At 48.5% G+C, this 71,090-nt stretch overlaps 5 protein-coding genes and 1 non-coding gene across 6 annotated transcripts in view; 3 read left to right on the top strand and 3 right to left on the bottom strand.

Annotated features, from left to right (window-relative positions):
* LOC120653415 (proline-rich protein 36-like) overlaps positions 1-5,228 on the bottom strand; it is a 7,256-nt gene extending 2,028 nt beyond the window's left edge. Inside the window, exons 1-2 of the mRNA XM_039931165.1 lie at positions 5,156-5,228; positions 124-851 (exon numbers count right to left, since the gene is read on the bottom strand). Coding sequence (XP_039787099.1) covers positions 124-851; positions 5,156-5,228 — 801 coding nt within the window. The remainder of the gene's footprint in view (positions 1-123; positions 852-5,155) is intronic.
* LOC120655493 lies at positions 5,119-6,983 on the top strand. Its single transcript, XM_039933339.1, has 4 exons — positions 5,119-5,295; positions 5,682-5,764; positions 5,889-6,371; positions 6,445-6,983. The coding sequence occupies exons 1-4, from the start codon at positions 5,227-5,229 to the stop codon at positions 6,803-6,805; spliced, it is 996 nt and encodes a 331-aa protein (XP_039789273.1). The 5' UTR covers positions 5,119-5,226; the 3' UTR covers positions 6,806-6,983.
* Positions 6,984-14,205: 7,222 nt separating this feature from the next.
* On the top strand, positions 14,206-14,855 carry LOC120653414. The gene is made up of 2 exons (XM_039931164.1): positions 14,206-14,685; positions 14,757-14,855. The coding sequence occupies exons 1-2, from the start codon at positions 14,206-14,208 to the stop codon at positions 14,853-14,855; spliced, it is 579 nt and encodes a 192-aa protein (XP_039787098.1).
* Positions 14,856-21,416: 6,561 nt separating this feature from the next.
* LOC120657816 lies at positions 21,417-21,523 on the bottom strand. The gene has a single exon (XR_005668351.1). It is a non-coding gene; the product is annotated as a small nucleolar RNA R71 (small nucleolar RNA).
* Positions 21,524-27,640: 6,117 nt separating this feature from the next.
* On the top strand, positions 27,641-44,579 carry LOC120653413. The gene is made up of 3 exons (XM_039931163.1): positions 27,641-27,732; positions 43,215-43,954; positions 44,569-44,579. Exons 1-3 carry the CDS (start codon positions 27,641-27,643, stop codon positions 44,577-44,579), a joined length of 843 nt encoding a protein of 280 aa, XP_039787097.1.
* A 2,014-nt stretch (positions 44,580-46,593) lies between these two features.
* Positions 46,594-47,607, bottom strand: LOC120653412 (probable CCR4-associated factor 1 homolog 11). The gene has a single exon (XM_039931162.1). It carries the CDS (start codon positions 47,605-47,607, stop codon positions 46,594-46,596), a length of 1,014 nt encoding a protein of 337 aa, XP_039787096.1.
* Between the last annotated feature and the right edge of the window lie 23,483 nt (positions 47,608-71,090).

Genomic DNA, 71,090 nt, shown 5'->3' with positions numbered 1-71,090 from the left:
TACCCATACCGGCGGCGCCACGCCTCGCCGCCGTCTCTCCCGCCACCGCTCGACCCCCGAAACCCCCAACCCCTAAAGCTCGCCGGAGGTAAAGAAGAAGGGGAAGAGGATGTGAAGAAAAACCTCGGGTGTGAGGGGGAGAACAAAAATCGCCGTTGGGGGGAATCGATCTGCGGCCGCCTCGGAGCTCTCCAGCACGGCCTCGACATCGAATCCCAGATGCTGTGGCCCGCCGCAGGCCGACGCCGCCCGCTCCTGCCGTTGTCGACCCCGCCCGGCCACTGACGCGCCGGATCTTGTAATAGAGGGCGGCGGCGGGGAGGGGAGGAGCGCAGGGAGGGTTGGAGCTTGGAGGGCCGCGGGGGGGGGGGGGGGGGGGGCACCGCCGCCGGGAGAGGCAGCTCGGGCCGCCGCGCAGGGAGGCACCGCGGGTAGGGGGCTTCTGTCGAGGCCACGGCCGCACGAGAAGGTGGCGGCGCAAGGGGAGCGGAGGCTAGGGCGCGGCCGGCCCGAGATCGGCGTCTCGCTGCCCCAAGGTCGGCCGCCCCGAGATCCGCCGGCCCTAGCGGTCGGGAGGGAAGGCCAGGAATCGAACCTGCGCCTGGAGGATTCGCCCGTGACTGAAAATCGGATAAAAAAAGCCGGGGAGGCCAGGAATCGAACCTGCGCCGTCTCGCGCGTGAGGAGGCGGGGGGAGCGGGGAGGGGGCGGGTTCTCGCGTTGAGTCGGGAGATCCGACAGATCGCAACTGTAAATTGGCGTTGAAGCTTCTGAAGTGCCATCCGAGCCGTCCAATTCAATGGTGGAGTGATTATGTGTACAATTTTTTGGGTACCCAACATTGTGGGCATCTCAGTGGGAGGCGTTTTTCTGGGTGGCCATAGCAAAGAAACAATCGGTGCTTTAGGAGGTGACGATGACGACTAGTCACTACAATTGCGCACGCAATCCGCACACAACAATTTGTCCGATGATTCTTTTCCTCCACCCCAATGGTTGTCTGGTCTTGTTCCCTACTTGCTTCTCTATATATGGTTGCTCGTATACAGTATGATGAACTAATCTTACTCCATTGATCTCGTCATGTGGCTCATCATCTCCACAGTAAATTTATTTTTCATTTTTCATCATCTCCTAATTAATTTAATACTAGTTGCACTGATATTTGGACTCAATTCTACAACAGCATCCGCGTTAGCTCATTCATCTCTGAAAATTGCGGCCAGCACGGTCATTCGTGGTGGCTCATAATAGAATCCGGTAATAAATCTCCCAAGAGTTATCCACCTATACGGATACCTGACTGACGGCCTGTATTAGCTCTTACCAAACAACTATATGCCCATGTGTTGCTACGGACAAAGTTGGTATAAGTATCGGACACATATAATTAATCGTACGTTAATTCATAGGAATATGGATTGGTATAAGTGGAACAAGCATCTTGTTATGAATAAGCATGCATGCTTATTATCTGTTTCGGCTCTAATTGCGAGCTGGCACGGATGTTTGTTTTAGAAACTCATAACCTTTTCATGAGAGCTCGGCTGGAGTTTTAAACCTTCTCATGAGAATTCAGCTGGAGACAAAACTGTACATTTTGATGAGAATCTACAACTTTCTAGTTTAGCTGTTTTTTGATATTTGAAGTCGGGCAAGTATATTACTACACGTAAACAATCTCATGCAAGTTCATATATGATTTCTGATTAGATGGCGGAGAGAGGGGGAGTGGGGGGGATAAGGCGGTTGTTTCGTCTCATAGGCTAAAATTTAGAACTATGAGACTACTTTCTCACTATTGTGCGAGTTATTGTTGCTAGGCAACTTATAATATTTTCTTTCTCAATGCACAAGTTATGTAATTATGTAATATTATGAGACAGTTTATAAGACAACCCATTGTATGTATTGCCTTTTACACCGTCTTAAGATAATATGGTACTAGTAATGCATGAAACCACCTATTAGACTATATCAATATACATGCCCTTAGCTGTACTAGTAGTTAACCAAAGTTTTAGTCAACAAGAATAAACATCTTTATTGAATTGGTAACTATGTATATGTGGGATGGTATGGGGGGCAGGTGGGGTGGGACCATACGAGTGGGGTGTTCGTGGTTTCAAATCCTGAAAACCGCGCATGCACATATTTGGCGTGCAAAAGTTTGACTTATGAGCTGACACAACTAAGAAATGATTTGTAGCAATGCTCTAATTATTTTTAAAGATGGGTTAAAATGTAATCCATCGTTATAACAAATGAAGCGGAGTTACTGTAGCAATCAACCTGCACCTAAAAATAAATTTTTTTTTGGGTGAATGAGGCCCTCACATATATCCTAAAAAATGGAACCATGTTTAAGGCGGTCATCCCTCACCCTCCGTTAAAAATAATTTTTAATTTATGGAAATTTATTTAATTTAGAAAATAGAAAAACACATCAAATAATTTGAAATATGTATCATAAGTCTATTGTGATCTATAGAACTAGAAAAAAAATTAAAAGCACATTTCAGTGCATATAAGTGTAGAAACCAAAATGTGAGCCTTGAGTTATATGAGATAGTAGTGTGGGTGAGTTATACATTATGGTTGCACGCTCTTAACAATCATTATATATGCTGAGATATGGATTTGATATTTCTTTTAGTTTCTACAAGTCACAATAGGCTTATGGTAAAATTTTCACTTTTTATGCATTTTGCTATATGTTTTCTTATAAACAAAATTTCAAAGTAAAAAAAAATCATATCTAGGGCTGGGTTGCGGGCTTCCCCGCCCCTGAAAATCCATTTGTAGAATCTAAGTTCTTGTAACCATCGAGTAAATCGGGCCAGGATCGCCGGACTCACCACTTCATTTCCTCCTTGCCTCTCTCTCCCGAATCTTTTCCTCTGCCCACATCTTCTCTCTCCGCCTCTCTCTTCCTTATCTCTTCACCTATGCCTCCCTTCCCTGCAGCGCCGCCCCCTCCCTAACCACCATTCCCTGCCCGCCGCCCCATCCCCTCCGTTGCCTTGGCGCCACCTCCCCTCCCTTGCCTCGGTGGCGGCGCGGCGTACGGCGCCTGGCGACAGTGTGGCGTGCGGGGCCACTGCTTTGCAGCGGCACCATGGGGTAGTAGCAGCTCGGAGCAGCAGCTGCTAGCGTATTTTTTTTGTTTTTACTCGATCTGCAGAGGTAGATCACGGCGTGATCCTCCCCTGAAAATCTATTTCTAGGGGGCAGATCATATACCCTCACCCGCTCATGTAAATTTATTTCTAGGGGCGGGTGAGGGCATGACCCACTCCTTCTACCCGTGCAAATCGCACTTGTAGCTGCGAAAAGCAGATGCGGGTACCGTACCCACTCCTACAAATAGATTTTTACCCATCCCTAAAATCCGTTTTCATAGTAGTGTGAGCTCCTATAGCTATCTAGGGGGTTCACCTATCTCGGTCTTCTTTGTGATACGAGAAAGAACTAATGTAAATTTTGAATTTTGGGACGCTAAGGAACTAATGTAACTAAGCTTTGGACATTAGTCAAGATTAGCTTATGAAATAGTTGCTTTCGCCTATGGTCTGATGAGACATTGATCAATTATATTACTCCCTGATTTTGACATGTATTTGTTTCATATTGGTGACCTTAGCTTATTTTTATCTCAAAAAGTATTTGTGACTTCGTTCATGACATATAAGTGCTGTTTGGGTACCAAATGCAAATGCTAATACAATGGTATTGACATCAGAATACGCTACGAATGCAAGTGTTGTATCAGAATATAATTTGATGCTTTGTTTGGTTCTGGACGACCTGAAGACCTCTGCGGTACTCCCTCCGTTCTAAATTGTAGGTTGTTTTGACAAATCTAGATATATAATTTTTGTCATGTATCTAGACATAGTGTTTATCTAGATGCATAGCAAAAATTATGTATCTATATTTGCCAAAACGACCTACAATTTAGAACGGAGAGATACGTTGTAATCAGGTTGCACTGCGTTAGGAGCGGTATCGGCACTCTACTGTCGGTATCCGATTACACAGGATTTGATTACAGAGCAGCCAAAACAAATAGTAGGCAACACAGTCAGATACCAGTTATATAACAGGTTAGCATTACATTTACCATAACCAAACACCATGTGGAGACAATTTGACACACCTGATGGGTGGAGTCACATGCCTCCTTTTACCAAGAGTAAAGAGCGCACATTTTTCATTTTGGGTAATTTCACTAATAACTAGTTAATTAAAAATACGCACTCAAAAGGACACGGTTAGATTACAACCATGATGCCTTCTACCACCGGTATCAAGGTCCCTCTAATAAAAATTCTTCTAAACATATGTGCATCTAGTTGTTCTCCCATAAGAAAGTACTGCCAAAAGAACCCAAAAAAAAAGTTCATTATGCACCTTAAATGAATTCTCTCGCACTGTCAGTGGCACAGTTCCATTTATTCTCAGCATTTGAGTTGGTGTTAAATAATTTTTTTTCTGGTTTGGAAGGGGCAAAAAATACACCAGTCGGTTCTTAAATCTTTTTTTTCCGCCAAACGGCTGTAAAATCTCATATAAAGTCGGGCTAGAGAATCTTTAGGTAATTTTTTTACATGGAACAAAAACAAGCCTGGCTGTGTTTAGATCCGTAAAATGGTGGTAAAAAGAGTCACACCGGACACTGTAGCACACTGTAGCAATTTTCATTTGTTTGTGGTAATTGTTGTCCTACCATGACCTAACTAGGCTCAAAAGATTCGTCTCGTCGTGAACATCAAAACTATGCAATTAGTTTTTTTATTTACCTACATTTAATGCTCCATGCATGAGACAAAAAAATTGATGTGATAGGTGAATAGTGAAGTTTGGAGAGGGAAATTTTGGAACTAAACACACAGCCCCTGACAGAAAGCACTTCGATGGTCATCTCAAGTCAATCATGAACAGTCGCCCTGATTGTAGCTCTCAAGCCAAGAGGCTGTTCGGCTGACCAAATCTCAATTTGTCTCAGCTTGTCTCGGCTTATTTACTCTCACATAATATTATTCATTCTACCAGTCAAACACTATTCATTTGGTCAGCCGAACCGCCTCCTCGAGTCTCTTTTGATTTTCTTTTCAAGTCCGACCACCACTACTTTCCCTTCACGCTTCCTCACCTTTGGCAGCTGCCTTCAACCTCGGTAGCTGAACAAGCCAAGCAGCAGCAGCAGCTAGATAGTGATCCTCCATGGGAAACACCGGCCTCGGCGTTGGCCTCGGCCTTGGCCTTTGCGCCGGCGCCGGCGTCTTGATGCAGGTTAGAATCTACATCCGTGCTGGTCCAAACATGCAATTTACAGTAAGAATTTACCTTCGCAGGATACAAGCAGGTTATGATTTGTTCTGAAGTAGTAAGATCCGTGCGTGCAAGGTCATCCTCTGGCAGATCGTTTAGATAGCCATGTGTGCGCATGTCTTAATCTAGGCTGGGAATGTATTATGAGGAATCATAGCCTTCGACGACCTTCCCATGTTTTTTTTAAAAGATTGTTGTTCTTCCTCGAACGAAACTGATGAGGATCCTCCGGGACTAATCTGTTGTTACTGAGAGTTTGAGACTAGATCAGTTCGTGCGGGTTCTTTTTTTCCACTTGAATGTTTTTCTTTTTCGTCACTGAGTGCGTGATTGGGTATTCTCGGCAGGCTGCTGGTCCAAACATGGAACACCTGAAGAGGAACACTGAAGCATCTGTTAACAGAGTGGTGGCTCCTCAGCGTCAGCACAAGTTAGACGTCAGATAATCGCTACAAACTTCTTTCTCCTCTCTGGATTCAGTTTATTGTCTCTGTTGCCACTCTTTTTTTTTTCTTTGCGGGTATGCCACTCTCTTTTTTACTCTGTGTTCATAGCACTGAGGACATCGACGAGTCGTCAGCCGAGGAGCTGCGCGACGCGATGAGCTACGCCAAAGAGAACCCGATGCTGATCCAGGTTCCGGTGTTAGGAACGGCGAGGAAATTCTGGAGATTATCTGACAAAGCGACTAGGATCAGCAGAAAACTTGCTTTGATACTGAGGAGCCTGCACTCAAATGGCAGGTACCTCACTGCACCTCTGAAGGTGTCCAACGTTTTCATTGGGAGCAGTGGGAGTGTAAAGCTCAGGGGTGTTAGTGTCTCTGCAAAAGGCTTCATCAGCATTGAGCGTGTCAGAGATGACTACAAGCACCTGTTCAAGGTCCTAATTTCGTTGATTCAAACCTCGGGTGGGGATATCGCCAATTTGCCTCCGGACTACAGGGAATTCCTTATGCTCATGGGGAGGGGCACCTTCACAATGCAAGATGAATTCCTGATTGTAAACCATGTTGCGCTGCTGCCCATGGAAAACCGGTATTTTTTTTTACTCAGCTTTATTTTCTTTTAATTTGTTGCCAGAGTCTCATTTTGTTACTTGTGTTCACAGGACTGAGGTTTTCCTGATGCTACACGATAGAATTGTCAATTATCTTGGTCGTACGGACCCAGCAAAGAAGAAGAGGATACTCCGTAATCTCCCCTACAAGAAGGACTGGTTGGACACTGCCAGAGCAAATGCAGAAATCAACCAGTGGGTTGTCAGCAATGTTCAGAAAGAGTATAGGAGGAATCCGAATGATCTACTGCGGCTCAACAGAAATGTAAGATGCCACCCGCATGAGTACAACAACGACGACATTGAGGAGACTCTGTATTGTGAATGGCCCGAGCTGCTCATGGCCATGGAGAAGATGTTACACTCGGTAGGTGAGCTCGTGGACACTGGCATTGCAAACAAGTTCGGCTAGCCGTCCTAGTGCAAAACCGATGTATTCTGCGTTTCCTGCTATCGTCAATCTTCAGTGAGAAGGTTTATGGTGATGGATCAGCTATATAAGACTATGCTGTAAAATGCTTCCTTGAAACTCAAACTATGCTATAATTGTCATTGAGTTTGCATTGACTTTTTAATCTTGGTTTCTTTAATTTTAACAATGCCTGGATTGCATCAGTAATAAGTGACATTATTGCAAGTACTAGCATTTTCTTCAAAAGCTCTTGCAGAGATATAAAGACCTTGAATACATTACGGCAATTCCTTGATCTCCTTTGCCTCAAATTTGCACCATCTTTGCCAGTGGTGAGATATATATATAAAGGAGATTTGATACATTTAATAATAGCTACCAGACATCCTTGACAGAAAGTTCCATCACCAAGGAAAGCACAGGTTAAAGGGTAGGGGACCTCTTTCAAAAAGCTTTTCCACTTGATAGGTTTTCTAATAATTCGTACATTCAGTATTACCTAACGATAACGATATCAAGTTGCTTTAAAGCCCTCTCCGAGATCAACAGGATTAAGGCGAATAATATAGAAGAAAAAAAGGTACAGTCATTGTCAATGTTGTCCATACTTATCCAGCCATGCTTTAACATGGAGTGATAAATATATGCAAACACGGTCATACACCTTGGTTGTCGATTAGAAAAAAAATTAATGTTTTATACACAGTATGCTACCCATTCCTTCATTGCTACGAACGGCCGCGACGCCGACTGGCTAGCAGCGCTCAGTAGCGACCCCTGCCGGCCGGGGTTCGATCCTCTTCGGGGACGGATTTTCCGGTTGGTAGTGCAGGGGTAAAAAAATCCCCTCATCTGTCCTTATGTCCAAAGCATAGTTTGGGTCCGGTCTAACTCACAAGGCGACGGACCACTATGTATGGGTGGGGGCAGGGGTTTGAAAGTTTTCTTGACCTGTGTGAGAAGGTCTTCTTCTTAATACAATGCCGTGGGGGTGGTCTTTCCCCCCGTAGGCCAAGTTTAAGATATGGGCAGTTTTTGATACCATTCGTACTAGTTTATTGGGTGCTTCCACAAGTCCTGCAAGCCCATCATAAATGAGTTCTTTTATGATGCACAATACTACCATTTGGGCTGCGTTTATGTCGAGTACCATAATTAGGGGCACCCTAATTAGGGGACCTAATTGCCCTTAAAACGCAAAACACATGTTAGGCAAATGGGCCAACGAAGGCCAACAGTCTCCTTCCAATCCGAAGGAAAGGAAAGGACTCAAAGAAGCACAATCCACGGCCCAAGTACACAGTGCGGCCCATTCGCACCCCCCTCAAACCCGCGGGGCAATCTCCGCCTCGCTCGAGGGCTCCCCGCCGAGGCCCTCGACAGCTCCCCGCACCTCCGCTTCGCTTGAGGGTAGCGAACCTACCCTCGAGGAAGCACGCCAACTCCGCCTCGCTCGAGGGTAACGAGCCTACCCTCGGGAACGCAGATCAACTCCGTCTCGCTCGAGGCCAACCCTCGACGGAAAGAAAAATGGCCCATCCGCTCACCCGCCCGGTGTACGTAGGCATTAAATGCCAACAACTCCGCTGCATCACCCGGGTCAGACGGCGTCAGGCCGCCACTCCGCACAGCAACAGCGCTCGGAGTCCCGTCCGCCAACTCCGGTCTCTGCTCCACCATCCCTGGCGCTGTAGCAACACTGTGGGAACCTGCGACGCACTGTGCGGACGTGCTCAGCGCTACTCCCTCCACTGTGCTGCCTACTCCTCATACTTTCTCTGTTGCGGGACCCTCGACTGGCATGGGCGCGACCCTCGAACGCGGCCGGGGCCTTGACCAGAGCAAGACCCCCGCCTGCCGAACCCTCGATGCTCCGCCACGTCGCGCACAAAGGACGGTACCCTCTACAGGAGATGCCACAACTCCTACAGAAACCACAAGGATGCCGGCGCGATCTCCGCGAGATCGGGACGTCGCCTAGGACAACCGCCACACCCGGCGTCATGCTCTTCGGTGCCGCACAATGTACTTTCTACAGTAGGTGTCCATCGCACGCCCCCGATTCGGGGAGAAAACGACGACTTTAGATCTCCCCGTACATGTACTCCGCCCCTCCTTGTGTCTATAAAAGGGGGAGGCGGGCACCATCTTCTCCACGATATCATCATTCACACACACGTAACTCACAGAACACACACACCCGCTCTCTTGAGCCCCGATATTGGCACTTGCCTCAATCTCTTAGCAGAGACCTGGGAGCATCCCTCCCTCTCTCGCCTTGCTTGTACCCCCTACTACAGGCACCCCTGGTGCAAGATAGTACACTACACTCGCACACCCTTGCTGGACGTACGGCCCCGCGGCCGGAACCAGGATAAACCCGTGCGTTCCTGTGTTACCTCTCGCATCAACCATCCAGGGTGAGGGATCACGCAGCATTTTTCTAGTTGGTGCTGGACCGTCGGGTCAGGACACCGACAGTTGGCGCGCTAGGTAGGGGAAGCGCTGCGTGACATCTTGTCTTCGTTCTCTCTTTTTTCCTAGATGGCGGACGAGCCATGCCCACTCCCTGCGGGCACTGTGCTTCGGTTCAGGAGTCTCGACTTCGTCATGACCGGCAACGGTTTCGACATGGAGCTTCTCCCGCCCGAGGCCAACCCCGACACTCCGACACCGCCGACCCGGCACAACAGGCACTGGGGCCAACGCATGCGGCAAGCGCGCATGGAGCGGAACAGGGCGGCACGACTCAGCTCCCCCTCGTGGGTCGAGGCTGACGTATCGCAGCCCAGCGTCGCAGCTAGCGGCGTCGCCACTTCGTCACCACGTGCTCCGACGCTATCTGTGCCGGCACCACCGCCGAATGCGGCCCTAGAGCCTCCCAAGGAGGGCGTGACTGCGCCGTCGCCCATTCCCTTAGGGATGCGTAAAGCGGCTGCTACCTACGCTTCGTTGGTCAGCACCAGCATGAGCGCGTACGAGGACTTGCCGGGTCACCACCTCCTCTCGATCCGCAACCTCATCGCGTCATCACTCGACGAATCCTACCCCGACACGGCAGGATCGATCGCCGACGACATCAACTTCTTTATGGACAACTTCACGGCCACGGAGCAGGACTACTTCAGGGTCCGTGACCTCAACGCCTTTCGGTCGTTTCAGCTCGCGGCGGACTACTGCCTCACCTGCTCCGAAGACTCCAGTGAGGGGGATTACGATCCCGCCCGGGAGTGCTTCATGGTCGAGCTGGCGGATGGGGTGGTTGACAAAGCGCCGAGCGACGACGGGAACAACGAGGAGCCCCCACCAGCAAACCAAGTGGTGGCCCCCCCCTCCGAACCCTGCCGCTTCGTCAAGCTCGGCGGCGCGGCGGCGCAGCTGGCGCAACTCACGGAGCTCGAAAAAAGGCTCGAAGAGGAGCGTCGGCAGACACGACTGCTACGTACCACGCTTGAGCAGGAGTGCACCGCGCGCGGTGCGCGGGCTCAAGCAGCGGGGCGCGTCACTCGGGAGCAGATCCTGGCTGACGACAATGTCGACAAATCGCTGGAACTGAAAAGGGCCAGCCAGAAGCTCGTCGCGGCGGCTTATCTGCTCCAAGCCATGCCGGAGCCCTCTACGACCGAGGGACGCAACCTGCGCAATGAGGCGAAGGTGCTCATCGAGCAGGCTACAATGCAGCAGGCTGAGAGCTCTGCGTCTCGCATGCGCTCGGTGGTTTCGAAGGCCGGTGGGGCAGCACACCAGGGCCACGGGGCCTTAGTGCACACTCCACTGGAAGGAAAGGGCAAGGCAGCCACGGCGGACGACGCAAGGGCACCCTCGGTGCACGATCGCATCAAGAAGCCTCCTGTGAGGGAGCGCCTTTACGATGCGCGTGGGCGCGCCGACGACGGCGATGCCCGCAACATCATCAACGGGAGGAAGTACACCCCTCGACGGGGTGGCCGCTTCGACCCCGAGTACGACAGGGGCGTATCATCGGAGCCTCCTAGCACCCTTGTGTTCAGTCGGGAGATTCGAACCGCTCCCTTTCCCTCACGCTTTCGCCAACCCACTACCCTCGTCAAGTACTCAGGAGAGATGGACCCCGCGGTCTGGCTCAAAGATTACCGCCTGGCATGCCAGCTGGGCGGCGTGACGGATGACGCCGTGATCATCCGCAACCTTCCTTTTCACCTTGCCGACGCCACACGAACGTGGCTCGATCATCTGCCCGCGGACTAGATCCACGACTGGGCCGACCTAGTCAAGACCTTCGTGGTCAACTTCCAGGGCACCTACGTGTGCCCCGGGAACTCCTGGGATCTCCGAGGGTGTCAACAGAAGCCCAACGAATCCCTACGCGACTATGTGCGACGTTTCTCTAAGCAGTGCACCGAGCTCCCTAGCATCACCGACGTCGAAGTCATCAACGCCTTCCTCGAAGGCACGACGTGCAGGAACCTGGTGCACGAGCTTGCGCGAAGCTGTCCCGCCAACATCAACGAATTGTTCGATGCCGCCACCAACTACGCCACCGTCGAGGAGGCAGTTGGTGCCATCTTCGACCACAAGGCGAACAAGCGGAAGGAGGATGCGCCCGCAGAGGGTAGCAACAGCAAGACCAAGGCCCCCGCCAAAAAACAAAAGTGGGGGAAGAAAGGAAAGAAGTCGGTCCCACCAAACTAGCGCGGACAGGGGCAAGCAGAGGATTCCGATGAGGCCTTCATCGCTTCCCCAGACCGCAAGAGTCCTCGAGGCCCCCCCCTCGAGGCGATGGTTGCCCGTTCGACGACATGCTCAAGAAGCCGTGCCCTTACCACAAGGGCTCGGTCAACCACGCCCTCGAGCAGTGTGAAATGCTCCGCAAGTACTATAACCACGTCGCACACCGCGACGAGGACAAGAAGAAGGATGAGGGCGACAAGGGTGGAGACGGCAAATTCCCCTCGGTGAAAAATGCCTCCTTCATCTTCGGAGGGTCGACGGCGAACATGACCTCTCGGCAGCGCAAGCGCGAGCGCCGGGAAGTCTTCTCCGTCACCAAGGCCAAGCCATCCTACCTCGACTGGTCGGAGGACACCATCTCCTTCGGCCGCGAGGACCACCCCGACTACATCCTGAACCCGGGACAGTATCCACTCGTTGTGGTTCCCATCATCGGCAACACCTGCTTCTCCAAGGTGCTCATGGACGGAGGCAGCAGCCTCAACATCATGTACGTCCACACCTTGGAGCTCATGGGGATCGGACTGGACAAACTCCGCCCCAGCAAGTCGCCGTTCCATGGCGTTGCGCCGGGGAAGCGAGTCCACCCCTCGGCCAGATCGACCTGCCCGTCTGCTTCGGCACGGCGGCCAACTTCCACAAGGAAGTGCTCACCTTCGAGGTGGTGGGGTTCTGGGGAGCCTACCACGCCATCCTTGGGCATCCCTGCTACGCCAAGTTCATGGCGATCCCCAACTACACCTACCTCAAGATGAAGATGCTAGGCCCGAAAGGTGTCATCACCGTCGGCTCCTCGTTCGAGCATGCCTACGAGTGCGACGTCGAGTGCGTCGAGCACGCCGAGGCTCTGGTGCTCGACGAAGCCCTCACCGCATAGCTGCAAGGAATGGCCGAGGTGGCCATAGACTCCAAGCAGCAGCACGCGGGTAGCTTTGAGCCTGCCGAGGGTACCAAAGACATCCCCCTTGACCCGAAGACCCACTATGGCAAGGTGCTGAAGATCAGTGCTACCCTCGACAGCAAATAGGAAGTGGTGCTCATCGACTTTCTCCGCGCCAACGCTGATATCTTCGCGTGGAGCCCCTCAGACATGCCTGGCATCCCGAGGGAGGTCGCCGAGCACTCCCTTGATATCCTGCCGAACTCCAAGCCGGTCAAGCAACGTCTGCGGCGCTTCGATGAGCTCAAGCGACGGGCAATCGGCGAGGAGGTGCACAAGCTTTTGGAGGCCGGATTCATCAAGGAGGTATTTCATCCCGAGTGGCTAGCTAATCCTGTACTAGTTAAGAAAAAGAGTGGGAAATGGAGGATGTGTGTAGACTATACTAGTTTAAATAAGGCATGTCCTAAAGTTCCCTTTCCTTTGCCACGAATTGATCAAATCATTGATTCAACTGTGGGATGCGAACTTTTGTTCTTTCTTGATGCATACTCCAGTTATCATCAAATCAAAATGAAAGAGTCCGACCAGCTCGCAACTTCTTTTATTACCCCTTTCAGCATGTACTGCTATGTCACAATACCCTTTGGCCTTAGAAATGCCGGAGCTACATACCAGCGATGTATGCTCCACGTGTTTAAAGTCCATATCGGGCGGACTGTAGAGGCGTATGTCGACGACATCGTTGTGAAATCCAAGAAGGTGAACGACCTGGTAGCCGATCTCAGGATCGCGTTTGATTGCCTTAGGGTTAAGGGGGTGAAACTCAACCCTGAGAAAGTGCGTGTTCGGAGTCCCTCGAAGCATGCTTTTGGGCTTCATCGTCTCCCAGCGAGGCATCGAACCCAACCCTGAGAAAGTCTCGGCCATCATTCGGATGGGATCGATCCGAGACCAAAAGAGGGTGCAGAAGGTCATGGGCTGCCTAACAGCCCTCAGCTGATTCATCTCATGCCTCGGTGAGAAAGGCTTGCCTCTGTATCGGCTCCTGAGAAAATCCGAACGCTTTTCGTGGACCCCCGTGGCCCAAGAGGCCCTCGACAAACTCAAGGCGTCGCTTACAAGCACTCCGATCCTAACACCACCAATGGACGGCGAGCCCCTCTACCTATACATGGCAGCAACAACTCAGGTCGTCAGCGCAGCCATCATTATGGAACGACAAGAGGAGGGGTACGCTTTGCCCGTCCAAAGGACGGTGTACTTCGTCAGTGAAGTGCTGTCCGAAACGAAGACACGATATCCACAGATCCAGAAGCTGCTCTACGCAGTAATCTTGGCAGGGCGCAAGCTGCGCCACTACTTCGAGGCTCATCCCGTCACCGTGGTCTTGTCTTTCCTCCTCGGGGAGATAGTTCACAACTGGGAGGTCACAGGTAGGATTGCCAAGTGGACAGTGGAGCCGATGGGAGAGACTCTCACCTACGCCCCTCGCAAGGCAGTCAAATCCCAGATCTTGGTAGACTTCATTGCTGAATGGACCGACACTCAGCTGCCCCCGCCTCAGATTCAAGCCGAATGATGGCTCATGTACTTCGACGGGTCAGTGGTGAAGACTGGTGCGGGCGCGGGCCTGCTATTCGTCTCACCCCTTGGAAAGCACATGCGGTATGTGGTGCGCTTGCACTTCCCAGCATCTAATAACATGGCGGAATACGAGGCCCTCCTCAGCCACCTCCGCATCGCCATCGAACTCGGCATCAAACGTCTCGACGTCCGGGGAGACTCCCAACTCCTCATCGACCAGGTGATGAAGGAGGTTAGCTACCACGACGAGAAAATGGAGGTGTACTGCAATGCAGTGTGTCACCTCGAAGACAAGTTCGATGAGCTAGAGCTTTACCACATCACGCGCAAGTACAACGAGGGAGCGGACGAACTGGCCAAGATCATGTCCGGGCGGACCACTGTTCCCCCGAACGTCTTCGCCCGCGACCTTACCAAGCCATCCGCCGACTTCAAGAATCCTACGGAAGCCATCGGAGCAGCACCCAAACCCTTGGGGGCTGCGACCACAGAGCCATCAGCCAAATACCCCTCGACGGAGGAGTCCGAGGCCATGAACACCGACATCGAGACCTCCTCGGTGGACGAGGCTGAAGCAATGGAGATCGACGAAGCCCCGCCTCTGCGAGATTGGCGTACCCAGTATCTTGACTGGATGATCCGGGGGATCCTATCCTCGGACTGTGCTCAGACACGGCGCATCGCTGGGCGGGCCAAGTCCTTTGTCTTGATCGACGACGAACTGTACAAGCGCAGTCCCTTAGGCATTCTGCAACGCTGCATCCCCATCTCGAGGGCAAGGAGCTAATCCGAGACATCCACGCCAGCATCTGCGGTCACCACACCGCGCCGCGCACCCTCGTGGGCAACGCGTTTGGGCAGGGCTTTTACTAGCCCACCGCGGTCGCCGACGCCACCGACGTCGTGCAGACCTGTGAGGGCTGTCAGTTTTACGCTCAAAAGACACACCTCCCGGCTCACACTCTGCAAACCATCCCCATCACGTGACTGTTCGCCGTGTGGGGACTGGACCTCGTCGGTCCGCTGCAGAGGGCGCCCGGGGGCTTCACCCACTTGTTGGTAGCAATCGACAATTTCTCCAAGTGGATCGAGGTTCGACCCATCGGCAAGATCAAATCCGAGCAAGCTGTGCTGTTCTTCACCGACATAATCTTCAGATTCGAGGTTCCGAACTTGATCATCACTGATAATGGCACCCAGTTCACGGGCAAGAAATTCTTGGCGTTCTGCGACAACTACCACATACGTGTGGATTGGTCAGCTGTGTCACACCCACAAACAAATGGCCAAGTGGAGCGTGCCAATGGCATGATCCTACAAGGCCTGTAGCCAAGGATTTTCAACAAGCTGAGGTGGCTCACAGAGCTACCCTCGGTTATCTTGAGCTTGAGGATGACCCCGAGCAGAGCCACGGGATTCAACCCGTTCTTCCTCGTCTACGGCGCCGAGGCCATCCTCCCCACGAATTTGGAGTGCGGATCACCAAGGCTCAAGGCTTATCAGGAGTAGCAAAACAAGCAAGTCCGCGAGGACTCTTTAGACCAAGTAGACGAGGCTCGAGATGTGGCGCTCCTACACTCAGGACGTTATCAACAATCCCTGCGAAGATATCAAGCGCAGAGGATCCGACGTCGAGACCTCAACAAAGGGGACTTGGTACTGAGGCTTCGACAAGACAACAGGGGGCGCCACAAGATCTCACCACCATGGGAAGGCCCATACATCATTGCTGAAGTGCTCAACCCCGGCATGTACAAGCTGGCAAATGAGAACGGCGAAGTCTTCACCAACGCTTGGAACATTCAGCAGCTACGTCGCTTCTATCCTTAGAATTTCACGCTATTTGTACATCGCTTGTACTCGCATTTAAAATTTCCCGGAGCAATAAAGAATATACTTTACTTATTTATTTGTTGGGAACCTTTCGAACACTCAGGGGCTCGGACGCGCACGAACACTGACGTACTCTCGGCTTTACCCTCAGCAAAGCCAAGCCTCCCTCGGGGGCTACTACGGGGGGGAGCCCCCGAACGTCCCCAAAAACGCCAACGTTTTTTTCGAAAAATTTCATTATCCAAGTTTCTCGTATACTTAGAAAGGTAGACGCAAAGCATAAACGACTAAGGAACGAGATCGGCCGAGCCGTGGGACCGCCTACGCCTCCGGAATACGGCATCCCCACTCACCTCCCACTCACCCTCAGCAAAGCCAAGCCTCCCTCGGGGGCTACTACGGGGGGGAGCCCCCGAACGTCCCCAAAAACGCCAACGTTTTTTTCGAAAAATTTCATTATCCAAGTTTCTCGTATACTTAGAAAGGTAGACGCAAAGCATAAACGACTAAGGAACGAGATCGGCCGAGCCGTGGGACCGCCTACGCCTCCGGAATACGGCATCCCCACTCACCTCCCTACGCCTAAGCCGTTTGTGAACGCAAACTTCCTCGCCGAAACTTATCTAAGATGCATACGAGAACACGGAGGTAAAGTAGAAAAAACGAGGGCTCGAACACACAAGGCCTCGATCGGCCACACTGTCGATATACAATAACCAGTTTTCTCGCTCAGAAATAGCTCCGATAAAATACTAATATATTTACATGGGCTTCGAGGCCCAGACCTCCTACAGGTTGCCTTCCCGCCACTGCGGATCTTCAACGGCATCGAATTTGGCTATGGGGGGATGTCATCTTCGTGCTTTCTGGCCAGGACGACGGCGAACTCCTCGACGACGGCGGCGCTGTCATCCATGGCAGTCAACGCGGCGTCCGCACCGATGCCGGACGCAACGACGTACCCCGACGATACCCTCTCGAGGTCCATATCGTAGTGCATCGAGGTCACAGTGAGGGCCCGTTGAACGCTGAGGCGGAAGGTGCTTTTGATGTGCTCGGCCACCCGACCACCTTGCGATCGTAGGCGGCTAGCCACCGAGCTACCAGATAAAGCCCCTCCCCATCGAGCTCCTGGCACACGGCTACGGCAGCCTGCTCCAGGCCTGCGTACTCATTTTACGCCGCCGTGAGCGTGTCATGGACAGCCTCCTTCGCCGCGGTCTCATTCGCCACCGCTTTCCTCGACTCTGAACAAGGAAATAAAGATAAGCCTCAAGCGAACCGAGAATCGACTTAAGCAAAAACCTCATACACTCACCTCTGATGTCTCCTTGCGCCTCCTCCAGCCGAGTCAGCGTGGTGTTCGCTTACGCCTGGAGTGTGGACAAGGAGTCCTCCTTCTCCTTGAGGGCACCCTCCGCGCTCCGAGCGGCCGCCTCCTACTTAGCAAGGGCGGCATCCCTCTCAGTGAGGGTTGCGGAGAGCGTGGCGACGGTCGCCTTCTCGCGTTGGAGCTCGGCCTCCTTCCGCTGCAGCTCGGCAGCCTGCGCCTCGACCTCCTGGGCCTTCCGCTCCGCCGCAGCCCTCTGGGCGTCGCGCTCGTTGGCGGCCTGCGCCAGCTCCTCCTCCAGGGCACGCTGGTGCGCCCCCTGGTCGGTCACCAAGGTATTGGCCTCGATCATCCGAACGACCAAACTGGCATTATACTGCCCAAGCCAGTGCACCTGGGAGTACAACCTGGCCAGCTCAGCGCTCTTGTTGCGCGAGATTTCCCTCAGCCGCTGCAAGCAGGGGAGCATGAGTGGAACACACAAGAACAAGATAAAAAACGAGCAATTCCCAGGGGAAAGTACTGTAGGAATATGGGGTAGCAAAAACAAAATTTTTCTACAGCATAAACCAGGATTACTGCAGTTATAGATCACGGGATTACCACTAGAAGCGCGTTTGCGGAACTTCTGTAGCGCGTCGGTGTAGTGCAGATGGAAGCCGGCAGTGCAGTTGCGTGAACCTCCTCACGAACGGCTCGTCCTTGTGCAGCAAGCGCAGCACCTCCACGAAGTCCACACGTACGGGAGGAAGCTTCGCACTCCGGATTGCTAGATCTGCGAGAACGAACTAGGCTAGATGCACGAGGAGGAGGAACAGGGAGGGGGCAACTGTAGCTCGCCGTCACTGTTCACGGCAATGTTCATCCGCGTGAATAGTAGCAAGGGTTAGGGTTTTTAGGCGCCCCCTCCTCTGTTTATATAGCCCCTTAGGTGGGCTGCCTTGGGCCCTACCTTGGGTGCCCCCTTTTGGGCCTAAATGGCCCATTAGTGCACCTAAACGTAGTCTAATTCGGATCTCATCCTTATCAGGCTTCTTTCCCTTAAGTGTGTGACCCTATGGGCTCACATGCGAATAGACATGGCCTGTGTACTCTTACTCGGCCCAATAGTAGACAGTGGCCTCTAGCAAGACATGTCAACTCCTATACGCACACAAAGATCATATCAGACGAGCCGCCATAATATCATATACATGTTGTTCCCTTTGCCTCACGATATTTGGTCTAACTTAAAGCCGACCACTCTTTCTCGATCCTGTGATTCGGAATCCTTGGTTAACTCTTAACTCCAGCATGGCCATGCATTTCCTGATCCGAATCACTCGAGGGGCCCAGAGATATCTCTCTCTTGTAGAGAGGGGCAAATCCCATCTTGACCGACTATGTCTCACAGCATGCTTCTTGGCAGACCCGAAAGCCACCTTTATGACTACCCTGTTACGGTGCAGTGTTTGATGGCTCCTAAGTAAGTCGGTTCACATCTTGAATACATACGATGATATCAGGTCTTAGGACACAGCATACATATTGTGTAATGAGAAGTCATCATCTCGTGTTGGGTCAGTTCAGTCTCATGTCTCACATGAGCCCACATTATTAGTTTGACATCCCCATGTCCATGACTTGTGAAACGTAGTCAATCAACTAATACATGTGCTAGTCTAATATTCATGTGTGTCCTCACATGAACTCCGACTAGGAACATTTTAGAATATCCATACAAGTAAAGAGTTTCACAAATACTTCACATAAGCATTAATCAATACAAGTTGTCATCCATGGATATTCAAGGAACACTTTATTAATCATGAATACAAGTAAATATGATAGTCTCTAGGGTATATTTCCAACAAGTACTTACCTTGTTGATAAGGAAATCCGCCTTCTGATGGAGCTGGAAGGCGCGGCCGAGGGCGTCCTGGATCTGAGTGTCGATGTCGTACTGGGCCTTCCAGGCCTCCTCCTCCTCCTCCTACTCGTTGCGAAGGAATCCCGAGGGGACCCATGACCGGGCCCCTCAAACGTCCCTACGCCGAGGATATCCTCAGAGGCCGAAATAAACTCGGCAATCTGAGCGGCGGCGCTGGTCGCCGCAGCTGGATCAATGTCCCTCGAATCCCCGTACTCATCGCTGCTCAGCGGCAGCTCCACCACCGGCTCCATATTCTCCGGCACCGTTTGCACCATCGCCGCTTTGAATATGCAAGTTGTGTTTTTGAGCTAATATGCTTGTTGCAAGCACACTTTGGCACAGCAGAAAATCACAGAAAATATCAGAGTACTGATTCAGGCTCAAATGGACCAAGTGTAGCCCAAGAACCGAAGCAAAACAAGTTAAGACAGGCCAACCCCAGCGTGGATCAGACAAGGAGGCCCAGACATGCCCAACCCCCAGCAGTTGGGGCGGTTGGCGCCTCTGGCAGGCCGGCAGACCCCTTGGTCGGCCGATCGGCCCGTGGGCCCCACCGCCTTAAGCTTGCTACGTGGCAGCATGGCATAGGTCCCCTACGTCGATTTGCAGAGGATTAGCTACAGAAACCCCATGGCTCCCTGCTATAAATACAAGGGGGGTAGAGAATGAGAACACACATACACACACCTCACTTCACTCACCTCTCAAGTTCCTTCTTTCATAGTCTTTAGTCTTAGTGGAGTTTAGGAGAAGTCTAGGAGTCATCGAGTCGCCGGTGTTGCTCGAGAGTCTGGTATGGGTTCATCTCTAGTTCTCTCTTGTAATATTCGGTTGTTTTTAATAGAATTAGATTATGGTTACCGATATCTGCTTGAAGTATATTCTGAGTTATCGAGTATATGCTTCTTGTCATGGTTGCGTTATCATTCTATGCTTGCATTGTATGATCGCCCTATGCTGGAGATGGTTAGTCTTTTGTTCTTAGAACTCTATCAACTGCTCCAGTATTCATATGATTGCTCTAGTGTGATGTCTGTCCATCCGGATGGTGGCGGCTCCGCGCGGGACACTAGAGTATCCCTTACTAGTGTAGACATGGTGTCTAGATTAGCTAAGTGTTGCCGGATGTCAACTATACCCACGGTTTGTAGAGGTAGCCGGTAGGTGGTGACAGCCCTGTCCGAGGCTTTTATTAATCCTCCACGTTTGGTATGGGGGGTAGGAGGCACATAAAGTCACCGGGGTGTACGGGCTCCTCCCGTCGCTTCGATAGCGATCTCCCTGTTGTGTAGTTTAATCTCTGACGAGCTAACCAATGAGAAAGTGTAGATATAGCTAGCCTAGCACAGCTGACTCGAGTTCTGACTTTTACCTTGCTCCCGGCCTAAAGCATCTTTTATCTTTCTTTTATTTATTTATCCGAGAGGGTAGTTTGTGTGTGTCACACTACCTCCTAATATGTTATTATCTTACCCCTATTTGTGCATGAGAATATCCAATCTAGATAGAGTTCACCCACTAATCTATATATTCTCTCACTCACCGCCTTCCCTACGGAAATATAAATGACACCCGGTATACTCCCGGGTAAAATGCTACAGCGGTATTCCGTGCGCTTGCGGATTCATTCGTGGTTCATGAAATACTGCCACCCCAAATTGGCGTTTGCGGGCGTCATCGCTGGTGATGTTGGTAGGCGCCAACAAGCATTTTTGGCACCATTACCGGGGAAGGCACAGAGTGAAATATATAGATAAAAGTTGTGAACAAAATCGAAATTGGTATTCGCTTGCTAAACATGCTAACTTGGCTTTGTTTTCTTGTCTTTGTTGATATGAAAACAGGGTAGTGTATGACCGGTTTCGATCTGCCGCAAAACTTTCATTCCGATCCAGAGTCATTTTTGAAAAGAGTTCGACCTCGTATCGTACCTCCTCAGATCTCGCTCTCGGCAGTCGATCCAGTCATCGCATCATCGTCAGCTCCTAGAGCTATGGCCCAGAAGACACTCCATGATTACTCTGCTCCGTCTGCTAACCAGGTCCCTACCGGGCCCGAGGTTAACACCGGAGGAGAAAATTTTGAGATCAAGACGGGTCTCATTACGATGGTGCAGGCCAGCCCATTATGTGGCAAAGCCAATGAGGATGCCAGTGCTCATCTCCAGCAGTTCCTGGAGCTCTGCAGTACTTTTGTTATCAAGGGTGTATCGCAAGATGCTATCCGACTCTATCTGTTTCCGTTCTCTCTCTTGGGAAGAGCGAAGCAATGGTTTTATGCTAACAAGGCTGCTTTGGATACTTGGGACAAATGTGCCAAGGCGTTCCTCTCGAAGTTCTTCCCGACGGGCAAAACCAATGCTCTTCGTGGTCGGATTTCGAACTTCCACCAGGTGTCAAATGAGTCAATTCCGGAGGCTTGGGAGAGGCTTCAGGAGTACATTCTAGCATGCCCGCACCATGGAATGGATAATTGGCTCATTCTACGGAACTTCTACAATGGGTTGACACAGTTATCCTGTGATCATGTGGATGCCGCTGCGGGTGGAGCTTTCTTCTCGCTAACCATTGAAAGAGCTACATCATTGATCGAGAAGATGGTTTCCAACCAAGGTTGGAGCGATGATTGCCTCCAACTGCGCCAGCGAGGTATGCACTCCGTTAAGGAGTCCGAAATGCTCACTATGAAGATTGATCTCCTCCTCAAGAAATTTGAGGATTATTCCCAAGATAAGGCTCAATTGCAAACACTTCAAGCCTAGGAGACTCGCATGACGTGCGAGGTCTGCGGGAATGTTGGACATTCGGACGATAATTGCCCAGAAACCCAAGAAGAAGCTCTATTCCTTAATGGCAGCAATGCGTTTCGTCCACAAGGAGGTCAGCGGTGGAATCAACCATGCCCATACTACCAAGGAGGTAATGGGAATTCGAATTCTTTCGGTCCTAACCAGCCTACCTTGAGAGATCTTGTCTACGGCCAATCGAAGATCAATGAGTCCCTTTAGAAGAAGTTGGCCGTTATAGACAAATCTATGGAGACTATCCATGCCAAGATGGATGGATTCTCCACGGCTATGAAAAACCAGCTGAGTTTCAATAAGGCGCTAGAAACTCAATTGGCTCAATTAGCTGCTGCTACACCTGCTGCTGAACTAGGGAAGATCCCAGGGCAACCCGAGTCTACTCTAGAAAGCGTGAATGTCGTTAATGCTATGTGGAAAGAGCCCCTTAGCAGGACACCCCTCAGCTATGCAGAAAAGCTCACACGCCCAAGAAGAGGTGCGTGGGGCGAGTTAGCAGCCACAATAAGAGAAGATCCTGGAACCCCAGTGATCAGTTGCTCAATCTTTGATTATGAATTTGATCACACCCTTTTGTGACCTTGGAGCCAGCGTCAACATCATGCCCAAGGTGACTTTCGAGAAGCTAGGCTATCCGTCAATTTCCCCTACCACTATGTGTGTTCAGCTGGCGGATTCCACGATAAGATATCCAGAAGGAGTTGTGGAAAGGTTAATGCTAAAGGTTAAGAATACCTACATATTAGTGGACTTTGTAGTCCTTGATATGGAAGGAGATCTTGGAACTCCGCTCATACTTGGGCGACCATTCCTCAAGGATACAAATACCAGAATTAATGTGGTGACAGGAAGAATCAGCCTCTGTATCATGGGAAAGACCATGAAATTCAAGTTCCAGAACAAAAGGGAGGTATTCCTGATTTATGAGGATAGCAAGAAACAAGGGCTATGGGCTGAGCCAGGTTGGGATGATCAAGATTATCATCCCCCTTCCAAGCCAGCTTGGGAGGATTGGGAAATTCATACTCCACCAACCGAGCCAGTGGAAGACGACCAGAAGATCCCTGACTTCATCACCAACACAGTATGGGAAGATCTGAAAATTGTCTATCCTTCATCCGAGGATCCTGTTCCTGTGCTGCCTACGCCACCAAAGAAGACCAAGAATGTGTGGCGCAAGAAGAACAAGATGTCATCGACCCCTACTACTTCTCCAGGTACGGAAGAAACGACCTCAACCTGATCAGGTATGGAGAAAGGTCCCGCTTTTCGACCCTAACCAAGAGCTAGCTTGGGGGAGGTCACCTCCCCTAACTCAACTGTATACCTTTATTTGCTTTCAATAAAATTTGATTAAAAAACTTTCAAAAACAAAATAAAAATTTACTGCTTTATTTTCCTTTTTCATGATGCGCGGTAAGAATGTTTTAACTCCTTTTGATAAGTTGAAAGGATGAGTTTTGCTTTGCTCTATCATGTCTGTTGTGCCTAGTTTGAAAATAAGAGTTCTCTTGAGTTTAAATCTGCTGGTTATGCAAATATCTTGTCAATGAACCTGAAAGTTCCGTGGGTAGCATATGCTTGATTCAAGTCTAAGTTGTTGCTAGTTCAGATATGGTAAATAAGGTTGTGCAAGCTTGTTCTAGTGATGCTTGAAGTCTGGAGTTGTTTTCAAAAATTCTAATAGAGGCAAGTTCCCCAGCGATATGCAATGTCCTACCAAAGCCATATGTCATATTCCATGAAAAAACCCTTTATACATATGCTGCTTGATATTCTGTTGAGTTTTGTCAAATTGTGTGACCCTAGTGAGATGCTTTTCATGCTTTCTCGATCATAAGCACGTACACGTCACATCCAATTACTACATTCCTACACTGGGAATTGGCACCACCACCTATTCTTTCCACATAATAAATGCTCCATGTCTTGGTAATCTCTCTCGTAGAACATCCCTGAAATAAAATAAAGTCAGATTATGGTTGCCCCAAAAAGAGAAAAGATGGTATGCCAAAGAAGCATGACCCAAAAATAAGAGAGAAAGAGAGAAAAAGGGGTAGCCATGTCTCAAAAAAAAGAAGAGAGAAGAGACATAGGGATGATTTGAGAGAGAAAAGCCATTACCTAAAGGAGTAAGTCATATCCATCCACTCATCCATCCACTCATACACTTGCACCTTTTGATCGAGATTGCATGACTTGTTTCTCCATGGATCCTCTCTTTGACTTTACAATAAATAGAATACAAGTGTGCCCCGTTCTTATCCTACCTTGAGCTCCATAAAGACTTGTAGTAGTAGGGAAGATCAAAGGCAGATACTGCCCTGGTAAGGAAATACAAGATGAGTGCCTCGAGAGAGTTATCCTGGGAGCTTTGCCATGTTTTCAAAATTCTTTCAAAACAAAAGTATCTCCAGATGGATTGCGGATCTATGAACAACTAAGTATCACTCTATGCACCGTTCTGACTTTCAACAGCCCAAGACAAGGAGATAGCTAAAAAGCCCCATGAAGGAGTAAGGTAATTGAGCAAGGTATGCTAACCAACTTATTTAAGCTTATAGATGAATCCCTTTTATTCAGACTATGACATGACAGGTAAGGTACGAGTCAAAGTGATTTTCTGATCAACAACATGATTTGTCCTACTTTGCTCGGGATGAGCAAAGGACAGCTTGGGAGATCTTGTTGACGCTCACTAACGATCATTTCTAGGCGTCAACTTGATAAGAAAATCATGAGAGTTTGCATTTCTTAGATGCATTTATATTCAATAAAGTCCCTAAATAACACTTTACCTTCTAGAATATGCAAGTTGTGTTTTTGAGCTAATATGCAGGTTGCAAGCACACTTTGGCCCAGCAGAAAATCACAGAAAATATCAGAGTACCGATTCAGGATCAAATGGACCAAGTGTAGCCTAAGAACCAAAGCAAAACAGGTCAAGATAGGACAACCCTAGCGTGGATCAGACAAGGAGGCCCAGACAAGACCAACCCCCAGCAGTTGGGGGCGGTTGGCGCCACTGGCAGGCCGACCGACCCCTTGGTCGGCCAACCGGCCCGTGGGCCCCACTGTCTTAAGCTTGCTATGTGGCAGCATGGCATTGGTCCCCTACGTCGGTTTGCGGAGGATTAGCTGCAGAAACCCCGTGGCTCCCTGCTATAAATACAAGGGGGGGGTAGAGAATGAGAACACACACACACACCTCACTTCACTCACCTCTCAAGTTCCTTCTTGCATAGTCTTTAGGCTTAGAGGAGTTCAGGAGAAGTCTAGGAGTCATCGAGTCGCCGGTGTTGCTCGAGAGTCTGGTATGGGTTCATCTTTAGTTCTCTCTTGTAATATTTGGTTGTTTGTAATAGAATTAGACTATGGTTACCGATATCTGCTTGAAGTATATTCTGAGTTATCGAGTATATGCTTCTTGTCATGGTTGCGTTATCATTCTATGCTTGCATTGTATGATCGCCCTGTGCTGGAGATGGTTAGTCTTTTGATCTTAGAACTCTACCAACTGCTCTAGTATTCGTATGATTGCTCTAGTGTGATGTCTGTCCATCCGGAGGGTGGGGCTCCGCGCGGGACACTAGAGTATCCCTTACTAGTGTAGACATGGTGTCTAGATTAGCTAAGTGTTGCTGGATGTCAACTATACCCACGGTTTGTAGAGGTAGCCGGCAGGTGGTGACAGCCCTGTCCGAGCCTTTTAGTAATCCTCCACGTTCGGTATGGGGGGTAGGAGGTACATAGAGTCGCCGGGTGTACGGGCTCCTCCCGTCGCTTCGATAGCGATCTCCCTGTTGTGTAGTTTAATATATGACGAGCTAACCAATGAGAAAGTGTAGATATAGCTAGCCTAGCACAGCTTACTCGAGCTCTGACATTTACCTTGCTCCCGGCCTAATGCAACTTTTATCTTTCTTTTATTTATTTATCCGAGAGGGTAGTTTGTGTGTGTCACACTACCTCCTACCATGGTATTATCTTACCCTATTTATGCATGAGAATATCCAATCTAGATAGAGTTCACCCACTAATCTATATATTCTCTCACTCACCGTCTTCCCTGCGGAAATATAAATGACACCCCGGTATACTCCCGGGTAATATGCTACAGCGGTATTCCGTGCGCTTGCAGATTCATTCGTGATTCATGAAATACTGCCACCCCAAATTAGCATATGCGGGCGTCATCGCTGGTGACGAGGCGCCAACACCAGCGGGATTGGAGAGTCGGGTAAACGAATGCGAAGAAGAAAGTCGAGATCACTTACTCTGACCGGGCGCTCATGCTGCGTTTTCCCATGCCACTCCTCCGGGCCCGCGGCACGCTGATGCCTCCCGATGACTGGCCCGAGGGCGTGGCCCTCGGATCGGCCTGAAGCCTCAGGACCACCTGCGCGGGCGTTTCTGTGCTTGCCGTGGACCCCCCCCCCCACCGCCAGTCAACGCCGCGGGCGTAGGAGTCCACCTACCCGTCGCCGGCAAGGGCAACCTTCACGCCATCACCGGCGCGGGTGATCTCCTGCCCACGGCCGACAAGGGCGTGGGCGGCCGCGGGGCGTCCTCCATTTGCGCTATCTTGCATGCCTTATCGTGCTTCTCCTTCCTATCCCTCTTCCTGGCGGCGGCCTCCTTTGCCGCGTCCTTCATCTTCTTCACCGCCTCTCCGTGAAGGCGGTTGGCTATGCGAGCCTCCGGAGTCGGGAGCTTCGAGACGTAGTCTTTGTGGCTCAGTCCCTGCAAACGCGATTGAATCAGGAGCAGGAGACAAGGGAAGGAACAGCACAAAATTGACAACAATTGGAAACCAAACTCACCAGAGTGAAGTACCCCCTTCTCGGGGCGCATCTTGATCTTCCAGAGATCCTCGGGGTTGGAGGGGAATTGTGCCACCGCACTCCTCGCCCTCCGGGCCGCGGCATCGTGGGAGAGCAGCTCGTTCAACGTCCTCGAACCCTCGGCCGAGGCTTCGGGGGTGAGCTCGAAGATCGGCAGCCTCCTCTCCATGAGAGGGATCACCCTCTGCCGATGGAAATTCGCGATGACGGCAGCCGCCGTCAGCCCTTTCTTCACTAGGTACTGCAGCGCGTTGGTGAACACCTCGAGCCTATCCTGCTGCTTTGCGGGCGACACCCCCCAATTCCACTTTTCTAGCCTCTCTCGGAGCACCTTGTTGGTGAACGCCGGGAGCCCCTGGTCGTCGTTACGCAGGTAGAACCACCCTCAGGTCCACCCGGCGTTGTTCGTGGTCATCTTGCAGGAGATGTACAGGTTCGCCCGCTTCGTGCGCAAGTGGAGCATGAGACCACCGGCGCGGGCGTATCTCCTCGGCTAGCCCTGGATGTTGTCGATGTAGAGCTCGCCGCGGAACAAATGGATCCACAGATCCCAGTGCACTTCTATCCCCAGGTAACCCTGGCAGAGGGCAACGAAGATTGCCGCCTGCGAGATGGAGTTGGGGCTGAAGTTGTGCAGCTCCACCCCGTAGTAGTCACAAAGTGTGCGGATGAACCTGCCGACGGGGACGCCGAACCCCCGCTCATGGAGCCGCACGAGGCTCATGATGTAGCCACTTGGGGGATTCGGCTCGATCTCCTCCGGCCGCGGAGGGATCCACACCGGCCACAATGGATTGGTGTTCAGCGGCAGGAGCCTCTCGGTGACCAGCCCCTCCAGGACCGCCTCGGTGGCGGAGGATCTCCCCCATGGCAGTGGCTCCTCGATCTGCGCCATCGCTTCGAATCGGCGGGGAGCACGGGAAACAAGCTCAAACGATGGCTAAGGTGCACTCTCTCCTCTTCTTCTTCCTCCTCTCGCTCTTGGCTCTGGGCTCTAGATCCAGGGGAAGCGAGAGCAAATGGGCCAGGTGAGCCCAATCGATTCCCCCTTCCTCGCTTTGCCCCAAATCTACCGCATTGAATGTGGTAGGTTTTCGCTGCCGCTGACAACTGGGCCCCACGACCGCGGAGGCTCCCACGCGTGCGCTCGGCAATAATTACGGCGCGGTAACTGACGGGGCGCGGCAGGACTGTAGCGCCGTCCCATCCGCCAGCCGCCGCCCGCGCCTCTCCGCCTACCCGAGGCAGCCGCCTAAAAAGGCGCGTCCGCACTGCACCGTACGTACCGGGCCATGTCGCCCACGACTAGCCGAAGACCCGCGCGCACGACCGGCGACTCCGCCCCGTTTAGTGAACCTATACGGAATATTCCCTCCAGGGATTCCTTACCGTCGAAGGAATTCGATTCCGAGGCCTTACTGATCAGGGGTTCGAAGCCTGGCCCGTCGATGGTTCGATAGGCGCCCCAGATCGCTAGAGTTAGGGACTGCATGGGCGTGCCATACAAGCTACCCTCGAATGCGGAGTTCGAGACGTCCCACACAGTGTTCAAGGCCGGTCGAGGGTGCCTAGCAGGGGGATCCCATCGAGGGAGAGCATCGAGCCCTCGGACTCTATCGAACGGGTCCGAGCCCCGCCTAGTGAACCTTTGCGAGTGCTCTATGCGACGCATCCCCGGACCACAAGCCGACCCTTATCGAACGGGGCACGGACGTCCACTTGAACCACCCGCTAACAGCTCACCGAAGCGACCATGGCTCGCAGCCCGGGCATGGGTAGCATGGCACGCTTCACCCCTCCTCCCTGCGGAAGGGAGACGAGAGTCTTAACAAAAAGTCGAGGGTCCCCTGAACGCCTTCACGCAGGCCAGGGCTCAGGGGCTCCTCGCGCACCGCGGCTCAGGCCGCACCCTCGAATGAATCGGCTACCGACAATTGTGAAATCCCACGTGTTTAACGAACCTCCCGCGCTTACACGCGCCTCCTGGATTGCTCAACAGAATCATGGGCCGCTGTACCAGCACGAAAAACGCTGAGGCCGGCTGAAAGGAACACTGAGGCAGGCTGAAAAAGAAGCTGGGCAGTCGCCCCAATCAATCAATCATGCAGGGCGACGTTTATAGCCCTTGGACGAGTGCAAGCACTCCTCTAAGGCCTCGGGGGCTATACCCGCGAGTGCGCTAACGCGCCCCCACGGAGGAAACATCACACATTCGAGGATCGAAATCCTTCGCAGACTAGCTCGGACTCTCCTATCAGCACGATGGCGATGCCCCCAACGGCAACGCCATAGTGCTCGAGGCGACTATGATCTGCATAGACAACTCGGAGAGACCCCCTCCCCACCGCATCTCCAACAACGAACCTCGATCTTGGACTAATCTCCTCCGACAACACTCGCCGGGGCACCATCACACCCCTGGCAAACAAAGATTACCACGGTCAGCACCCGAGTCACGCCCTCGAGGGATCAAGCCTCTGCAAGGCTGATGCTCATCCCTACAAAGGCTCGGGGGCTACTGTCGGGTACCATAATTAGGAGCACCCTAATTAGGGGACCCAGTCGCCCTTAAAACACAAAACACATGTTAGGCAAACGGGCCCACAAAGGACAACAGTCTCCTTCCAATCCGAAGAAAAGGAAAGGACTCAAAGAAGCCCAATCCACGGTCCAAGTACACAGTGCGGCCCATTTGTACCCCCCTCAAACCCGCGGGGCAATCTCTGCCTCGCTCGAGGGCTCCCCGTCGAGACCCTCGACAGCTCCCCGCACCCCCGCTTCTCTCAAGAGTAGCGAACCTACCCTCGGGGAAGCACACCAACTCCGCTTCACTCGAGTGTAACGAGCCTACCCTCGGGAAAGTAGATCAACTCCGTCTCGCTCGAGGCCACCCCTCGACGGAAAGGACAAATGGCCCATCCGCTCACCCGGCCACCGTACGTAAGCATTAAATGCCAACAACTCCGCTACAGCACCCGGGTCAGACGGCGTCAGGCCGCCACTCTGCACAGCAACAGCGCCCGAAGTCCCGTCCGCCAACTCCGGTCACTGCTCCACCATTCCCGACACTGTAGCAACATTGTGGGAACATGCGGCGCACTGTGCGGACGTGCTCAGCGCTGCTCCCTCCACTGTGCTGCCTACTCCTCGTACTTTCTCTGCTTCGGGACCCTCGACCGGCATGGGCGCGACCCTCGAACGCGGCCCGGGCCTTGACCAGAGCAAGACCCCCGCCTGCCGAACCCTCGATGCTCCGCCACGTCGCGCACAGAGGACGGTACCCTCTACAGGAGACGCCACAACGCCTACAGGAACCACAAGGACGCCGGCGCGATCTCCGTGAGATCGGGACGTCGCCCAGGACAACCGCCACGCCCGGCGCCATGCTCTTCAGTACCGCACAGTGTACTTTCTACAGTAGACGTCCATCGCACGCCCCCGATTCGGGGAGAAGACAACGACTTTAGATCTCACCGTACATTTACTCCGCCCCTCCTTGTGTCTATAAAAGGGGGAGGCGGGCACCATCTTCTCCACGATATCATCGTTCACACACACGTAACTCGCAGAACACACACCCGCTCTCTTGAGCCCCGATATTGGCACTTGCCTCAATCTCTTAGCAGAGACTTGGGAGCGTCCCTCCCTCTCTCGCCTCACTTGTACCCCTAACTACAGGCACCCCCGGTGCAAGATAGTACAGTGCACTCGCACACCTTTGCTGGACGTATGGCCCCGCGGCCGGAACCAGGATAAACCCGTGCGTTCCTGTGTTACCTCTTGCATCAACCATACAGGGTGAGGGATCACGCAACATTTTACTAGTTAGTGCCGGACCGCCTGGTGAGGACACCGACAGTTTAGTTCTCAAAAAAATTTGCGCAGTATCCGTCACATTAAATTTTTGGACACATGCATGGAGCATTAAATACAGTTGAAAAAATAACTAATAACATAGTCTAACTAGTTCCTACGAGATGAATCTAATGATACTAATTAATTCATAATTGGACATTAATTGTCAAATAACAACAAAATGTGCTACAATAGCCAAACTCAAATTTTTTTCACCAACTAAACAATCCCTTGGTAGTATAGCGCCATCTCCGTCTGACTGGATGCCAGACCCGAGGCGGCCACTACCCACTTGACTGAGATCGCACCAACCATTCATGGCGAGTACGAGATGAGTTTGTGGAGATGCTAGACCCTGTGATGGGGGCTAACAGCTAACAGCATGCCGCACAATCTGCTCGCTGAAATGCTGCAGCCGGACTGCCGCCTGCTGGAGCGTTTGCAGGGTTAAGCACGTGCACGATGGTGGTAGCAGACCACAAAATCGTTAGCTGATTCCAATTTGGATTTGTGAAGCCTATGCGTGTGAACACTGAAGATGAAACGGCCCGTATACATTGCACTGATTCAGGATAACTCGAGGCCCAATCCTGTCCACTGAATTGGTTCAGGACAAAATCATCCGTTATAAGGCGCCTGTTATATTAAGTCTTTTTCTAGCAGTGATGTGGGTCATCTATGCAGAACAAGAACCACCCATAAAACTTTACCATAACAGATACATCTCGGCAAGAACAAGGGAGAAAACAGACTACTGCTATGCTTTGTGACTGATGAGGGCCCTTGGTTTCAGACTTTCAATTGTCATCATGCACGAGCTCACTTGTGCAGCGGGGAGCCCCCCTCCATCTGCACTTCTTCCAGGTCGAAAGGCTTCAGTTCCAGCAGCTTCTACACTTGGAAATTAAATGTGGCCGCCATCACATAGCACCCAGCAGTTGAACCATCTTCGGCGGCGCACAACATATCCCAGTTTTAAGCATCCCAATGACTGAACACCATAGGTTGGTTTGTTATACTTTTTCCCTATATTAGAGTATATTAGGCAACTCCAGATATAATAGTTTAGGATTGATGTAATCTCGTGATAGTCTTCCTTATCTCTAGGGGAGGTGTCTTGCCCTCCAAGCTTTGTACTCCTATATATACCGCCCAAGGGACTCATTGCAATACAATCGACCACATTATACGCATCCTACTTTCCTACATGGTATCAGACGCCTAGGTTACGAGATCCTAACCCTAGCCGCGCCACCGCTTCCGCTGCACCCGCGCGCCCTCGGGGAGATCGAGATTGATCTTCGCCGGGGGCAGCGCCCCCCTAGGATGCGTCGCGGATCCCTTTGATCCGCGCCGCCGTCGTCGTCAACCAGCAGCAATGGGACTCACCTCGCCGGTCGTCGCCAGGATCCGCCGCAAGCACCGCCGTCCTCGTCACCCTTGCCAGCACATCTGGCAATGTGCCCCCATCTACTCCTCCAGCGCCGTCGCTGCCCCTGCGCGCGAACCCACGGCTGCGGAGATCAGGGGGCGCCATGCCGCTGCACCACTGGGGCACGTCCGGCGGCCGCACGCCGCCCCTCCCTCGCCAGTCCAGCTACGCCGCCCACGGCCGCCGCTGTACCCGCTTGGGTGGCGGCCCAACCTCGCTGCCTGCTGTCGTCGTCATTAGGCTGCGGCGCCCCGCCTGGTCCTGCTTCGCCGCGCCATCTCTCCACCTTGTATGGCGGGCTGCCGCACCGTCGGAGCGCCACCCCTTCCCACCGGCTCTCCACTCTGCCCGTCGCGGGCGCCAGAGTGGAGCGCTGCTTGGGCGCACTCCGCCCCCGATCTGTTTCCCCCTGTCTCTCTCTATTTTGACCGACGGGAAGAGGTAAGGTGAAGGATTGGCGGGCAATTGCTACGTGCACCCAAGATTGTACCCGCGGGTCCCCTGCTGCTGTGATTTCTTAGGTTTTTCCCGATTCGTTATCGGGTTTGCGTCGCCCTGCCGTTCGTCGCCGTTCATCGTCGACACTCCCGAAGGACGAGGTTGTTGATGCGCCCTCCAGGCTGTAGCAACGACGTTCATGATCAAGCCACCCTACCGGTGTCGTCGCCTTTTCAGGCGGTGGTGCCACTCGCCGCCGGTCTTCGTCAAGCAGGCGCTCAATCCGCCTCCGCGCCTCCAGCCGTTCTCGCGCGGACATCGCCGCCGATGTTCCTGAAGGAAGACGTCGTCGCCACCCCTGATCTGAGCGCGACACTTACTGCAACCTGCGCCGTCGCCACCCCTGTCCTAAGCGTGACCTAAGTCGCAAACCGCGCCGTCTACCATCATCATCCGTCGCACCGTCCTGCTGCTGTCTTCGGCAAGAAGCTGCTGAGTTTGCGTACTCGAGCACCTCGACGACGCTTCGACCCGCGCCCCCTCCATGGCTTCAACCACGTCCACCTCGACCTCGGCTACTACGGTACTAAAGGGCTATCATCTGCATGAGTCTCCAGTCAAAGCTTTCACACCGGCGTTCCGACTGCAGGGGGGATACGTCTCCATTGTTCTCCAGTCTGACTATTCGTGTTGCTACCGCTACGACTGCGGGGGGATGTTAGAGTATATTAGGCAACTCCAGATATGGTAGTTTAGGATTGATGTAATCCCGTGATAGCCTTCCTAATCTCTAGGGGATGTGCCTTGCCCTCCAAGCCTTGTACTCCTATATATACCGTCCAAGTGACTCATTGCAATACAATCGACCACATTATACGCATCCTACTTTCCTACACCCTATACCGAACTGATCTAACTTTGTCGATTACAAGAAAACAATTGTTTTTATCTGGGACAAACTGTCGAAACCCCCTTCATGACTCCACGGTAATATCACCACCACTGAAGGACCCAACCAAGTACAGGATCTGGACATCGCTGAGCACGACCAACAGCACTGCAACTACGCCATGAAGACACAGTACCAAACCGCCGCAAATTCAAAATTCAAATTTGAATTCAAAAAAATGAAAAAATCTCAAAAAATTTCTAAAAATACTTCAAGGTGCGATGAATCTAATGGTGTCAAATTTTCTCAAAAATTCGTTCGTTTAACATACTTTTCGGGCATTTAAAGTTAAACCAAAAAAGAAAAGGAAAAAATGAGACGGCCCATTAAGGCCCACTTGGTAAACCGGTCAAACCAGCCGGTATACCGTTCCAAATCGGTTACACATGCGATTTTAAATTTGGATTTGAATTCAAAAGGTCATAGACGTTTGCTCAAGCACCTGACCCGCAACTTGATACTGCTGTAACAAAAAATTCTACTACTTGCTGCTCCACCTTCATTCATTCAAAAGCCATCATCACCTTTCAGATTAAAAGCCATCATCACCTTTCAGATTTAAAAGTTTATGCAAGAAGTATGTGTCTATGTAGTGCAGCCAGAGTGTAGTCACAAGTACCATTATCTCCTAACGCTGAAAACACAAGCATAGTAAGTACCTGTCGTTTAGATCTATAGCTAGTTAGCAAGGTGGAAAAAAGATTATGCATCCAGCATGTGATTTGCCCCAGCAAGACCTAAACATTGTTGCAAAAGGTAGCTTGGCTTTAGAAAGCCCTCCACGGGAACAACCAGTATATTGAATAATGCAGAAACAATGGGTACATATTTCTTGGTGAACAGACATTTTAAAATATCAGGAGTGTATCCTCAATTGCAGTAATAATAAAAATTGACAATTTCCTATTAGGATGCAATGAGATTTTGCAATGGGCAATTCATCTTAGTCATGGTCAATCAATCAGCAAGATCAGTGTTAACAAAGGTAAATAAAAGCATTCAACAACATTTCATGGAAAACTGGATGATTGAAAGTGGAGGTGCCTACATATATTTTTCTATTCTTTATGAAGAAAATAAATTTGGTGGTGTTAACAAAGGTAAATAAAAGCATTCAACAACATTTCATGGAAAACTGGATGATTGAAAGTGGAGGTGCCTACATATATTTTTCTATTCTTTATGAAGAAAATAAATTTGGTCACCACTTAAACTACTACGTATAACAAAGATAGCACATATGGGTACAAACTAAGAGCATTCAGTCACGTGAACAAACAATATGTGACAACTGTAGGACTGCAAACTAACACCTTGTGTCAACAGTTGTGCAATCGAGCAGTTCAAGAATCTGGATTGGCCATGCCAAGACAGTGCAGCCAGGCATACAATAGCACTACTGATTTTCACTTTGAGCACCAGTAAGTGTTCCATCCATATTCAGACCCCAGTTGACAGTTTCATAAGAAAACCCAATAGATTTGGGAAACAGAGTCGCCCTCACCTCATGAGCCTGTGGTAGTGACGCTTCAGCCTCGAGTCTAGGAGAGAGGCATCACGTTGACGAGAACGTCAGTCCAATCCGGTCGCCGGTCATGTCCGCTGCCGAAAACGGCCGTATCCACCACCTAGGCGTTGTCTGTAACCAATGGAGGCTCGCACTCAATTGCACCTCATGGCAATGATGTCTAGATTGGAGAATAATTTTTAAACCTCCAGTAAAATTAATAGTCACCTTCAAGAACATCCGATCTGCATGCGGTTGTCAAAGTTGGGATTGGAATCAACTAATCACTTGCAAGAACATTATAATCAATCTCAAAATCAATTCAATTAGGGATTTTTCGGTACTAACACCTGCAATTCGATCAATAATAGCCATGCCCATCCATCGCTGCTTCTCCAGGGGATGAGAGGTCCAGAGGATCGCCCCAGCTGGCTTAGGTCACAACCCCTTCGCAACAATACCGGCTTGGCATGGGTTTCTATTTTTTACCAAAAGGCTTTCACCATGAGATGGACTCAGTGAGAGGCCACTTTTTCTGGCAAGGTGCTCAAGATGTCTTCAAATACCATATGGCCAGCTGGATTACTTTAAGCAGACCAAAGGACCAAGGATGTCTGGGAATCATCAACACCCAAATCATGAATGAGTGTCTGCTGACTAAGTGGATTTGGAAGATCCATCAACAGCCTGATGAAGTATGGTACAAACTCATGAAAGCAAAATATATGAGACATAAATCCTTCTTTAAGTCACACTCTCGTGGTGCTTCCCAGTTTTGGCAGGGCTTACACAAGGTGAAACATCTCTTCAAATGGGGTGCCATCCACAAAGTCAAGGATGGGTCCCAGACTCTTTTTTGGATTGACACCTGGTTGGGTGACTCACCTCTCAAAATTCAATACCCTACCTTGTTCTCCATGTGCAGAGACCCTAATGCCTTGGTGGCTGACCTCCACTCTGCCGGAGACTGGACGATTGAGTTTAGAAGAAGCCTGTCGGGCGATGAAGCTCTAGAGTTGGATCATTTGATGTCCCTCTTACATTCTTTCCATCGCAACAATTCTGAATGTGACAAGGTTGAGTGGGCCCTTGATAGGCCAAAATGCTTTTCTACTAGGAGTCTCTATAGATTCATCACAGACAGGGGTGTTTGTGTGAGGAATTCTAAAAATTTCTGGCGAACTAAATTACCTCTCAAAATAAAAGTCTTCATTTGGCAGCTTCTCATAATAAGTTGCAATCGGGCACGGCTCTTAAGCATAGGGGTTGGAAAGGTGACCCCGCGTGTAGTTTGTGTGGTCGGCATGAAACGACCAAGCACATCTTTTTTTCCTGTTCGCTGGCTCGTTTCATTTGGTCGGGGCTGGGTAATGCTCTCGGCTGGGACAAGATCCCATCTTCTATGGGCGACTTGCAAGGGAGCAGGCTCTCCCAGATGTTTGGCACAAATATGTGCCTCGGCTTCTTCTTTTTTGCAGGCTTCACATGGGCCATCTGGAAAGCTCGCAATAAAATGGCGATCGAGAGGTCCTTCCCCAATAATCCAATTGATATTGTTTACTCTGGACTCTCTTTCGTGCAGAGCTGGTGTCGTTTGCTGAAGCCAACTGATCAAGACAAGTTGATGAAGAGTGTGGAAGTTCTGAAGCGCTGGTTGAATAGCTACCTCCCTACTGCAATGACAATCTCAGACATTTCCTATCTTTGATTTAGCTTTCGTATTCCTTGTGGTCGCTTTGTTTTGGTTAAACTGGAGTTCCCATTATGATGTACTTGTTAGTATTGATCTCCACTGGGCCAGTCCAACGACTGGGCCAACCTTGACTCGCGTCCTGATCGGGGACGCCCAGCCCAATATGAGGCTGGTGGGCCCCCGTCGCGCAGCTCTATAAAGTGGAGGTGGGATTAGAGGCTCAAGTCACGAGGTTCGCCGCCGCTACTGTTTTCCCACCTCCAAACCCTAGCCGATCTATGGGAGAGGCTGCCAGCGGCGGGAAGTCCACCGACGCCACCGTCCTCGCCACAGCGAGGACGTCACCGCCATCAAGCCATCGTCGCCGCTGCACGGCGACGCCGCCGCCCCTGCGACGTCCACTCCGGTGCATCCAAAAGAGCGCCATGGCAAGGGGCAGCAGAAGCAAGGTATTTTCCTCTACAGAAAGCTATTCAACCACACGATCTACTCCTAGCGATCCAAAATGTTTTAACAATGGTATCAGTTAGCCGATCTAGCGAAGTAGATCGATTTGGGAATGGATCCGAACTCGGATCGAAAGAATTACAGAAAGGAAAGAAAGAAATTTCGATTACGAATCGAATCGAAAGAGCAAAGACCCTAACCTTAGGGGATCGAGACCGGCGCGAGCCGCCGGCTCACCGGTGCTCCAGCGCCGCGCGCCGGTGCACAGCAGCCACCGCGCGGGGGAGACCCGAGTCGCTGCTCTAGGCCCAGTGCGCCGTCCCGGAGCTGCTCGACGGCGGCGCCATCTCCTCTGGCCGCCGCCACTGCCGGTGTCGCCTTGACGCCGTGTGGCAAAGAAAAGCCGAGCCACCGGGCGAGGACATCACGCCACCACGCGTGCCTCACCTGCGGACTCGGGGCTCAGGGCACCGTCGCCCAGTCCGCTCGACGGCTGCGTGCTTAGCCAAGGGCGAGCAGGCGCGCCGGCGAGGGGACCGGCGGCGGTGCCATCATCTCCCGCCACGGACGCCATGGGCGGACCTTAGTCCTTGCTCGGTGAGAGGCTAGGGAAGAAGGGGAAGGGGAAAGGAAGGCTCAACTTGAGCGCGGCCATGGTGCGGCCGGACAGGTGCGCCGGCGAAGGGCCACGCGGCGGAGCCACCAGGGCCACGGGCGTCCGCCCCACCACCGCCCGCTCGATGTGCTTAGAGAGAAAAGAGGAAGAATGACCGGGCTCGGGCGGAGCAGCCATGGCACGGCCGCCGGACCAAGGGCGCGCCGGCGAGTGGCGCCGGCGGCGCCGCCGCCGCGCTCAGACCGAGAGAAAGGGGAGGAAAGAGTGATCTAGGGTTACGGGGGAGCCGGCCGGAGGCCGTTTTTTTTGTCTGGCGAGAATGACGGGTGACCGTCGGATGAGATCTGACGGGCAGGATAAGTCGGGCTGGTTTTAGGCCCATTGACGGCCTAGGTCGGGGGGAGGTTTCCCGGCCCACGCCCCAGGCGATCGCCACTGCGCGCTGCTGGGCCGCGCGGGCGTGAGCGGGCCGAGCTGCCTAAGCGGGTCGAGCTGCTGGCTGCTGGGCGCGGGGAGCGTGTTGCGCGCAAGCAGGCCGCGGGCCGAATTAGAAGATAGGCCGCTTTAACAATAAAGTTTGCGAAATGTTTTATTCTTTTTCAGAAGCATTTCTTCAAATGAATTTTGCACAGTTTTGATCTCTATACAAATTTGAACCAACGGGATAATTTGTTTTAGAGAATATTAAAGTTTACAATTTTATAGCTTCTGAATAAGAATGTTTTTTATGTTTCCGCTGCAAAGTAAAAGTTTCATCCTCCATTTAAATTGGAACCAACGGGAAAATTTAAATAGAGGAGTAAAAAAATATTTGTTTAAAGTTAATTTATGATATTGTTATTTTCTGACCAACGTTGATGATAATAATATTATAATTTTAAGTTCAATGATAAATCTCTGACTTTTTGCATCATAATGATCAAATTTTCAGAGAAAAGGGAAAGACAAAGAATTGTTTCTGAAAAGAAAGAAAAGTTTTCCGCTGCAATAAAGAAAGATAGACTCAGATGAGTTTTTCCCTGTGGGAAAAAGGAGTCTATGTTTAAGGTTAAGAAAAGCTTCCGCTGTTGTATGTCAAAGAAAGAATGTTTTGGCACAATTTTGCTATTGTAAGTATCAAGTTGAGCATTAGTTTGCTCTTAAAAGAAAAGAAATATTAAAGTTTATTATGATGTTGTCATTTTCTGACCAAAGTTGATGATGGCAATATTATAATTTTTTATTCTTGTCATGTGTTCTATTTCTGCCCAACGGTGATATAGAATTAAAAGTAAAGGAAAGTTGCATGTTTTAATTTTGACCAACGTTAAATTAAGACATACAATTCTTCCCAAGTAGAGAGAAATTAACAGACAAAAGTTGATTCCGATCAACGCCACAGATAAAGTTTTGAGGTTACTCAACAGTAGAGTTGAGGTTAAGAAAGAAAAGTGCTGGTTCCATTCTGACTTTTAGTTGATATGGAAAGAGATGCAACTGTTTCGAGAAGTTTTTGGTTTCTCTCACTAAAGTTTTACTGTCGTTAGATTTTCTGATTAAATTGGAACCAACGGGAAGATTTAATCAGAAAATAAAGTATATGCGCATGTTTTAGTCATTGTGACTAAAGTTTTATCACTATATTATGTTTTTACCTTGTCCTTCAACAGTAAAGATAATGGTTGAAATGAGTTTGATGCATGTTCAATTTGACCAACGTTGACTTAAACATGCGTTGCAAATGCCTTTGAAGTTTTATACAGCATGTCGGGAAATGGTTTTGGCACTTGTGCCATTCACATCCTGCACGGCAGGGAAAGTTTTTGTGATGACTCACATGCCACATGAGTATCACATAAAAGTGAAGAAGTCTGGGGGAGCTTTTAAGCTATCCCAGCAATTCTCATGCACTACTATAGTGCCATGTTGGATAGTGACTTGAAAAGAATCGAAGGACAAAAAGAAAGTTGTATGCGAACCAAGATTGCAAGCATGACTTGCAAAAGTATAGCAAAATGACGAACTTGATGAGTTCTTGAAAGTGCAACAAATCAAGAACTCTGAGGAGCTCTTGAAAAGGAACGAGGAAATGGTACTCCCATTATTCTGTATGACTTGGTCATATGAATAAAGTTCTAGTAATGAAATGCTCCTCGTTCACAAGTGTTAAAAATAGTTTCGAAATTATGGCAGCAAAGTTTGTGCCATATTTCGAGGGGGAGAAAGATTAGAAAGACAAGAAAAGATTAAAATTTAGAGAGAATTTCCCCGCAAAGTTAAATGTGATGCATTTTTAAAAGCAAAGATGATCTATTAAAGTGAGTATGACCGACCAAAAAGGGAGTACAACGATCATAATGTTGATATCCCAACCATAAAAATAGGCAAGATTCTTAGAGTTTTTCAGCTCTAAATAAGAAGAAAAGAAAGTTGAGCCTCAAAACATCCGAAAAGAAAAGGTGGTGCTTAAAGCAAGGTGGTGCTTAAAACACCCTTTGAGGCTTGTAAAGAACAAACCCAAACAAAAGCTCGAAGATATTCCATCTTTACAATAGATGGGATAATCTGGGGGAGTAAGTATGCAAAGAACTAAGGCTTGAAGAGAAGTGAGACTGTATGTTCACTTCTATGATTCAAGCACTACAATTGTCTCATCATGATGTTTTCACGTTGTATGAATGTCATAAATTGAGTTGTCTCATTCATCGACGTGGCGAGAAGCAAAGGAAGATAAAATAAGACCTAAAAGTTCCAAATTTATTTTGGAACATGGAATAAGTTTCTAATGGAGCCAAGACAGTAGGCTATAATGGGTCTACAAGATTGAAACGTGACTCCGGAGGGAACATGAAAAGTTGCTAAGCACGACTTATGGCAAAAAGTTTTGTGCAAAGAAAAGAATAAGTTATAATGAGACATTTTATTCTGTCTCATAAAAGGGTTCTTTTAGAATCATAATGTAATTGCATCAGATGGATGTTAGAGCAATATCTCCCGACGGAGACTTGCACAAGAAAGTATATATATATATATATGACATAACCAAATGGTTTTGTTGTGAAAAGAAAAGAATATTGCGATACCACTTGATGATATTAGATCATAGAATAGTAGTATCTAAAGTTTTATGAGAACAAAGAAAAGTTGTGTTTTAAGTAAAGGTCAATGCAAAATGACAATTTGCAAATATGCAAAATTCAAAAGATGGGAAATCCTTTTCCTGAAAAGATTCAAAGAAGGTTATTTTGACCTCTAGTTTTGATAAGAATAATTTCGGTAAAGAGTCATTCGCTCTAGGAAAGGAAATTCACCGGAATAAAAGAAAAAAAGGGGTATTAGGACTATCGCAGAAAGCATACTTAGAAAAGAGTTATAAAGATATATAGTATGCATGCGAGTAAGCTACGCCTGTCCTATTGTCAAGGGTAATAGTTTTGGAATTTTCAGAATTCCAGGAACCATTATATGATCGATCAAAAGAAAAAGGTTCCATGTGCTTCAGCTGTTGGAAGCAAAATTAGTGCTCAAAAGAATTTACCCTGACATAGTACAAGTATCCGGGACATTTTGGCAGAAGTCCAGTCCAGCAATAGATCACTGGAATGGAGTTATAGAATGTATTGCAATTTTGCAAAATATTGTCAGCCTCATGCTAAGTAAGAAAGAAACATTTACTCTCAAAAGGTTGTGAGTAAAAAGAATCAAGTTTTGGCGAGTTTAGTGAAGCCCACAGTAGTAGCTAACACTCGAGTTTGGAGTTTTATTGTGGAAAAGCTCCAAAGCAAAATAGTTGTGATATTGTGGGTTGTGTACCCAAGATTTAGCATTATATGAGGCTGCAGGACAGGCAAAATGGTTAAGAAAACCATTACCCGGAATTGATAATGGTAGACAACAGCAATATACCATTCGAATGTTTTCACTCCTATGGCAACATGTCAAGTGTGCTGCCAAACACATTGGCAATGGGTCATATTTTGCAAAGGAGAAAATCCAGAATCATATGAAATCATGGAGCACCAAAGTATCAAGCAAGTGCTTGCGGATCCGCTTACCAAAAGGCCTACCGCCCAAGTCGACATGGGTTTTACGGGAAGCCTACGATTTCTGGATTACTAAAGGGCCCAAAGAAAGGTTAAGGTCTTATTTCAATACAGTAAGGTACATTGTGGCTGTTAAGTCTAACGGTAACTAATAACTATCATGATGAGGCACGCTCTACGTACTGATCTGCAATGAGATGAGGCCAATAGCAAAGTAACTAAAGAGAAAGTAAAGAGTTAAGTTCAAGGAGAAATTTTAAAGTATAAAGGTGAGATCAAGGGGGAGAATGTTAGTATTGATCTCCACTGGGCCAGTCCAACGACTGGGCCAACCTTGACTCGCGTCCTGATCGGGGACGCCCAGCCCAATATGAGGCTGGTGGGCCCCCGTCGCGCAGCTCTATAAAGTGGAGGTGGGATTAGAGGCTCAAGTCACGAGGTTCGCCGCCGCTACTGTTTTCCCACCTCCAAACCCTAGCCGATCTATGGGAGAGGCTGCTAGCGGCGGGAAGTCCACCGACGCCACCGTCCTCGCCACAGCGAGGACGTCACCGCCATCAAGCCATCGTCGCCGCTGCACGGCGACGCCGCCGCCCCTGCGACGTCCACTCCGGTGCATCCAAAAGAGCGCCATGGCAAGGGGCAGCAGAAGCAAGGTATTTTCCTCTACAGAAAGCTATTCAACCACACGATCTACTCCTAGCGATCCAAAATGTTCTAACAGTACTAGACTTTATGGCTTTCAATATAAGCAGAGTTTTTCTCCGTCAGAAAAAAAAAACAATACCGGCTTGGCCCAGACGGAGGTGAGAACTCCAGCCAGCCTCCTCTGTTAGATTTATGGGCTTGGCCCATATAAATAATCCTAATAAATCTCAAAGGCCCATTAGCGCTAAGAGGAGGTACACCATCTATTAGTCCCGTATTGCTAATGGACGAGGGTGTAAGGGGTTTTTCTCCCTTTAAATACGGACCACGTCCCTCATGGAAAAAGTGCACCATAGATCGTTATACGTGGAGTCCCCTAGGTTTGGGAATTCATAAGACGATCTAATCGAGTTAGTGTTTTGCCTCTCATCGCTGCTGCGCTGCCTTCGTAGTTGCTCCATCTCGAACGCCGGCGTGCACCGGCGAATGGGAGAGCAGGTCTCCGGAACCGCTCGCTCTTGTGATCCTGCACCGGGAGAGGGCGAATAAGGTTTTTGGGAAGCGCCAAGCGCGACTGCTCATCTTCTTCGCCATGACTCGTCCTCTGTCCAAGTCAGGAGCTACGGCATACCGTCGTCTGCATCGCCGGTTGCTGTGCTCCGTTCGAAGGACCATCTTCGTCTCGTCTGCACCTTTCGTCTTCCCGGCGGCGCCCGCACAGTACGTATTTTGTGATCAGATTTGTTTCATAATCATGTTTTCTGAGATTATGTTTATGATATACGTACTGTCTAGTATGTTAGAGTTATGCATGCTAGGTTTAATTCTCGTCATGATAAATCTAGTTCGGAATTTAAACTTACAGTTGTCTATTTCTCCAACAATCCAAAAATCTTATTATAGGCAATCTGTTGATTTGACAATGGCTGGTTTCGCTGAGTCACTGAGGCTAGAAAAGTTTACTGGCGTGAATGTTAAGATCTGGAAGTCCAAGGTTCGCCTCTGGTTTACTGCTATGCACATCTGGGACATGAGACTTGGCAAGTCTGAGGGCGTACTTACTGCTGAAGAGCAGAAGAAGTACGATGAGACCAATAATCTCTTTGTCGGATGTATCATTAGCAATCTGTCAGACGGATTAGTCCGTGTGTACATTGATGAGACAGAGGCGAAGACGTTGTGGGATGCTCTGGTTGCAAAGTATGATGCAACAGATGCGGGCAATGAACTGTACCTCATGGAGAGTTTCCATGACTACAGGATGGTGAATAACCATTATGTGGTGGAGCAGGCGCATGAGGTGCAGTGCATTGTCAAGGATCTTGATCTCCTTAAGTGTCCTATTCCCGACAACTTTGTGGCTAGATGCATTATTGCAAAGTTGCCTTCCCAGTGGAGGAACTTCGCCACAACTCTGAAACAAAAGAGACAAGAGATATCAGTTGAAAATCTGATAGCGACTCTTGATGTTGAGGAGAAGGCTCGGAAGAAGGATGTGCCTGAGAAAGGAGATCAAGGCCAGTCCAGCGCCAACCTGGTCCAAAAGTTCCCACATGGCAAGAACAAAGGGAACAACAAGCCAAACAAGACCACTACCTTCAAGAAGAAGAAGAACAAGGCTTTGCAAAAGTGCTATGCATGTGGTAAGCTTGGACACTTCTCCAAGAAGTGCCCAGATCGGGCAGACCGCAGGGCCAAGAAAGCAAATGAGTCAAAGGATGTCAACATGGTGACCATAAGCAACACTGGAGATGGGTACGGTAATTTACCTACAGTTCTTTCAGTTTTTTAATCCACGAGTTGGTGGCTTGATACGGGTGCTAATGTTCATGTGTGTGCTGACATCTCTATGTTTTCTTCTTACCAGACCGTCCAGGACTTCTCCGTGCTGATGGGGAACGGTTCACATGCTTCTGTTCATGGTGTTGGCACGATAGATCTGAAGTTTACTTCGGGGAAGATCGTGCAGCTGAGGAACGTGCAGCATGTGCCCACTATCAACAAGAATCTGGTCAGCGGGTCAGTCCTATGCAAGGACGGGTTTAAGGTAGTGTTAGAGTCCAATAAATTTGTCGTGTCGAAACATGGACAATTCGTTGGTAAAGGCTATGATTGCGGAGGCTTGTTCCTCTTTTCTCTTGCTGAATTTTTGTAATAAGTCGGTGAACCATATTTGTGGCAACGTTAGCGATGATGCGAGTGTTTGGCATTCACATTTATGTCATGTTAATTTTGGTTTGATGTCTCGGCTTTCCAGCATGTGTTTAATTCCGAAATTCACCATTGCTAAAGGTTCTAAGTGCCATAGTTGTGTGCAATCAAAGCAACCTCGGAAGCCTCACAAGGCTGCTGAGGAGAGACACTTGGCACCTCTAGAACTCATATTTTGATCTATGTGAGATGAATGGTGTGTTGACAAAAGGTGGGAAAAGATACTTCATGACGTTAATTGACGATGCGACTAGATTTTGCTATGTTTATTTGTTGCGAACTAAGGACGAAGTTTTAGACTACTTTAAAATCTATAAAGCTGAAGTTGAGAATCAACTATAGAGAAAGATCAAGCGTCTAAGGTCAGATCGTGGTGGCGAGTATTTTCCCAAAATATTTGATGAATTCTGTGAGGAACATGGAATTATTCATGAGAGGATGCCTCCCTATTCTCCCGAATCAAACGGGATTGCCGAGAGGAAAAACCGCATAGTGACTGACTTGGTTAACTCCATGTTAAACACAGCTGGTCTTTCTAAGACATGGTGGGGGGAGGCTGTATTGACTTCGTGTCATGTCTTGAATAAAGTTCCAAACAAGAATCAAGATCAAACTCCATATGAGATGTGGAATGGGAGAAAACCATCACTTTCTTATCTGCGCACGTGGGGGTGCTTAGCAAAAGTTAATGTGCATATTCCAAAGAAGCGCAAGTTGGGACCTAAGGCAGTGGATTGTGTCTTTCTAGGATATGCTCTGAGGAGCATTGCTTATAGATTTTTAGTGGTTAAATCTGAGATACCGGATGTGCATGTTGATACTATTATGGAATCTCGTGATGCAATATTTTTTGAAGATATTTTTCCTATGAAAAATATGATAGCTTACACGTGGCGAGAGCACGTGGAATCGGCGAGGAGGGCGGCGCTTCCCCGGTCTGCTCCGTGGGTGACAGTGGTCCGGCGACTGATTGGCGACAAGGAGTGGTGGCGGAGCTCCGGCCTGGTGAGGAGAAGCTCGTGGTGGCCTCGGTTTGGCCCAATTGCTGGTGACTGAGGCGCATCGGCTCGTCGGAGCCGAGCGGTAGTGCTTAGTTCTTCCTGCTGTACGACGGGATAGCGATGAGGGAAGGTGTAGGAGATGCGACTCAGGGGAAACTCTGGAGTCGTGGAACGTGTAGCCAAGGCGGGGCGGAGCGCGGGGTGAGAGAAGTCTGGCGCAGTCACGCAGAGATTTCCAGCGCGTACGAAGCGCGGGTGTATGAATCACCGGTGAAAAAAGTAATTCCACTAGCAAAAATGCCCGTGCATACGGGTTTTTATTCATTCATAATATTTTTGAAAGCTATACTTAATGCATTTTAACCCCTTGCGCCTTCACATTTTTTTTCTGTAATGGAAGAAATATTAATCCTTCCGTACCAGACAAAGAAAACAACCTAAGTGTCATGGCAGAAAAATACTTGGGGTTGCAATTGTGGGAAATATGGCAGTGAACTCATTTTTCAAACAAAATGATGAACAACCAGAAAGGCAAGTTTGACTCACCTATGGAGCTCAGGATTGCTGCAATATTCCTACAATCTCTGCTAACTTTTCTACTTGCTCCTTCCCAAAATTCCGCACAAGAAAAAATGAAAAATGTAGACAGGTTGACACAAGGTATAGGAACAAGGTCCATAGATTATATACCAGGTGCTAACTTGACAAAATATTATTAAAAAATATAGAGGTTCTGAATGTACATAAATTATGAGAAGCACCTGAGCTCCACCAAGCTGCAGGTCCACCAGCTCCTCCCTCCATCGAATCAAGCTACAGCTGGTGCTCATCAATTTGCCTACACGATTCTTTCCCTAAAACGAAAGCAGCACAACAAGCAGCTGCACGCCATGCGTCTTCTCTCCTTCTCAATCCAAGAACCGGTACAGATGGAGACACACCCGTAGAAATCCACGCACACGTACGGAAATCGTAACAAAAGAATTAGATTCCATCTAGTTATTATAATTAACGTCGAGCTAAAAATTTCTAACGTTACTCAGAGAAAAAAAAACAATTGCTAACGTTATTCACTGTAATCCGTCGATGAGGCCTTCGTAGGCGGCGACGTCGTTTTGGGACAGGACGTGCAACCTCATCACCGTATGGATCCGGCAGGCCGTGAGACTCTTGGGCCCGGCGAGGCATGGCGGTTCCACGATGGGCCTCGGCACGCCGAGATTTGCGGCCACGCTCCTGAGGCCGACGCCGCGCAGGTCCCCGCGGCCGCAGTTCTCGGCCATGTACTTGGCGTCGAACACTCGCCCGCCGAGGAGCGCCCTCACCCTCGCCATGAACTCCGCCCTCGTCTCCGGCAGCGGCTGCCCGTCGCCGAGAATCTTGACGAGGTACGCCAGGTCGTACGCCCCGCCGAACGCCACCCAGGTCAGCTCGCGCTCCGCCAGCGCCGCCGCCGACAGGATCCCGGCGAGCTTGCTCTTGAACGCCGCCGAGCTGACGCCGCACTCGCGCGCCTGGTCGAAGTCGATGCCCTGCGACGTCAAGAACTCGACGGACTGGGGCGCGTGGCGGTGGCGGCTGATGTCGAAGTCCGAGAAGTTGAACTCCCAGGCGCGCTCGACGTGGTGGCCCGTCTCGTAGTCGGCGACGACGGGCAAGTTGCCGTGCGCGTCGCAGAGCGTGAGGCCGAGCTGCACGATGGGCAGCTCGTCGACGTTGGCCCGGACAAGGGCGTAGCGCTCGTCGGGGCTGAGGTCGGCGTCGCGCGTGCCGGCGGGCGGGCGGTGGACGGTGCCCGGGTACTCCGTGTCCACGACCACGTAGGGGTGGCGCGGGAGCAGGGCGGCGACCGTGTCCAGCTCCGCCTCGAAGTTAGAAGCCGTCACGGACTGCAGCTCGACCACCGCCTGGACGTACGGCGCGGGGTGCCGGACGCCGCCGAAGTACGGGAAGGCGGCGTACGGCGGCGGGAGGCGCGGAGGCCCCGCGAACGGGGCCATGAAGGCACCGTACGGCGGCGGCGGGTACGGGAACATGGGCGGCGCGCCGCCGCGCCACGGACGCGAAGGGCCGTTTGGGAACATGGCTGGAGCGGCGCGCGGCGGCGTTCCTGGGGACCACCGGCGGCTTCTCGATCGTCCAAGCGCGCTGCGAGTCGTGCGATCGCGGCAGATCGAGTTGCTTCTGCGAAGGTCGGACATGCATATATATTGGGCGGAGAGGCAGAGGTGTCCCCGTAGGTGCAGGCCGACTCGGTTGCGGCATGACTAAGTTCGAGTCCACCTCTGTTGCTGACACCTAGTTCTACTCGGTTACGAGACGTTGGACTTGGGGATGAAAATAATCGAGCGTCGCATGCAAGTCAGAAAGTGGGGAAAAAACAGGAAAAATTCCTGTCACGTGGCGACCCAAGCGATCCGACGACTGCTCGAGCACATTTCTCCTCCGCCTGGGATGAACACCGTAGCTAGGCTCCCACGCCCAGCGCAAAACGCACCCTTATCTATCTGCTCATTATCGCCTCCACCGTCCGCCGCTGCATCCTCCATGGTCCGCCGCTGTCCTCATCCGCGGGCGCTGATTTCTCGTTCGGTGCGGCCATCTCCCTATGCAGTCGCGGCCTTGTCCACCGCCGTCCCCTTTGTTCCCGCCTAAGGTTCAATTATTTTATTTATTTTCTAACTAGTAGAGATGCACGTGCGGCACACATATATTAAAAAGAAAATACTGATCATATGTGTTATATTTATAGAACACACGCAATAGTATCAAATATTTATTTAACATCATTCCTGTGTAGTTTTATATTTCAATATCTCGTTGCTTATAGCATTGCTCGGCATATACAAAGCAAAAAAATAAGCCGGAATAGATTACCTCCGTCAAAAATGTCACTTTGATTAGAAAATATGCCAAAAATATCTCATATCTTCCTAAAACTCATAGTAGCTAAAAATAAAATTTGGCATGAGCAAAATTATCTATCAAGACATGAACAGATACAAATTCGGTATAACTTTTTTTAAGTATAAATGCAAATTCTTGACAAGCAGTACATTGCTACAGAGGTAAGCAAATTGAAGCACCTCAAGCTCCTCTGCTAGATGGGTGTGAGCTGTGATGCTATATCTCCATCCACTTCACACCCAAGAAGCCAATCAGACACTCTCTTTTTGTGGAGCTAAATCAACATCTAGAAAGCAAGTAAATCAAACCACCGGCTCTATCATGAACCATTTAGTTTCTCCCACATTGTGAATTTGGGTTATCTTGTTAAGCTCTTCCTACTTAATTTTGCATCGTTAGTATTAGGGGCATGTGATCGATATGTTTAGCACAATGCCCACCAGCTGAAATGTTCCTCTCATGTCGAAATTGTTTGTGAGGAAACAGGAGAACCACCATGGAGGAGCTGCTCCGCCGCGGCACGCAGCAGCAGCAGGGACAGTACGACCGCGACCAAGGTGTCTGGACCGACTAGGTGCTGCCGTCTAATATTGTCCGCACTCATCATACTCTAAATTCAATCTCTAAAAAAATATTCTGTCCTAGTCATTGAGATTCTCTATTATATATCCAGTTTTCTCGCACTCATTCATCCTCTAAATCTTGAGTCTTTTACCTGTGAACCATTATAAAAGTTGGTGCTTATCTCTATACCATTAAAAAGTTCGTTCGCACCTGTGTACCATCGCGCGATCTTTCTTTGCCCTGTGTACCATTCCGTCCACCTTCAGTTAGAATTTAACAGTTTGAGAGCACTGACAGGTGGGGACCGAGCATGTAAAATGACCAACTTACCCCTTTGCACTTAAAGTTACCAGGAAGGCAGCAACCTTATCCTCTCCATCGGGGGATCCATCCCCTCTGCTCCAGACCGAGCACCGCCCGGCGCCGGAGTCCGGCGCCACCCCTGTCGGCGTCGCTGCAGCCCCCCGCCAGGGCCAGCAAGCAGCGCGCCCCGCGGAGGAGGCGTTCTGCGACGAGGCCGCTCGGCTCCGGGGCCCGTACAGGGAGGCGTCAGGCGCCAGGCCAGGCCGCGCGGATCTGAGCTCGACACGGCGATGGCCGAGTCCAGGCCGGCGGTGCCCGCCTCCTCCTTCCGCGTGAAGTGCACTACCTTGCTCCCGCTGACGTAGATCCCTGGATGGTCCACCATGAGACGTTTTTGCTCCCGTAAGCACCGTGATGGATCCAATTCGTGATGGAGTTGCAGATTAACATGAATGGATATGACCACGTCGGGTCGGGTCACGGGTCGGGTCATGGTTTAATCAGGCAACAATGTTATGCACACGTGCTAGATTGGATCTAGACCAATGATATGTACAGAGATTTTGAGTTGCATACACCGATTAGATCGGATCACATGTGTTTCTTTCTTTATTTAAGTGTTAGATGATCTTTTTGTTCTTTTATTAATGTGTACAATTTTTTTAAACAAAACCACGATCCTACCATATTGCTTTACATAAAGGCATGCAATCTACATCTGGAGACACACAACAGAATGACGTGGAGTGGCATGGAGGGCAAACCAATTTTGAGCACCAAAGGGTATAATGGTCTTTCTACACCTCCGTTAGTCTCTGTTAGCACTCCATCCGTCTAAAATGGTACACATGGCAAAAGAAAGTTCGCGCGATGGTATACAGATGCGAACGAACTTTTTAATGGTACAGAGGTAAGCACCAACTTTTATAATGGTACATAGTTAAAAGACTCCTAAATCTTCTACTCTATACCAACTAACAGGAGTGGGCCCACTTGTCATAAATTATTTTATTTTTTCTCTTCCCTTCTTCTTTACCGCCACCCTCCCCTCCCTACCCCCATCTCTCTCTGTCTCTCCGCCTCGCTCTCTCTCCCTCTCCTCCGGCCATCCCTGCGCCTCCCTTCCCCGCCGGCGAGCTGCGCTGCCTTGACTGACAGGCGAGCGTGTGGAAGGAGCAGAGAGCTCCTCGGCCCGAGTCAGGCCTGCGCGCGGCGGGGCAGGGCGGGCTTGCGCACGGCAGCGCGGCTCCTCGGCCCGGGTCGGGCCTGCGCGCAGCGGATCCTCCACGACGGCGGCGCCCCTACCTCCCGCCCTCTCTCTCTGCCCATTGCTTACTCCGCCTGCCGGCCTCCCTCCCTCCTGTCACCGGGGCCCTCCCTCTCCTCCATCCCAGAGCCGGCGCGGCTCTCCCGTCGTGGGTGGAGGTGCAGAGGCCCCGCGAGCTCCTCGTCTTCCCCCGGCCTACAGGGCTCCCTCTCTGCCAGCCTCGCCCTCCTCTGCTCGCGCCGAGCGTAGGCGCGACGCCGTCGAGCGCAGCCATTGGATAGAGGAGCGGGCAGAGCCTGGCCGCAGGAGGGAGTGAGCTCTGTGCGGCGAGGCGAACGCCGAGCTCAAGCAGCAGCCCCCTCCTCCTCCCTTTTGTCTTGCCGCGCAGCGCCGCTCCTCCTTCCCCTTCCTCCCTCGCAGCGTGGAGCCGCTGGCCGCCACGCAGATCTGGCACCCCCTCCTCTTCCTGCCCCCTTCTCCATCCTCCCTCGCCGCCGCGCAGATCTGGCGCACCGGCGGCCTCATGGTCCGCCGCGCCGAGCACGTGAGGCGCCCGGAGCCATGGCCGCGGTGCCATCCTCACTGTTTCTCTCTCCCAACTGCAGTGGCCGGCGATGCTCCTTCGCCAGTGGTGACCGGCAGCACTACTCCCTACATCCCTTCCGTTACGAGCCCGGGCGCCAAGGCACGACAGTTGGGAACAGCTGCGGGAGCAGGCGGTATGCCTGCGCTACCGCCACTGGATTCCACGTTCGGCGCCCCGAACGCTATCATGCCGTAGCATTTTGTGTTCCCCGCTGCGGGAGGGAAAACGCTAAAAGCGTATTGCAGAGTCTGGTCGTACCATCCCTGCGGCGGATAGCCTAAGGTTAATCTGGTTGAGAAAAAATTTCAAAAGTTTTCGATCTTTATAGTATAGATTTACTTATCACATAACAATGATGATTTCAGATTAGATTGTAACATAACAATAATAATTTTAGATACCGTCAATCGAGCTATGGTTTTTTTCGTAATTGTCACAGATTAGCATGATCTATGACATTTCTTAACCTTCACAAAACTCCTCAAAGCCTACTTAGCCCAACCCAAACCCAATATCTATCTATCTATTTATCTATCTATCTATCTATACTATAACGAACAAAACTTTTGAAAAACACTTATTACCTAAATCAGGCCCACCCTACCTCTCACATTGGACCCACTCGTCAGGATCTAAGGAGGTAGAAAAGAGTGCAAACCCATAAAAATCAGCATATATCTATATCTATATATACTATAAATAACTTTAACTTTTGAAAAAACACTTGTCACCTAGATGAGGCTCACTCTACTCCTCTACTCCTCACGTTGGACCCACTAGTCAGGATCCAAGAAGCTGGAAGAAAGTGTAAACCATAAAAATCAGTATTTACAAAATGGTTCCGCCATTTTACTCTAATTTTTTTCACCACAAGCTACACTTGCCCGCCCGCCGTTCCCGCTCAACCCGGAGGCACAAATCACGGCTCGTTACCATCCCTTCTTTCTCGCCCGCTAATTATGCGCCCACCTTCTTTCCTGCCGCAGTCATACGCGCCCATCGCGCCCAAATCACCTCGACCACCGCGGCGCCAGAACACCCACGCCCGGCGGCCGGCACCCGTCCTCCCCCTTCCGCACCCCCACTGGCCGCCGCTCGAGTACCCGCTCGTCGACCGAGCTGGGGAGCCCCAGCCCCGACCGCGGCCTCCCGGCTAGTGGCGGCGGAGTGTAGGACCGACCGACACGGCGACGGCGGGCGTTGGCTGACGGGCGCTGCGGCGCGGGGTTCCAGGGCGGGATTAGCCGCGCTTCCGGGGATTGGCGTCGGCACCCGTGGAGGTGCTCGCGTGGCCGAGCCGCTTTGCCGTGCCGGACCTGAAGCTGATGCTGCTGTTCGAGATGGAGATGGACGGCGACGGCAAGTCGGGCGCCGGTGGCCGTGCAGGGGCAGGCGCGGGCGTCGGTGGTGGAGGGCGCTGGGCAGACTCTCAAGGGTCGAGGAATGTCGCGGTTGCGCGACGCCACCTGGAGCCGGACGGGCTTTGACGGATGACGACGGCCATTGAACGGTTGGGTTTTGATTTCCCTTTTCTTCTTCATCACTTGCTCCCAGCTTTCTCCTCCTCTGTTTTTTTTGGGATGGAAATTTTGTAACACACACGAGTTGCTTCTTGTTTTTGGCCTAGCTCCAACTAAAATCGGTTGGAGCCTGATGATTCTTTATTTTGGATACTTTCTTGGTCTTGTAATTTGACATTTTTTAATTAGAACCGTTCTGACATTCAATCGATATGTCTGTTATCTGTCATCTGAAACTGAAACAATGTTTTCTGCTCCCTTTACTGCCCTGATCTTATTCCTCTTGATTTTAGATATTATACTCCGATCCCATTTACATTAGACCATCCCAAATTCTGCTTCTGATTCAATCGTGTCTCTCACAAGCTAGGGCGGGTCACTAACGAGCGTGGGAACTCCTCGCTGCTGTCCGTGCTAGAGGCTTTCACCAATGTCTCCGGCCCTCCGAAGTTTCTGAGGCACAGGGTTGCCGAGCCTGAGGAAGCGATGGAGGCCCTTTGCGTACTCGATCGCTGCGGGAAGGAGGTTAGCAAGCATCCGCCTCCAGGAGTCCAGGTAAGCAGATTTATCGACTAGTTGAGGTGGAGACTTGCGTTCTTAGTTAGTTGGGTTAGTAATGGCGTGTATATGAGACTGATTTCGACTTAATTGCATGGTACGAGTGCGCACACCCTTATTTCTGTTGGTAAAAGTAGAGATTGGTTAACAATGTAATTACAGATCTTGCATTGTTTAGAGAACCTGCTGTAGTGATTTCTCAGCAGTAATCATAACATGTTAGGCTTCATTATGCAGACTCTTGATGCTACTTTAGTTCATAATTTGGGTTTCAACTTGTGTTGTAAGGCATAAATTTTTGTTTGTACAGATCTCACTGTTGGAATCCATTATTTAGTTTGATAAGATGTGTTAGCAATGCTGTGTGCGTTTTCCTGAATTACTTTTCCATTTTTTTCTGCTTTCATATGGCGGTAATTAATTTTCTTTACATCTGTTTTGAGACATTTAGGTTGCATTGGAAGCACTTCTTCACAAAGACGATCCTACAAATTCAACAAGAGCTTCTTACCATTAAACAAATTGGAATGATTCATAGTTATGATAGTATGATGGAGGGGTTGAGCGTTTGTCCAAACAAACGGCAGGGTCCAGCAAAGGTTTGGAACATTGCATCTCAGTTTGGTACTGCAAGCATGCAAATGATCAATTTCGAGGATTGCAATTGTGTTTAGTTTCAGTATCAGTTTGAGTCCACTAATTAATTCTTCAACTGATTCTTTTTTTTCCCATTAGTGACACAGTAGAATGAACTAGAGAATCGGATTTAAAGGAAGTGTTAGAGCAAATGCCAGCATTGCAACAGTTATTATACCATCTTGTTGGATGCCTGGTGATTATCTCTTGTATCAGTTGGTTATTAGGTCTACAAGCTCCCCATTTGTTTCCTTTTGGTTATCCTGACATGTAAAATGGCATGACCCAGTTTTTTTCCTCTGTAGCCTGAAGGAGCTGCTAATGACAACTACTTGGTGAAATACACACTAGCTTTAGTAAGTTCTGCTCTTTTGCAATTTGTCTGTGCTATAGTGTGCCAAACCTACGCTTTTATGCTTGAAAGCAATAATTTAGGTGCATTCAGCCACTGATCACTGCTGGATTATTTATCTTGCAGCAGAAAAAATGTTGACTTTCCCAAACTTCAACTTCAACACGTCGCATCAGGGAGACTACGTTGGAATAGCATCCGAGCCGCTTTGCCTTGTTGGCCTGGACATCATATCAGTCTTCAAACCCCAGGGGAAACCACCACCGAGTTCATCAGTAACTTCTCTTCATACCTCACTGACCATGAGTGGGACTGCATTGTTCGCGCTGGTACTCCCAATGCAGTGCTGACAGAGTTCTACAGGTACATCATTTTATTTCATTTGGAATTTCTTGATAGACAACCTATAAATTCAGAATCAGCATTTCAGGTGCAGTAGGTTGTATCATGTATGTTGGGAGCTTAAACTTGTATTTGTAGATCCTGGAAATCATCTTTGCACTGTCTACAATGATGAAGTACCCTCCTATGTCTAAAATTTCTCAAAAACTCTGATTTGCTTTCTAGAAAAGCAGGGTGAACCCTTTTTCTTAAAAAAAATTTGTCTAAAATTTCTCCATAATTGCCAGAAATATTCGTGTTGTCGCAAATAAAATTTCAAATCAGTTCAGCTGCATGTGGCTTGAAATTTACATTTAGCATAACCAATCTGGTTTTGCCAATAAGTGGACTTCTGACACAACTCCTCATGCAACTAGCTGAACTACATCAGAAAAGCTGAAGGGAATTTTCTCTCTTTAAAACAGAGTAGGTCTCTGTTCACAGAAATGTGTGCCCTGTACTTTCAGTTTTAGTGCTAATCATGATGCAGTTTCTGTTTTTGCTTGAGATTATTAATTTATTAAGTCGAAATTATGTCAACTTGGAAAAAATCATGCTGTTGTTAATGATGATGTGCATTGTTACCTCAAATTCAGTATTTAAATTACTCTGTTCTTCAGTACGTACGTATGCAAAGGTTAGTACTTTTCATTTTTGCATCTCGTCTACATATTCTGCTCCATGTCTACAGCCCAACCCGGTTGTTTTGTTGCTAGAGCATTATTATTCATGCACTTCTCTGCCTGTGTTGTTGTCTGAGGATGCTTATACTGTATACAAACAGGTTAAGGACAGGTCAAATGCAGCAGTATATATTGTTGTGGAGTCTAGGCTTGGGCAATTTCCAGTTAAGTTCAAAGCTTCAGGAAAGAAGCAAGCACCTTCAAAGGGAAACAATGTTGAAGCTGTTCAGGATGGTTTGGATAAGGAATCATATGAGCTGTTGGCAAAGATTCTTGGGTCATCCCTGGATGGTTTAAAGTGAGTACTCTTCTTTTGAATTTTAACCGTTTATGAGTTGGTCTTTACCATTCGATCAGATTTCAACAACATAATGCTTATGCTTTTACATTATATGTATTGTCACTTGCCTGCACTTCGGTAAGTGTTTGGTAGAACTTGTGACCTGGTATTTCAATGCTACTTACTTGAGTTGTGGCTTGAATTTAGAGCACTTAGACCAGTTTCCTGTAATTTTGTTAATCACTGTCGTGTTTTGTAAGACCTCAGTACTCTGAGCTAAGTAGTCCATATAGCTTTTGATTTGGACGTTCAAATTCTAGAAAACTGCTGCATGCGGATATTTTGCACTGATAATTAGTGTACTTGAACAACGATTCTACTCCTGTCCATTGAAGTTCTATAAGGTAGACATTATATCTTTACCAAGCACTACCACTCTTGAGTCTTGATTGCTGAAGATTGTTTTAGAATCTTGAATTCTTTGGATTGCCAATAATAATTGTAGTCTATTTGTAACTTCTTGTATTCTTATGATTGGTGCCTTTTTATCTGGTTGCAAAATATACTCCTCATTGTGTTTTTCCATGTCACTTCAAGAGATTGCCTTTAGAGTCATTGCGGATAACTATGTCACTGATGATAGTGGAACTGGTGTCATCCATTGTGCTCCTGCATTTGGTGAAGATGACCATCGTGTTTGCCTTGCTGCTGGGATATTTGAGGTTGGATTTTTATGCTTGTTTTCAACATATATAGTTTCTTAAAAATGCTTGTTGTAACTAAACTTTAATGTGATTATTTTTTTCACAACATTGCTTTTTAAACACGTGTGTGCCGCACGTGCACCCTCCTAGTGAAAAAAACAAACGTCATATGGTACCATGTATTCACCCATTGGTGACATGGACATTGACGTGACATCTGACGTGGTTGCTGAGGTAACTGCTGACGTGGCATCTTTTAGATCGTGTGTCCCACTTGATATTTGTTCCATTTTGGAACTGGGCCACTACGATGGGCCATCTTACAGCCCACTGTATTTCCACTCAGATTGAAACCCCATTGCACAACCCATCATACAAGCCAAAGAGAAATTCATCCCATTTATTAGAATTGTCAATTCAGCCCACAAGATATACAAAATTTATCATCCAATTTACCAGAATTTTAGTTCAACTCTGGTGCAAAAATTCAGCCCAAATATGGGACCAAATTTCCAGAATTGTGCCCACAGTATAAAAATTCCCTATAGCACTACAAAAATTACCAGCTGTGCCACTAACAGTGCACACTATTATGGTAGAATTTGTGGAGACAAATGAATGGTGAAAAAGCTAAATTCTCATTGATCTCAATGTTCTCTTATACAGGGAGAATACAACAATTTCTAATACAGCCATAACTCTAATTCATAGCCTAGCCATTTATGTCATTAACCATGGTTGTTACATGGTTTTCAATCCATCCATTACCATGGCTGTTACCATGAACATGAAGTCATGGTGGCTGCATTGGTGAGGTTAAATGAATATGTTTTGTAACACTCCCCCTTTTGACCGCGTCCATCTTGAGATCAAAGATTTCTTTAATTCCTTTGAAAAACCCTGTGGGAAAAAACATAGGAATAATATATCGGGTGATTACTCTATCATAAACCTGCAAGGTTTAAGGAGTAATTCTTGCCTTGACATTATCTCTAGAAAAACCCCGAAGGGGAAAACAGGAGATAAGGCATATGCTTGTATTAAATATTGTCTCATAAAAAACTTTGTATGAGAAAAACCTGATGGTAAAAACTCATACAAGAAAAGAGTGCCATATGAAGCATTTAACTAGATCCATCATTCAGAGAGTCTCCCCCTGAAACTTGCAAGTCTCTGAGCCGTCTCATACCAATTCCCTGAACACATTTCTCAAATATGGAAGTAGGTAGTGATTTGGTGAAGAGATCTGCCAGGTTATCACAAGACTTTGTTTGTAAGATGTTTATTTCTCCACTTTGCTGAAGCTCATGGGGATGAAACAACTTAGGAGCAATATGTTTGGTAATATTGATTTTGATGTATCCTTTTTGCATCTGTGTAATACAAGAAGCATTATCTTCATAGATAATGGTAGCTGATTCTGCGGAATCAATACCACAAGATTTCTCAATGTGGTTTATCATTCTGCGGAGCCACACATTCATGTGATGCCTCAAATAGTGTAATGATCTCAGAATGATTTGTTGATGTAGCCACTAAGGTTTGTTTAGATGACTTCCATGATATCGCGGTTCCTCCATGAAGGAACACAAAACCTATCTGTGATATGGCATTGTGGGGATTCGACAAATAGCCAGCATCAGTGTATCCAACCAAGCTAGGATCATTGGTTTTCTTAGTACCATTCAGGTTTCTAAGGATTTGTTTTGCTCCGGTCCAATGATGCTTCGTCGGGGCAGCACTATGTCTTGCTAACAGATTCACTGTAAATGCAATGTCAGGCCTGGTACTGTTTGCAAGGTACATGAGTGCTCCGATGAGACTGAGATAAGGATATTCTGATCCTAATATCTCTTCTCCTTCCTCCCGTGGTCGGAAAATGTCCTTTTCTTTATCTAGAGATTGAACAACCATGTTGGTCTTATTTGGATATGCTTTGTTCATATTGAATTTCTCTAATAATTTCTAGACATAGATAGATTGGTACTAGAATTCCTGAGTGAAGATGCTCGATTTGCAAACCTAAGCAAAATTTGGTTTTACCCAATCCTGATTCCGTCTTAAGATGATTTCGGGCTTCATCTATATCTTGTGTGTTGCCAATGATATTCAAATCATCTACATACACTGATATAATGCAAAATCCTGTGGAGGATCTTTTGATGAAGACGCATGGGCAATCATCATTATTAGAGTAGCCCTTCTGTAAAAGGTACTCACTCAGCCGGTTGTACCACATCCTTCCCGACTGCTTAAGATCATAGAGTGATCTTTTGAGCTTTACACAATACATATTGCGATTTGCGCTTTTATTCGGTATTGGGATCCCATCGGGGGCCTTCCTATATATATATATATATATATATATATATATATATATATATATATATCCGAATCTAGTGACCCATATAAATATGCTGTCACGACATCCATCAACTGCATAGATAGACATTTTTGAGTTGCCAGTGAAATGAAATATCGAACGTAATTCCGCTCATAACTGGAGAATATGTTTCATTAAAATCAATGCCGGGTCTCTGCGTGAACCCTTGTGGTACAAGCCTCGCCTTATATCTCACCACCTTATTGTTCTCGTTCCGCTTCCGGACGAAAACCCATTTAAAACCCACAGGGAAGGTTTTTGGAGGTATAGGTATCACTGATGAAAATATCTCTCTTTTATTGAGCAAGACTAACTCTGGTTCAATTGCTTCCTTCCATTTGTTCCAGTCTGAGCGTCTTTTACACTCTACCATGGATTTTGGATCTGGATCATTTTGGATGGTTTCTGCAACTGATGAGGCAAATTATATGTCGACAATTGTAGTCTTACGATCAAATGATTCTCCAGAATCAACATAGTTTATGGAAATTTCATGTACCCCATTTGACGGTTCGTTATTTCCCAATACGACAACCTCAGGGCGTTCCAATGTCCCATCATCAGAAATTGAGTGCACTGTTGATGTGGGAGGTGGATTGGGTAAATCCACTTGGTGTCTGTCAACTTGAGGTTGAGTTTCATTTACTGTGTTAGAGGATTGTTTCCTCTGTTTCCTCGTGCGCTTGCGAGGGTTTGCTGTACTCCCCCCACCCTCTTTTGAGATAGGGAGTTGAATAGTTTTATTTGGTACCTCTACTCTTTCTGGCACATTCCTTGCAGGAATGTATGATTTTGTGACACCTTTACTCACAGTAAATGAGTCCGGCAAATTATTTGCAGCATTATGCAAATCAATGATTCTTTGAACTTGTAGTTCAGATTCTATGGTACGAGGATCCTCCTTTAGGGTGTCTAAGGCATCCCAATTTATTTCCGGGCATTCAGTGTGGTACTTGAATTCTCCCCCTAATGCCGGGAAATGTTCTTCATTGAAGATACAATTAGCGTATCGGGCTGTGAGCAAATCCCCTATAAGGGGCTCTAGGTATTTAATGATTGACGAAGATAAATACCCCACGTAGATCCCCATTTTCCTGTGAGCGCCCATTGATGTACGCTTTGGTGGTGAGATCGGTACGTATACAGCGCAATCGAATTTTCACAGATGGGAAATACTAGGAGGATCGCCACGAACCAATTGCAGCGTGAAAGCTATATGGTATGCAGTTGGGTGCAATTGTATTAAGTCACCAGCATGTAAAGTTGCGTGACCCCAACATGAGGTTGGTTGGTTACAATTTTGCAATAATGGTCTGGCAATGAGCTTTATTGTCTTGATAAGAGATTCAGCTAAACCATTTTGAATGTGAACATATGGTACAGAATGTTGAACTTCAATTCCTAAGGCCATACAATAATCATTGAAGGCTTTGGAAGAAAATTCTGTAGCATTGTCTAATATGATTGATTTTATCTGGTGTTCAGGTTGACTTGCTCTTAGTCTGATGACTTGTGCAATCAATTTTGCGAAAGCATGGTTACGTGTCCATAATAGACACACATGAGACCATCGTGTGGATGCATCTATGAGAACCATAAAGTACCTGAATGGTCAAGACAAAGGTTGAATGGGGCCACAAATGTCACCTTGAATGCGTTAAAGAAACTTTAGTGGTTCAGTCTTTATTTTGAGATGTGAAGGTCTCAAAATTAATTTCCCAGTTGCACATGAGGTGCACACAAAATTTGAGGATTTTGGGAATTTTCTATCGCTCATACCATGTCCATTAAAATTACTCATGATTTTTCTCATCATCCCGATGCCAAGATGGCCAAGGCGTTCATGCCAAGTTCTGAATGTATCCGCATTCTGAAAAATCATTTTGTATGCAAAATGTTGTACGAGTTTGATGTATGTGTAGTACAATCCAGACGGGAGAGAAGACACTTTTTCAAGTGTTTGTTTGCCATATCCAATATCTTTTGTGAAGAGGAGGAACTCCTCATTATGTTCTTCATATGTTTCCACATGAATTCCATTTTTTCGGATATCTCTATAACTTAGTAGGGTACGTGTTGAATCGGGATACAGTAATGCCTCCTCGATATGTATTTGAGTACCCATTGGAAGTATTTGAGTACTCCGGGGATGACAGTGATGACAGCGAGGATGATTATGATGATGCTGACGAGGAGGATGATGAAGACACAGAGGGTGATGAGCAGAGCAACAATGGATAGAGCGATAGCATCATCAACAACAACAACTCCTCGGGCAACTAGGGCAACGGTCCTCGTGTGACTACTGATGTTCATACTTCGTTGACAGAGCCTGGCTACTTCTGCATGTTGTTGCAGTCCGTGCTAATGGAGTTAGGCAATGATGTGAAGCCCTTCTACCTCAAGCACCACTACAACGACCCTGTTGTTGGCGACTACTACCTAACCCAGGTGCACATTAGGGGACACGTCGAGGTTTACCAGTGCATGAAGACTCTTTCGGCGCATGACTCCACTGCACCCCACTCCACCTACGCCGCCTCCGTCAGCAGCGCCTCCAGGAGAGCTCTTTGGTCCGTCTGCCACACCCACCGCCAGGAGCTGCACACCACCGAGTACCTCCACATTCCTCGCCGCAGCAGTGGCACTGATGATATAGTGGTTGTTCTAGGAGATGATGGACGAGACCGCCTAAACATACTCGCTCAAGTTACTGCAGCACTCAACACCAACCTCGAGGGTGTCACTACAGACTACGCGGAGACCCATGAGAAGCTGCGGAAGGCCCAGGACCGGATCACTCAGCTTGAGGCCTAGCATGCAGGACAGGCGCCACCGCCTGCACAGGAGAATGCTGAGCCTTCGATCCCCACCTTGTTGCCGCCCCGCAAGAGACTTCGCTACGACACACCTGGCTCCACCACCGGTCTTATAGACTAGGCTTCTAGGCTATTAGGCAGGTTACCCTTTTACATGTCTTGTTTCGCTTGTACCGTTCCTGCGAGGACGACGACGATGTGATAATGCTTGCTTTGTGAACAAGTGCTTGTTTCATTTTGTTTAAACTTGGTTTGGCTTAATTAAATAAAATGTTTAAAACCTGTTTTGGGTTCATATCTTAGTTCTCTTCTTCTTTATCTACCTAATCATTTCAGCACTCTTATCCAAAATTTATTTCTTTAACAATCAGATGGTAAACACCAGTCAGGAGGAGGGTAGGATATTCCCAGCACAAGGCGTGCACACATGGTCAATCGACAAAATCCACTGCCACCCTCACCACCAAATCCAACCATGGAACAATTCTTGGCAGCTCAGATGCAGCTTCTGCAGAACCTCACCGCCACTGTAGCAAATATGCAAGCTCAGCAGAATCAGCAACAACCTCATGCAGCCCAGCAACCCAGAGATAAAAACAGGGAATTCATGAGTCACCATCGCCCTACATACTCCCACTCTGTGCGGAACTCAAATCAGCGCCCATTGGGCATTGCTCCACTGCCTGAAGTACATGCAAATGCGAAGAAGAATGGTTCCAACAGGAACATACAATCTGGAAATTCCTCATGCAAGGGCAAACAAAAGGGAGCCTGAAAGCCACGTGCAAACATCCAAAAGGGGAAAGGCATTTCTAAGAACAAAAATGATAATAGCAACAAAACTGCCTGCTACAGGTGTGGTTGGTGCAATCATATTACTAAGAAATGCAGGACCCGTAAGCATCTTGTTGAACTATACATGAAGTCCATGGGTCGCACACAGAACACCCAGAAGCATGAAGCACACTTCGTTTCTCAAGTGCCGGAGACTGAAGCTATGGCACCCATCCCTCAAGGAGCGGGACCAAGCATCACCAAGACTCCGCCAAATGACGAAGGCTCTCTGGACATCGATGACATGCTCGTGGATTTCTCGTCCAATAACATCTTTGGAAGTGAGAGGGAGAGGGAGCTGACGGGCGGGGCCCGGGTTGGAAGTGAGAGGGAGAGAGGAGAGGTGGGATGGGCCGGGTTGGCGAGCTGGGCCAAACTGGCCCGTGCACAGGGAAAGAAAAGAAGGCGAGGGAGGTAGTGGGCTGAGATGGGTTGGAAAGGAAAGAGAGAGTTTGTTTATTTTATTTTTTTTCAAACTCAAACACTATTTAAATAAAATGTCATCAGCACTGGCCCTAGCCAACTGAGTAGAAGAAGAAGAATTACCTTACGGTAAGCATGGCACCATAATCTTCATCCTTTGACACTGGTTCTTCACTTCCGAGGAATCTCCGTGCTCGTCTTCTCCGCCGTATGTTGGACGCCCTCCTCCGGACTCCCCTGCACCACCCTCGACGTGGCAGGGGCCTCTACAACCGGGGAGGAAGACGTCGTAGCGGCAACGCCGCTGCATGGAGAGCTGCTAACAACAGCAACTCCAGCACCAACGCGCATTAGCGCGGCAACTCGATGGTGCTGCAGGGAGGACCATTCATGGTGACAACATTCTGTCCTCGCCATGGCTGGTCCATCTACCCATGTGGCAACGACGGGTCTTCCTCGCCGGAGTACACGCCGGCGACGCTGCCCACCTCCGCAACTCCGGCACCTCCGCCGGAACTCGTCCTCCGAGGAATGATCGCTGCGCGTCGCGACGCCCTGTTCTTCTCGATGACTACGGGCAGCAGCTCCAGCAGGATTGCTCCGGCGACGCCGCCTCCACTTCCTTGGCCGGCCAACTCGATTGCCGGCTGCCCCACCGCAACAGCGGCGGCAACCAAGCCTGCCGTCCCCACTCCGACCGCACCAGTGGCGGCCACCGCGCGTCCTGCCTAGCGCCACCGCATCATCCCGACCGGGCATCGTCTGGCCGAGGCGAGTGCGGCGGCCAACACCCGTCCTGCCTACCGCCACCGCATCATCCCGACTGGGCATTGTCTGGCCGAGACGAGCGGCGACGGCATGGCACGATGCCCCCCACCCTCAGGTGAGAGGAAGGCCTGAGCTGCGCTGGGGAGAGGGGTTCGGGCTGTGGCGGGTGGTGGAGGACGGCGCGGCGGGGCGGCGGTGCATCAACGTTCGCGGCGTCGTGGACCGGCTTGGCACGACGCATCAGCGCGGCGGTGAGGCGGGCTGCTTTGCCGGCGGCGCATTAGCGCACACCGTCGTCGCGGCGACGGCGGCCCGGCGGCGCATCAGCGCATGCCCCAGGCGCGGCGTCGGCGGTACCTCTGCGCCCGATGCGACGGCGGCGCGGCCGAACGGCCCGGCCGCACCTTTGTGCGCGCCGTCGGTGCGGCGAGAGCGGACGTCCGGCCCGGCGGCGGCGGCAGGGGGAGGGGGTTACCCCCCAACCCTAGCCTGAGCCGGGCCTTGAGGCCGGCAGCTGCTGGGCCGGCCTGACCGGCCCAAGAAGCCCGCGCCGCCCAACTCGCACCACTAGCCCCCCACCCAAAGTGGCGGTGGGCCGAAATCGAGATTGTCTCGGCCCACTGCCCAATAATATTTATTATTTCTAGTATTTCAATTTCAGCAAGAATTTAAATTCGAGTTTTGTACTCCGAACTATTTAAATTCCGCGAATAATCATAGACTTTATGCTTTCAGTATCCTGTAAATTTCTCTGTTTTTCATTTATTTCAGCACTTTATGCATTCTCATGATATTTATTTTACAAGTACTATGCAAATTTAAATTTCCACATCCTTTACATTATTCAATGCAAAAATCCCTCTAAATTGGATCAATTCTTTGAAGTATGAGATCATATGGATTTACGTATGCATTAGCATTGCGATAATCCCTCTTACTCGGAATTCTCTACCAAATATGAAGGAAATTTTATTCATTGTTCGAGTTCACTCTGAATTCATAAAATTGAATAAGTATGCCATAATTTCTCAAAATTTTTGGCTTTTCACAATGTAGGTGATATGGCAACCAAAGAGTTTGATATTCTCATTCTTGATGGTTCAAATTTCCCTTCATGGGCGATGGATCTCAAAGTCAGTCAGTCGACCCTTGGACTATACAGATGTATAGACGAAACAGCCGCTGGGACAGTTACCCCCTCAAGCATGTCCAATTACTCTGCCTTAAAGGTTATGAGGAATCATATCCATCAGGATCTGAAAATGGAATACATGTATGAGGAGGATCCACGTGCCTTATGGACAGCTCTCAAAAATCGTTATGAACAGCACAGAGCAATTATCCTCCCCGAGGCAACGTAGGAGTGGAACCACTTACGTCTACAGGATTTCAAATATGTAGACGAGTTCAACCACGTTGTTCATAAGATTTGCTCTAAGCTCTGGTTTTGTGAGAAAGAGCCTTCTGAAGCGGATAAAATTGAAAAGACTTTGTCTACAATGCTCCCGTCGGAAAGGATTCTAACTCAACTGTACTGTGAGAAGAATTTCACATTATATTCTTCACTCATACAAACATTGAAACAGGCAGAAAAGAACCATGAGCTTACTGTATGGAACTCAAATCAGTGCCCATTGGGTACTGCACCACTGCCTGAAGTTCATGCAAATGTGAAGAATACTGGTTCCAACAGGAACCAACAATCTGGAAATTCCTCATCAAAGGGCAAACAAAAGAGAGCTAGAAAGCCACGTGTTAACGTCCAAAAGGGGAAAGGCATTTCAAAGTCCAAAACTGATAATAGCAACAATACCGCCTGCTACAGGTGTGGTTGCTATAATCATGTTACTTAGAAATGCAGGACCCCTAAGCATCTTGTTGAACTATACATGAAGTCCATGGGTCGTACACAGAACACCTAGAAGCATTAAGCATACTTCGTTTCTCAAGTGCTGGAGACTAAAGCTATGGAACCCATCCCTCAAGGAGCGGGACCAAGCAACACCAAGACTCCGCCAACAGACGAAGGCTCTCTGGACATCGACGACATGCTCGTGGATTTCTCCACCAATGACATCTTTGGAGACCTCAAATAGGCTTCATAGCTTTATATTTAAATTTGTAGAAGTATTCTTGTAATAAAAGACATGATGTTGCTACTTTCTCATTTTAATAAATGCTATCTTAATATTTTTCTTATGTAATTAATATTTTGCATTTATTATATTTGTATGTACTTTCTATATTTTGCATTTATTCTTATGAATTTAAATTCTGCATCATATAGATAGTTACGGGAGTCAATCCAATGGAAGAAGAGATGTGCCTAGTGGACAGTTGTACCACTAACACTATACTTAGGGAAGTTAAATTTTTCCAAACTCTCACCAAGAGAGAAGGACAAGTTTCCGAAAAAATGGAATTCATGTGGAAACATATGAAGAACACAATGAGGAGTTCCTCCTCTTCACAAAAGATACTGGATATGGCAAACAAACACTTGAAAAAGTGCCTTCTCTCCCGTCTGGATTGTACTACACATACATCAAACCCGTACCACATTTTGCATACAAAGTGATTTTTCAGAATGTCGATACATTCAAAACTTGGCATGAACGCCTTGGCCATCCTGGCATCGGGATGATGAGAAAAATCATGAGGAATTCTAATGGACATGGTATGAGCGACATAAAATTCCCCAAATCCTCAGATTTTGTGTGCACCTCATGTGCAACTGGGAAATTAATTTTGAGACCCCTCACATCTCAAAATAAAGGCTGAACCACTAAAGTTTCTTGAACCCATTCAAGGTGACATTTGTGGCCCCATTGTTTGGACCATTCAGGTACTTTATGGTTCTAATAGATGCATCCACACGATGGTCTCATGTGTGTCTTTTATGGACACGTAACCATGCTTTCGCAAAATTGATTGCACAAGTCATCAGACTTAGAGCATGCCAACCTGAACAACAGATAAAATCAATCAGATTGGACAATGCAGCAGAATTTTCTTCCAAGGCCTTCAATGATTATTGTATGGCTTTAGGAATTGAAGTTCAACATTCTGTACCATATGTCCACACTCAGAATGGTTTAGCGGAAGCTCTTATCAAGAGAATAAAGCTCATTGCCAGACCATTATTGCAAAATTGTAACTTACCAACCTCATGTTGGGGTCACGCAGTTTTACACGCTAGTGACTTAATACAATTGCACCCAATTGCATACCATACAGCTTCCCCGCTGCAATTGGTTCGTGGTGATCCTCCTAGTATTTCCCATCTGCGGAAATTCGGTTGCGCTGTATACGTACCGATCTCACCACCAAAGCATACATCAATGGTCCCTCACAGGAAAATGGGGATCTACGTGGGGTATTTATCTCTGTCGATCATTAAATACCTGGAGCCCCTTATAGGCGATTTGCTCACAGCCCGGTACGCTGACTGTATCTTAAATAAAGAACATTTCCCGACATTAGGGGGAGAATTCAAGTACCACACTGAATGCACAGAAATAAATTGGGATGCCTTAGACACCCTAAAGGAGGATCCTCGTACCATAGAATCTGAGCTACAAGTTCAAAGAATCATTAATTTGCAGAATGCTGCAAATAATTCGCCAGACTCATTTACTGTGAGTAAAGGTGTCACAAAATCATACATTCCCGCAAGGAATGTGCCGGAAAGAGTAGAGGTACCAAATAAAACTATTCAACTCCCTATCTCAAAAGATAGTGGGGAAAGTACGGCAAAGCCTCGCAAGCGCACGAGGAAACAGAGGAAACAATCCTCTGACACAGTAAATGAAACTCAACCTCAAGTTGACAGACACCAAGTGGATTTACCCAATCCACCTCCCACATCAACAGTGCACTCAATTTCTGATGATGGGACATTGGAACGCCCTGACGCTGTCATATTAGGAAATACCAAACCGTCAAATGGGGTACATGAAATTTCCACAAACTATGTTGATTCTGGAGAATCATTCGATCGTAAGACTACAATTGTCGACATATACTTTGCCTCATCAATTGCAGAAACCATTCAAAATGATCCAGATCCAAAATCCATGGTAGAGTGTAAGAAACGCTCGGACTGGAACAAGTGGAACGAAGCAATTGAAGCAGAGTTAGCTTCGCTCAATAAAAGAGAGGTATTCTCATCAGTGATACCTACACCTCCAAAAACCTTCCCTGTGGGTTTTAAATGGGTTTTCGTCCGGAAGCGGAACGAGAATAATGAGGTGGTGAGATACAAGGCGAGGCTTGTAGCACAAGGGTTCACGCAGAGACCCGGCATTGATTTCAATGAAACATATTCTCCAGTTATGAGTGGAATTACGTTCCGATATTTGATTTCGCTGGCAACTCAAAAACGTCTATGCAGTTGATGGATGTCGTGACAGCATATTTATATGGGTCACTAGATTCGGATATATATATGAAGGTCTATGATGGGATCCCAATACCGAATAAAAGCGCAAATCGCAATATGTATTGTGTAAAGCTCAATAGATCACTCTATGTCTTAAGCAGTCCAGAAGGATGTGGTACAACCGGCTGAGTGAGTACCTTTTGCAAAAGGGTTACTCCAATAATGATGATTGCCCATGCGTCTTCATAAAAGGATCCTCCACAGGATTTTGCATTATATCAGTGTATGTAGATGATTTGAATATCATTGGTAACACACAAGATATTGATGAAGCCCGCAAACATCTTAAGACGGAATTTGAGATGAAGGATTTGGGTAAAACCAAATTTTGCTTAGGTTTGCAAATCGAGGATCTTCACTCAGGAATTTTAGTGCACCAGTCTGTCTATGTCCAGAAATTATTGGAGAAATTCAATATGGACAAAGCATATCAAAATAAAACTCCCATGGTTGCTCGATCTCTTGATAAGGAAAATGACATTTTCCGACCACAGGAAGAAGGAGAAGAGATATTAGGATAAGAATATCCTTATCTCAGTCTCATCGGAGCACTCATGTACCTTGCAAACAGTACCAGGCCTGACATTGCATTTGCAGTGAATCTGTTAGCAAGACATAGTGCTGCCCCGACTAAGCATCATTGGACCAGAGCAAAACAAATCCTTAGATACCTTAATGGTACTAAGGATCTTGACTTATTCTTCCAGAAAACTAGTGATCCTAACTTGGTTGGATACACTGATGCTTGCTATTTGTCTGATCCCCACAATGCTAGATCACATACAGGTTTTGTGTTCCTTCATGGAGGAACTGCTATATCATGGAAGTCATCTAAACAAACCTTAGTGGCTACATCTACAAATCATTCTGAGATTATTGCACTATTCGAGGCATCACGTGAATGCGTGTGGCTCCGCAGAATGATAAACCACATTGAAAAATCTTGTGGTATTGATTCCGCAGAATCAGCTACCATTATCTATGAAGATAATGCCGCTTGTATTACACAGATGCAAAAAGGATACATCAAAAGCAATATCACCAAACATATTGCTCCTAAATTGTTTTATCCCCATGAGCTTCAGCAAAGTGGAGAGATAAACATCTTACAAACAAAGTCTTGTGATAATCTGGCAGATCTCTTTACCAAGTCCCTACCTACTTCCTTATTCGAGAAATATGTCAAGGGAATTGGTATGAGACGGCTTAGAGACTTGCAAGCTTCAGGGGGAGACTCTGAATGATGTACCTTATTTAACGCTTCACATTGCACTCTTTTCTTTTATAAGTTTTTACCATCAGGTTTTCCCATACAAAGTTTTTAATGAGACAATGTTCGATGCAAGCATATGCCTTATCTCATGTTTTTTTCCCCACCGGAGTTTTCCTAGAGATAAACCAAGGCATGTATAATCATCAAAAATATTATTCCTAATTTTTTCCCACATGATTTTTAAAAAGGAATTTAAGCATATGTTGATCTCAAGATGGATTCGATCAAAAGGGGGAGTGTTACAGAAGCTTTATTTGATCTCATCAAATCAGCTGTTACAATGGAGGCCATGAAACATAGTTAAGACAATGGTAACAACCATTATTATGGTTAGGCTAACAGCCATTTTCATGGCAATAAAACATCTTTATTGCTGCTGTTACAAGGGTTACAATTCCTGAATTTAGTGACCTTGTAAATCTCCCTATATATTGTAATCCTTGAGATCAATGAAAGAGAACTTTTTGACCATACATTTAGTCTCCACAAAATTCTCCCTAATAATCTTCAAGCGTCTTGCCACGCACTGGGATTGTATTTCTTCAAGTATCTTCTATTAAGAGCCCTTGGAAGACATTTTGCTTGCAACGTCTCCACCATATAAGAATTGCCGAAGATAACCTTGACGATCTTGTACGGTCCTCCCCAACTTGGCAACTACTTGCCGAACTTGTTGCTTTTCATCCCAAGCGGCAAAATTGTCTTCCAAACCAGCTCACCAATCTGAAAAGATTTTACCCTTACCTTCTTGTTGTAAGCTCTAGCCACCCGAAGCTTGTCTTTCTTGTAAGTGCATTTGGCCCCTTAAGAGGGTTTTGATGATAATGACACGCACAATTAAGGAGCTAATGTGTTTAATGAGTTATGAGCAGGATTTAAAATCATTTGAATTGAAAAGAGCAAGTATCGACGCTAAATTCGCTAAAAGAACGGGGTGCATGAGCTTCATTGAGGATTTTCATTAATTTCTATTTTGAATTTGAGTATAGGAAGCACCGTACTATTAAGTTTGACGCGAAACTACGGTTTGGAGATGCTATAGTATCTAGAAAAGAAACTAACCATCGAATTCCCGATACAATGCATAGCTTGACACTAAACCTGAAAAATACAGTAGGGGTCGGAAGTTCCGACCCCCATCAAAAGTGCTGTGCTTCATCCGACAAAGGGTACTCGGCCAGCTAAAAATAGCCGGGTCGGAAGTTCCGACCCCCCCTTCGTACGTCCCATGTAGTTTCCGATAAAACCCTCTCAGCCTTTTTGAAATTGAACTGGTCGTAAGTTCCGACAAACACATAAAACTTCAGCAACGGCTAGTTTTTGAGGTGGCTCTATAAATACCCCCTCACCTCTTCTATTCAGTGCTCCTGACTCCACACGAACACAACTCTTCCTCAAGCTTCCAAAACACCTTCCCAATCCTTCCAAGTGCTAAATCTTTGAGTGGATCCAAGCAAGGGCTTGGGTGTGAGCTAGATTTGTGAGTGAGCTTGAGTCCTTAACATAGAGTGAGCAGCCAAGTTCTTCTCAAGGCATTAGAAGCATCTCCATCCGGTGATTTGTGTTTGTTACTCTTGGAGCTTGCTCCTAGACAGTTCAGCGTCGCCCGTGGAGCGCCTTCTCGTGTGTGAGCGCCCCGGGAAGTTTGTATTACCCCGTCCTTTGTGGACAAGAGCTAGTGAATACTCAATCCTCCTAAGTGGTGGATTGGGTGAGGATAAGGGTTGAAAAAATTCGGGAAAATCTGGTGGTTGCAGGAACAAAAACGGTTGGGGTGTTTTCTTGGCCGTTTTTGCGGTTCCCGTATTGATCCGATTGTTCTCATCCGGAAATGTTCTCGCGGTTGATTCCCGAATTTCTACGGGCAAACCTCCTATTTAGCTCA

The sequence above is a fragment of the Panicum virgatum genome, chromosome 1N (genome assembly GCF_016808335.1).
Source record: "Panicum virgatum strain AP13 chromosome 1N, P.virgatum_v5, whole genome shotgun sequence".
Taxonomy (NCBI): Eukaryota; Viridiplantae; Streptophyta; class Magnoliopsida; order Poales; family Poaceae; genus Panicum; species Panicum virgatum.
The sequence above is the reverse complement of the archived record's forward strand: the minus strand, read 5'-3'. Positions and strand labels throughout refer to the sequence as shown.

What these genes read in the sequence shown, in the direction of transcription:
- LOC120655493 (XM_039933339.1), top strand. Translation starts at nt 5,227, where the DNA reads ATGGGAAACACCGGCCTCGGCGTTGGCCTCGGCCTTGGCCTTTGCGCC. An exon ending in GCGCCGGCGTCTTGATGCAG is followed by an intron (nt 5,296 to 5,681) that starts GTTAGAATCTAC and finishes TATTCTCGGCAG; the next exon opens with GCTGCTGGTCCAAACATGGA. An exon ending in GCTCCTCAGCGTCAGCACAA is followed by an intron (nt 5,765 to 5,888) that starts GTTAGACGTCAG and finishes CTGTGTTCATAG; the next exon opens with CACTGAGGACATCGACGAGT.
- LOC120653414 (XM_039931164.1), top strand. Translation starts at nt 14,206, where the DNA reads ATGAAGGAGGTTAGCTACCACGACGAGAAAATGGAGGTGTACTGCAAT. An exon ending in CTGGGCGGGCCAAGTCCTTT is followed by an intron (nt 14,686 to 14,756) that starts GTCTTGATCGAC and finishes CCCCATCTCGAG; the next exon opens with GGCAAGGAGCTAATCCGAGA.
- LOC120653413 (XM_039931163.1), top strand. Translation starts at nt 27,641, where the DNA reads ATGGCTAAGGTGCACTCTCTCCTCTTCTTCTTCCTCCTCTCGCTCTTG. An exon ending in AGCGAGAGCAAATGGGCCAG is followed by an intron (nt 27,733 to 43,214) that starts GTGAGCCCAATC and finishes ATCTTATTATAG; the next exon opens with GCAATCTGTTGATTTGACAA.
- LOC120653412 (XM_039931162.1), bottom strand. Translation starts at nt 47,607, where the DNA reads ATGTTCCCAAACGGCCCTTCGCGTCCGTGGCGCGGCGGCGCGCCGCCC.